At 39.0% G+C, this 72,089-nt stretch overlaps 2 protein-coding genes and 1 pseudogene across 2 annotated transcripts; 2 read left to right on the top strand and 1 right to left on the bottom strand.

The window, feature by feature from the left end:
* Nucleotides 1-17,696: 17,696 nt before the first annotated feature.
* Nucleotides 17,697-18,182, top strand: LOC147503546 (uncharacterized). Its single transcript, XM_086604887.1, has one exon. It carries the CDS (start codon nt 17,697-17,699, stop codon nt 18,180-18,182), a length of 486 nt encoding a protein of 161 aa, XP_086461013.1.
* Nucleotides 18,183-18,736: 554 nt separating this feature from the next.
* LOC147503545 (uncharacterized) lies at nt 18,737-19,336 on the top strand. Its single transcript, XM_086604886.1, has one exon. It carries the CDS (start codon nt 18,737-18,739, stop codon nt 19,334-19,336), a length of 600 nt encoding a protein of 199 aa, XP_086461012.1.
* Nucleotides 19,337-19,782: 446 nt separating this feature from the next.
* Nucleotides 19,783-57,943, bottom strand: LOC147503544 (hydroxyproline O-arabinosyltransferase RDN1-like; annotated as a pseudogene).
* Nucleotides 57,944-72,089: the final 14,146 nt, after the last annotated feature.

Below are 72,089 nucleotides of genomic sequence, written 5' to 3'. Positions count from 1 at the left end.
ATTTTTGGGTCACCGTCGACGGTGTGCGCTGATAATGGTAAAATAAATAGCTTTACCTACGAAATAAAGCGATGAACTCTAAACGCAAGTAAAACTAAACTTAATCTTATCGGTCTATATTTATCAAAGATTCTACTCTCAAGTCTACGAGATATAGTGGAGTAGAGTGATTCATTCCACTCCTAGTCCTTCCGCATGCTGTGTTCTCACGTGTTCGTACTCTCTACTTAAAGTCTAATGAGAGATTTACGACAAAGGCAACTAGACTACGATGCAACTACCCACGAATTGCAACTAGTCGACGATGGGAATAACTAAGGGAATGCTACGTTGATTCGATGATAAGGAGTTAGAGGGGAATTAATTCCACCTTAACTCGACTTAATCCTATTAACTACAAATCGTCGTAATCCAAATTGAACTGCTTCGCAAAACAATTGGTTCTTCCTAATCCCTAATTACACATGGCATTTCTACCAATTAATAACTAGCATGTGAACGATTAAACCCATTCTCATGGTGAACTAAACGTTTCTAGAGTGGAAAGGAAATTACGACGAATCTACGTTAATCGGAATCAAGCTTTCATCAAGGCTTCTCAACCCCCTCTAATGGAGGTTTAGCCAAGAATCATTACGCAATCATTTCCGATTACTTTTAAACTAAACATGATATAAAGAATTGAAATTTACTTAATTAAACAATAATGAAATCTAATTTAATGACTCAAATGAAATAAAGACAGGAATTGACATTAGATCTAGAAATGGAAATGACAAAATTGAAATTGATAAAAATACTACTTTATTGATCTAATCAAAATGAAGAACAAGATTCAAAGGTTTAATCTAATACAATAATTGAAATGGAACTAAACTTAATTAATCTACATGAAAAACTAGATCTATAAGCTATTTTAATGGCTACTTTCTATTCTAAGCTACCTTTATTTTCTAACCTAAAAATCTACCCTTAACAAAGAATTAAGCTTTTGTTTTTATACTTTCAGATCCAAAAATCGTGCATGGGCTTGGAGCCATGTTTTGGGCCAGAGAATCAGGCCCAAAACCCTAATCTTTCAGTCCAAAAAGGCCTCTTCAGCTACAGTTGTCTTCAACAGACTTTCCGTCTACTTTTGCTCCTCTGATTGGGTCAAGTCTTGGACCATTGGAAAGCTCTTTCCGAGCCGGTCGTTTTGACATAAGGTAGGCCCCATTCCGAGGTCTGAGTCCAAAGATATGTCCTTGAGCGTTCTCACGACTTTGTGTCTTTGTTTCGCCCGCGTCGACTTTTCAGCTTTTGACCGGGCTTTTAGAAAGGCTTTGTCTTCTCGAAACTTGGCCTTTAATCACGGAACTCTTTAGTAACCGACCTTTGCTCCTTTATCACGCTAAAGTGGCACATTTCTGCACATAATGGACTTTGAAGCCTGAAATGCATAAAAACACATAATCAGTGTTAACTCTTAATTATTACTCACATAATTGGTCTAAAAGTATGACTGTTAAAGGGTTAAAACTACAGTTTTGGGCTCTTATCAAACCACCCCCAAACAGCATTTTGCTTGTCCTCAAGCAAAGATGAGAAATTAATATAAGTGACTAAAAATGGAGTTCTATATACTTCTCGTTTAAGCGAGAAAAGATTGCATTGACCATATACGCAACAAGGCCTTAAACCACTAGGAATTCCCTAGTGGACGAGTTATAGCCTTGTGAGAGTTTTCCATGAAGGTACTCACAAACTTCATCTATACTACAACGACTAAGAAATAAAACTATTGTTTCCTTATTCATGCTCCAAACTATCTATACATCTCACTAGCTATGAACAAGAATAACCAAGTCAAAACCTAAGCTAATATATGCATAATAATCAATCATCTATAATAAACATATATACAATGAGTAATACTATGAAATGTCTAGCGAGGTCCATTTCTGAAACTAGGAATAAGCGTCCTTAAGTAGGTTCTCACAATAATAGTCAAGATACAACACTCTGATTTTTTTTCACTCAAGTTTAAGCTACTCTCAGTCTTGCTGGGCACACTTTACCTTACAATCTCAATGACAACAAGGAAGCCGAGTCGATCAAACACATCTGCAACTTACTATCACACTAACCTATTCCTAATTGAGCTAGAGGTCTTTATTAGGTGTTGCGGGGATTAGGAGATGGTTTAAGAAGGAAGGAAATGGATATTCAAAAACGACAAGTCTGAGATAATAGAGTTTTCATATTATGTAACTTAGAGAAAACCTTGTTATTTTCTTTTGCTTCTATACTTTGTTTCCATCCTTAGCCATATTTTTCTTTTTCTTTTCTCTTTTTTTTTTCTTTGGCTTTTGACTCCCTTTTATTCTATTTTTAGAGTTTTTATTTTATTTATATTTATATTTTTCTTTCCTTGGATGGAAACTTTTTTTCTTTATTTTCTGAAGCAATTAACTAACTTTTGTTTACACAGGTTTTTCTCTTCTTCTTTCTTCCTCATTCTATTCTCAGACTTATTCTAAATTGGGTGGGTTGAATTTTTTATTTTTTTTATTTTTATTTTTATTTATTTTGTTTTGTTTTTGTAACAGGGTAAAGGATTTGTGGTTTATGGAAGGCTAAAGAAAGGCTCAGAGGGGCGACTAGCGGAAAATAATTTATAGGCTTGAATTTCTGGCTATATCGATCCAAAGAGGGCCTAAATTCTCGCTTAGGATATGGCATAGTGATCAAGCAAGTGGACGTGTGATATCTCTATCCAGATTTTACTTCTCCCTTGTGTCATTTCTCAAATGTTTCGCTCATATAAGGCTTTAGGCTATATTCTCACAGGATTTGTAGAATAAGTACTCTAGCCTAGATTTCAGAAACTTACTGCTAACAATCATAGATACTCATGTAATATATTTATAGATAGATGCAAAGATTATTACCTATATATTAACCTAAGTTTCTAACAATTATTCTGATGAAACAGCTCGTGAGACTTCTAGATTGTTAAGAGCATGGAGAAAGAAACAATACCAATATTCCTAAGTGTATAGCATAACTTATTTATTTATATTTTTGAATTTTTGAAATTTTAACTAGAAACAAATGCATATTATACATATCTATATCCTAACAGATGCCTTAATTACACGTGTTTCTATGCCCCCAAACAAAAAGCATGCTTTGTCCTCAAAGCAATTAAATAAAGAGGGTAGGAAAAATACCATTGAAGCCCGCGTGAAATTCGTGAACATCCGTAAAACAAGGTTAGAACGTACTAATATAGGAAATAAAAACTGACACAACTCTATACGAGTTCTACCCATTATGGGGTTAACAAGAATGAAATTGCTTGGGACATAAGCAGACACTAACTAGAATGAAACTTACCTTATCCCCCGCATTACTCATCATCTTACTCATCCTCTTCTTCCATAAAGAAGTGAGGTTCCTTTGCGTCCTGCCATGCCATGATAATTTGCCAGGCTTCCCGCCATTTATCATCTATGATTGCTAACCTAGTAAGAGCCACTTGGTCTGACGGGGTGTAGGGTGCAACCTGATGAGGTTGTATCCTCCACCCTTGCCAAGTCATTGCACGGAAAGATCGAATAATACTATTGGTGGGTCGCATGCGATTAATCGAATCGTAATCCAATCCGTGAAACGTGTACAAAAAACAGGAAAGAAACATAGCATAATACGTGAAATTAAGACAGGCATAAGAAGGTACTTATGCCTCATGCTATGGGATCGAGCTAAACTAGACATCAAGGTTCGGGGAAGGTCATGACACATACGTCCCGTGGCTAAAGCAAGGAAGACGCTGCAAGTGGCATCATTCACAGAAGAAAAACGCCATTCCCCTAAAATGTTTAGCATGATCCAAAACATAACAGTTCCTATGTTCATGGACAAGCTACCAAAGGCGACGTTATATTCCCCTCGGTCCTCGATACGGAAAATGCCCGCGCCATACGACTCATGCAAAAACTCGTAAGTGTAGACATACATATTGTCTACCCAATAGCACCATGGGTCTTGTATTTCAGCGGGCATAGCAAGTCCAAGAACAAATGCTAGCAAGAACCTGGTAATTTCCATTGGTTCATTATCAATGTTGATGGAGAACACTTGTTCTCCATCTGGTCTTTCACAGAAAATGCAGTTATCATAAAAATAAGATGCTAGAGTCGGAGAATAAAGTGCATCGATCTTACCATAAAAGCGGCTCCCACCCAACGAATGTGATAAACTTTCACAAAAACCAAGCACCATAAGTAGTGCTTTGGAACAAATCTTCGAAGAGACTGTTCGGTATCAATGTTGGAGATGTCATCTCAAAATTACGCCTGGAATAGCTGCGAATGATCGGGATACTACGCATCGAAAAATAGGAAATTTCACGGTCCACGGAAGTCGAGCCGAAAGTGCGCTCTCGATAGAGCGCCTTCGCTTTTAAAAGAAATTGAAATTTCCAGTGTTTGAGCCGGTCGCTTCAGCAAAGGTGCTTGGCTCTAACAAAAAACTCGAAAAAATATATCTGAAAGTGCGCGGAGTTGCAGAAACTCGGAAAATGAGCCGAAACGAGGGAATCGCGGGAGTGAAAGGTGAGTGATGGAGTTTAGGTGTAGTGTGAGTTGTGAGGATAGATTGTATCAAGTTTATATAGGTTTAAAGTTGCTAAAATGGATCGAAGTTGCCAAAACTAATTACGGCAGTTTCCGGAAATCCTAAAATTTCCAAACCCGAAAACGGAAACAACTCATTTTCTTGATTCTAATTCAAACCCAGTATCTTTTAGGTTGCTTTTATGATAGAATGTACCTATTTAATCTAGATTTTATCCTACCATGATATTTATTCATATATATGCCTAAACAGCCATATTTTTCACCTTGACTCAAGAATAAATTCTAACACGAGGGTTATATAAAAATCATCTTTGGAATAGATACAACCACCCCAAACAAGTTGGGAAGGTGGGGTCAATATTAAACAACCACGCATAATGAAAATAACCCATTATATTAAAAATAATTCATGCGAGTACATTTCACTACAAAATTCAACTTACGGAAAGAAACTTACATAAAAATAAATGACGAAATGAAACTACAAATAAAACATAAAACATTAAACTATACTATCCCTAGCTACTCCAAACCGGTGGGCGAAGGCACACGCCTGAGATCGCTCCCGAAGCTCTCGATGGACCAGCACCATTCGCCTTTTCGGGCGACGGCGCCGCGTCTCGAGGGGTGTATCCTCAGAAGGAGAGTCCCCGTGACGTGGGAATCGTGTCAACATCTCGTCCCAGAACTGGCGCTGAGCTTCTAGCTCGACCCTCATCTGTTCCCACCTCTCGTCCTCTCTCTGGGTACGGAGCTCGAAGTTATGATGCATTGTTGCCTGTCGAGTCCGGAGGTCTTCACAGATAGTGTTGAGCGAACGCATGCCACGATAAGGAGTGTGTCCAACAGGTTTGGAGATTAGCTAAGGATAGAGAAGAAGAAGAAGAGGATGGTGGAGCTGAGAATGAAGAGGAGGCTGGGGGAAATCAGGATGGCTCGGAGGATGAGGAGGACTTGACGTGTTTTGACGCGGATGCCTTGGAGAGCTGCTGGTCAGATACACTCCTTATAGATGCGAGGGTTACGGTGGAGGGTGATGTATGTCCGATCAGTCGCCTGAGTTGCTCTCAACTTCAGCATGATCTTTGTTATCAACACGGAGAGGGGCAAATGCACCTCCCCCTACTCCCCTAATCATGCTCAAGAAAACTCTAAGATGCGAAGTCATACTTCCGCTCCTGGAGTATCCATAAGATGTGGAGGCAGTTCAGGCCGATGTCGCTGACCTTCCCCTTCCCCTGGACGTTCCGACCAATCCACTGAGCTGTAGCCAGCTCGTTGGTCCTAAGGGAAGTCTGTCGAACACAATGCGATCTCGCATTGTAGTCGCCTCCAATAACTGTCTCGTGCATCAATGGCTCTACCCCATTATGTTGGGACTCCTGCAGAGTGACATCCAGATGGATTATAGGCGGAATGCCTAGAATCTCAGCCAACAACCCAGTCGTCACTTCCTTCCGCCTCTTCGCCACAACTACAAAAATCCTCGTCCCTTCCAACTCCCTCGTATCGTAGAACCGTCGGACTAAGTCCTCGTGGTAATAGGCTTCAGTCGAGTACCACAAGCTACTCCAGTCTCGACTAATCATCTCGTCACCGTAGAACGGCGCGAAGTGGTCGGTGGTAAAAGCTTGCTCCGGCAAAATTCGGCGTTGTTGAGCCATTGGAAGTTTGGAATGTAGTGGGGGTTTAAATGTGATGTGGTGGTGGGATTTTAATAGACCGTTGAAGCAAACAAGTGGTGGTGGTGGAGTGGTGGTAATTGGCAGCACCAAAATTTGTTATTTTTGTGGATTTTTGATGATGTAATTTGGTGGTAGTGGTGGTCGGTAGTGTTTGGAGTCGATTTGGGTTGGGTTTTGATTTTGGGCGGGTTAATTTTCGTTTTTTTTTTTTTGATTTTGTTTTTAGGTTTTGGAGCTTGGCGCAATGGCGGATGGAGAAGAAGATCGAACTGTTGGTTCGTAAGGTAGAAGCCGGTTGATTTACCGGTCGGTGAAGAAGTTGAAGGCGGTTGGGCCCAAGCCCAAAATCGAAATTTGTGATTTTTTTCGATTTTTCGCGAAACTTCAAATCAAAATTGCCGCCGTTACCTGTCCGATTTTTGCGAATGAGATATGGAAATGATCGGAGAGAGAATTTCCAACCAATGATCCATAAAACACTCTATTCAACCGTGGATGACATATAAGATAGTGGAAAATGCCTCGAGAGCGTGCATGACGACGTTATGCGAACAATTGAACTCTAAATTCATGGATTATGTCAACCCGCGATCGTAATACAATAAAAAACGCCTAAGCAACTCTAATGGGACATAAATATTTAGTATGCGGAACATTTAACACCCCACCCCCAAACAAATTTTTACAACGAAGCTTAGAAAATTTGTTTTAGCAATAAGGTCTTTTAAAGTCGATTCGAGACTTCCTAGGTTACTATGCTTATTCTTTAATATATATATATATATATATATATATATATATATATATATATATATATATATATATATATTTTATTTTTAAAAATAAAAACAATAAATAAGAAAGAGACATAATTCACCCCATAGAGAAACATGACTCAAAAAAATCCGAAAACATGCAAGAGTGGAAAACGTGAATTATGTTTAAACGTGGACTTAGGATCCGGTACTTACAGCCACACACTCCATAGGGAAGGCCCGTTACCTTAATGGTGCACTCACCAATATATGGAAATGAAAGAAAATGCACCAAACACAAAAGTTGAGTCGTTTATATTTAGATACTCGAGACTTTATCTAGACGTATGTATGAACATGCAGTTTATCATATATCAACAACCAAAATAATTGTGGATCATTCCATAAATAAATATCACAGAAAACATATCCAAACACAATCAAGCACCAAGATTTCCTATGACTCAACCTAGTGAAATGAAAGCGAAGTCGGATAACCCTATTATGTAACCTATCATGCACCTTATTTTTCATTTTTGAATGAGTGGGTGTTCTAGTAAATAAGTGTGGAAAAGTGAATGGTTGTGGAGAATATGGTGGATATGGATAAGTTGTAGAAAGACAGACACATGTAAACAATGAGGATGCGGTTTTAGCACAAAACTCATTCATTATGTGTGTAGAGGGTCTCAATTCTGAAAATGAAGGTGTCAAATGGTTTGTCCTTCCGGCGTAGTTGTTTACTAGGTGGATTTAAAAATTATGTAGCACGAAGAAACAACATGATCGAAAGTGCAAACTTCGAGATTCCTTTGAAAGGGGTGGGAGGAGGGAATCTAGGTGGTCTGTTTGTGCAAAGTAGTTCTTGATAGGGTGATTCATCACCGCTCGAAGAAACTCATCCAATTGCTCATCTAGATTGGTCATATCCTCGTTACTATGATAGTCCTCTACATCTTTGAGAAAGTCATCTATCTCATCCTCATCCGTAATATGTGTATCGACTAGTGTAGGGATGGAAATATTGGAGTCTGAACTTCCAAAGGAAAGAAATTTGGGCATATGATTATCAGGGAACATGTTGTTGAAATAATCTCTAGCAACGCTCTCGATCATGCTAACCTCTCCATCCATAGACGAATCGGGTAACTGTGTCTTTGTTTTAAAAACATTGACGATGGCCAAAAGATATGGACATTGAACCATAGCGGCAATTAATGAGCGCATTGGCAGTTGCCAGAAAAGGACACCCTAAAATGATCGGGATAGAGTCATTAATGACTTCTGTGTCGAGGATGACAAAATCAGTCGGATAGTAAAAATCCTGAATTTTTACCAGAACATTTTCGACGACACCCTTAGGATACTTAATAGACCGATCAGCTAATTGCAACGTCATTCTAGTGGGTTGCATCTCGTCTAGACCTATTTGTCTATACAAATAAAACGGGAGTAAGTTTACACTAGCCCCCAAGTCTAATAACGCCGGGTCGTCGATATAGGAATCTCTAAGGTGCATTATGCGATGGGGCTAACCGGGGTCCTTGTACTTAACAATTCCATTATGTTCAGATAGAGTTGGGAATTGTTACGTTAAAAGGTGTCTTTTGGTATATTGGTCTTACGCCTAGTAGTACACAATTCCTTAAGAAACTTAGCATGGTGTGGTAGCTTTTTATAGCTTCGGGAAGGGAAGGTTTATAGTTAGATTCTTAAAAACATCCCTAATCTCCTCGTAATTTGTATCCCTAGTTAACATGGCTAATTTTTGTGGAAACGGTGGTTTCGTTTATATTTAGCAATGGTATTACCCGGATGTTTAACCGCGGCTTCCTGTTTCTTAGGTTTTGTTGTAACCGGTACCTCTATAGTGGTAGGCTCTTCAGGTTTCTATTTGGTATCTAGTAATATAGCGAGGTGTAGGGGGCTCTTGGTGGGGGTAACTATAGGCATAGTTACTTTGTTATCAACCACTCTGCCGAACGGAGAGGTGATGGCCTTTAGCTCACCTACATTTTCATATTCACTACTAGTATTATCGGTTACCTCAAAGGCTGTATTTGTTGTTTTAGGATTAGGTATTTCGTGACCTGGCAACACACCTTTGGGTTGGGCTTTATCTTGAGCCAACTATTTGGTTAAATTATTAACTGATTGTAGAAGCTGTTGGTTAGATTGAGCCATGGTTTGGAAAAGTTTTTGGCTCACTTGTTTGAAGGTGTCAAGACGATCCGGTTGTGTGGGTGTAGTAGTCACGGGTGGTGTGACTGGAACTAGTTCACATGAATTATTTATGGGTGGATTTTGATAGTTATTATTTACCGGAACGATACCTCTATTAGCATTATAATTATTATAACTACCTTGACTTTGTGCTTCACCTTGTCGAGGTTGCACTTGGTTGTTATAATTATTAAAATTCCCCTGACCCCATCCTTGTCGTAGTGGGGCTTGGTTAAAGCCGCGTGCGTGGAAGGCCTAACATATTGATTATTGTACCCTTGAGGTGTGACGTTTTGGTTATTTCTCCAACCGAAGTTAGGATTTTGTCTCCAAGGGCGTTAGGTTCACTATTAATGGAACAAGCTTGTTCATAGGCTATAGGGACGTTGGGAGTCGGGATGCTCGAGGCTCCAAATAAACTACATGGATTTGAATTTACATTCATGACGGAATAGGATTTTGTTGAACCGAAATGGCCTCTACCTTTTTAGTGAGTGATTCGATTAGAGTTTTTAGCTCGGGATCGTGTTTAATTTCAAACATACCGCAGCCTTAATCGTATTAGAAGAACTAGCGGAGCCGATGGATATCGTCCACTACCCCCGGTTGTTATTTCACTTTAGTTTGGTCCTCTAAAATTTATAAGCCTCCGAGGCTCCTTTGCTTAAGAAACTACCCCCATTCATTATGTCAAGGACTTCTTTATGGTGGTGTAGAAGTCTTTTGAAAAAGGCAATTTAACTAACGTGTCTTTTCGCTAAGTTATGATGTGGACACTCTATAAGGAGATCGGTGAAAGCGATTCCAAGCCTCTGAAAATGTTTCATGAGGATTTTGTCGAAAAGAAATGAATCTTGGAAAGCATCTCATCCGTCTTTAGGGGTGGGTTAAAATGTTCCATAAACAAAACAACAAGTTTAGCCCACGAAGTCCACGTAATTGGGCTTAGGCGTTAACCAAGACGCCTTTATCGGCTAAGGTGAAAGGGAATACCCTTAATTTAATTTGTTCCGTACCAACCGTAGGATGGTGGAATGTTGTTAGGACTTGTTCAATCCTACGCATGATGCTGATAAGGTTTTTCATGGTCTAATCCATGAAAAACGGGTAACAAATTAAAAATATTTGGAGGGATTCGAAATCCATTTGGAGGTCCGCTAGAACGATGCAAGATTTGGGGCTATCGCCAAGGCTTTGTAGAAGTCGAGAGAGGCCCTCTCTTCTTCGTCGGGCATTATGTCAGGTGATGTGTGTGAAATAGTAGCTAGAGGTGTAGTGGGTGGTATACTAGATAGACTTGTTTGTTGACGTTGTTGTGTAATTACGTTCGGTGTTTTTGCTCGGCCAGACCTTAATCTCATACAAGGCTAAAACCAAACTTAGCTAAACACATCAACACTCCAAACAATTCTGATATACTAGTATAAACCTCTAACAGGAGAGCGAGGTGTGGAAGAAAGGAATACCTGATTGCGTCCTTGCTTCGCTTATGAATAGCGTCTTGTTTACGCTTGTTCAGTGTATATAGCAGGTTAGAACACTGAAAAATATGAAAGATCAAAGATCGAATCAAAACTGTTGAAATCCGAAAAATTTTGTTAAGGGCGCGGTCGCGCTCAGTGTATCTTAGAATTTTAGAGTTTAAGGGCGGTCACGCTCCACATGGGGGCGGGTCGCGCTCAAGGAAGGCGCGCGCGCGCTCAGTGTAATTTCTGGCCCGGAATTTTTCAACTCTGAAATGGACAACCACAGTATGAATCAAACATGGGTGGGTGGGTGAAATGGGACTTTAAGAACAGTACTAACACTACGAAAACAATACGAAAGTGAAACTAAGATGGCAGCGGCGCCATTTGATAATGGTAAAATGAATAGCTTTACCTACGAAATAAAGCGATGAACTCTAAACGCAAGTAAAACTAAACTTAATCTTATCGGTCTATATTTATCAAAGATTCTACTCTCAAGTCTACGAGATATAGTGGAGTAGAGTGATTCGTTCCACTCCTAGTCCTTCCGCATGCTGTGTTCTCACTTGTTCGTACTCTCTACTTAAAGTCTAATGAGAGATTTACGAAAAAGGCAACTAGACTACGATGCAACTACCCACGAATTGTAACTAGTCGACGATGGGAATAACTAAGGGAATGCTACGTTGATTCGATGATAAGGAGTTAGAGGGGAATTGATTCCACCTTAACTCGACTTAATCCTATTAACTACAAATCGTCGTAATCCGAATTGAACTGCTTCGCAGAACAATTGGTTCTTCCTAATCCCTAATTACACATGGAATTTCTACCAATTAATAACTAGCATGTGAACGATTAAACCCATTCTTATGGTGAACTAAACGTTTCTAGAGTGGAAAGGAAATTATGACGAATCACGCGTTAATCGAATCAAGCTTTCATCAAGGCTTCTCAACCCCCTCTAATGGAGGTTTAGCCGAGAATCATTACGCAATCATTTCCGATTACTTTTAAACTAAACATGATATAAAGAATTGAAATTTACTTAATTAAACAATAATGAAATCTAATTTAATGACTCAAATGAAATAAGGATAGGAATTGAAATTAGATCTAGAAATGGAAATGACAAAATCGAAATTGATAAAAATACTACTTTATTGATCTAATCAAAATAAAGAACAAGATTCAAAGGTTTAATCTAATACAATAATTGAAATGGAACTAAACTTAATTAATCTACATGAAAAACTAGATCTAGAAGCTATTTTAATGGCTACTTTCTATTCTAAGCTACCTTTATTTTCTAACCTAAAAATATACCCTTAACAAAGAATTAAGCTTTTGTTTTTATACTTTCAGATCCAAAAATCGTGCATGGGCTTGGAGCCATGTTTTGGGCCAGAGAATCAGGCCCAAAATCCAAATCTTTCAGTCCAAAAAGGCCTCTTCGGCTGCAGTTGGCTTCATCAGACTTTCTGTCCACTTCTGCTCCTCTGATTGGGTCAAGGCATAAACCATTGGAAAGCTCTTTCCGAGCCGGTCGTTTTGACATAAGGTAGGCCCCATTCCGAGGTCTGAGTCCAAAGATATGTCCTTCGAAGTTCTCACGACTTTGTGTGTCTTTTTTTCGCCCGCGATCGACTTTTCAGCTTTTGACCGGGCTTTTAAAAGGCTTTGTCTTCTCGAAACTTGGCCTTTAATCACGGAACTCCTTAGTAACCAACCTTTGCTCCTTTATCTCGCTAAAAGTGGCACATTTCTGCACATAATGGACTTTGAAGCCCGAAATGCATAAAACACGTGTCAGTGTTAACTCTTAATTATTACTCACATAATTGGTCTAGAAGTATGACTGTTAAAGGGTTAAAACTACAGTTTTGGGCTCTTATCATGCGCCGTGAAGTCACACCCGCTTTGATCTCCGGGATCACGGGCATACCTCTGGTCGACCACGTGCTGACTCAGCAGCACTCCATGTATCCATGGACTTACAACCTAATGATCGACACTGTAATCGAGGGCGAGTACAATATGGATGGGAAATGCGCGTATCAACGCTCGATGTAATAGAACCAGCTGGTCATGACTCAATGGTTGGGACAATATGTCATTGGCACCTCGAAGCCATCGGACATTAATAAGACATTCCTCCATCTACTCTGGATCCTCCAGGAGCGCAAGGGTAACTTATGTATAGTTACCTTTATTTTTGATATCATTACGCATGCCATTCTCAGGTCAGCCCCTCTTGTCGTTCTTGTAACGCAAGTTATGATTAATTTGGGTTTCCTGTCTGCCACCCCGTTTCTCCCTATGCTACCATATGAGAATATGCTTGTCTTCAAGAAATGCATACACTACTATAAAAAAGCTCATATACCACTGTTATATACAGTGGTAAAAAAACCTTTAGCCACTGTTTTCAAACTGTGGTAACAACCACCGTGACAAATACTTCTAATAGAACCGTGGTAAAAAGTACCTATTATATACCACCGTTTTAGCTAAAACAGTGGTATCAGGATTTCCGTACCGTGGTTAATAGTCTTTATAGTTTTCTCTATCCGAGGTGAACCGTGGGAAATAGTGATGTTATATACGACGGTTGGATAAAAACCGTGGTTTATAGAATATCCTTATACCTCAGTTCTTACAAAACCGTGGTTTATAGACATTTTAAAAAAATAAATAAAATCCCCTAATTATTCGATTTTCATCGTATTCAACCTTGGAACTTGCAACCTGTCCATTTTCACCATATCCACATTGGATTTAAAAACACATTGCTCAAATAAACAATTCATAGTGCAACAAACAAAAGACTTAAGCTTCATCAGTGATCCAGTGTCTTCTTTTTTTACCACTTTTAGTTTAAAAACAGCTTGTCTTCCTAGGCTTATCTGCAAAACCCTTGCTTTCTTGCTTTTCTGGGTAAAATCCTCTACTGCATAACAGTGAGAGTTCCGGCAAGGCAAAAAAGCACAAGATGGCTTCTTCTTCGAGTAACCCTCCCCCTCAGTCGTCAGCTACAAACATCAATGGGGAAAATAGAAACAACTCTTGGAGGGCGCTGTTTGGACGAAATGGCTCACTTGAGTCAACAGTTGCTTTCAAGGAATTCACTCCTGTCATGGTGGATGGCGTCGCTCAGTTCCCCACTGACTTATTAGAACAAGGCATTAAAGAGTGGGATGACTACCTTGTAGGATACTTTCTAGACAAAAGACTCTCCTTTTTGTCTGTGAAGGAACATCTACAAAAGAAATGGAAGTTAAAAGGTGAGTTTGATATCACTACTGACAAAGAATTGTTCTATATGAGTTTTACTAGCTCGGAGGATAGACAAATGGTCCTTGATGAAGGACCTATTTTCATCGCGGGGAGAGTATTTGTTGTAAAGCCGTGGACAGTGGAGGTGGACAGCTATAAGAGTAAGGTAGCATCGGTGCCTCTATGGGTAAAACTTATGGATGTACCCAAAGAGATGTGGACTTTTGAAGGGTTGTCATATCTTGCAAGTTTGGTGGGTGGGAGTCCAATGTTTATGGATGATGCCACTGCAAGAAGGAAAAGGCTGTCCTTTGCCCGGTTTTGTATTGAGTTTCCCGTAAACTATGAATACAAGGAAGTCATAAATGTGAAAGTAGGAAACCGTGAGGTTACTATCCCACTAGAATATCCATGGAAGCCGCTGTCATGTACTACTTGTAATAAATTTGGGCATGAAGCTGGAAAGTGTGCTGGTAGAACCACTAGAGTTTGGGTGCAAAGGCGTCCAGTGCAAGGCAGAAGGGCAGAATTATCGAGAGAAACAAATGAAGGTATAGAAACAGTGAGAGAAGCTGAACCCAGGAATCCTCAGGCAGCAGTTGGTGCAGAAAATCTTGAAACAGCAACAACAATCACAGAGCAGCCATTGGAACTCAGGGTAGTGGGAGCAACAGAAAATGAGGAAACAGATGGCCGAAGTGGGTCTAGTATGCAGCTAGTGGTATGGCAGCAAGCCCAAGCAATCACTAGTGAAGGGGCAGCACAAAGAAACATAAACTTGATCGCACCAGGAAGGGTGGAATGCAGCTTTGAAATAAACAATGAGGACGAAAGGCCAGTGGTAGTGGTCCAAACCCCTACCCAACAGAGTAGACACAGAAATTCTGAAGCAGCACAGTTTTGTGCTGAAAGGAATATTTTTGAAGAGCTTGCAGGTCTTGAAGATGATGATTTGTCGGATGCAGAACCAGAACTTTTTGGAGATTCAAACGTTTCTCCGAGGAACTTACAAGTGATTACAGAGGGAACATCTGTTCAAACTAGAGCCCAGAGGAAGAAAACTATAGAGCAGCAAGTAAATAATGGGAAGAGAGGAAAGGGTCGACAAAAAGGGAGTGGTAAGCGGAATAACCGGTAATCTGACTCGCTAATGATGAAAATTTGCAGCTGGAATGTAAGGGGTATGAATGATGGGTTAAAAGCCAAACAGATGTGCCAGTTTATTTTGGATAACGAGATTAGGTGTATGGGGTTTTTGGAAACTAAAGTGAAGATGGACAAGTACTTGAAAATTGTTGATATAGCCTGCCCAAATTGGGAGGTCGTCCACAACTACTCGAGTGATGAACGAGGTAGAATTTGGCTTACGTGGGATAGTAGCTTTGTAGCTGTCCAAAAGGAAGTGGAAGGCTCCCAATTTATTCACTGCAAAGTTACGTTACTGCAATATGGACTTTCCTTTTGCTTAACTATGGTTTATGGAAGTAATAATAGTCATGATAGACTAATTTTGTGGGAGGAGTTAAAGGCAATCAGCATAGGAATTCATGGCGCATGGTGTGTAATGGGGGACTTCAATAACGTTTTGTTTGCGCATGAGAGAATAGGAGACAGAGCTGTTCATCCGAGAGAAACGCAGCCCTTTGCAACATGCCTGAATGTAGCTGGACTTTTTGATCATGCAGCAATGGGATGCTTTTATACTTGGAACAGCGGAGGCGACCACATGAGGAAATGGTCAAAAATCGACAGGTGTCTTGTCAATGCAGCTTGGTCCTCGTTAAGATTGGCTACAAAGGTGGAATGCTCACTTCAAGGACTATCCGATCACTGTCCTATGGTGATATCTTTCCACAACTCTATCAGAAGCCACCCACCTTTTAGATTCTGCAACTTCTGGATGCTCCATCAAGACTTTGAGAGTTCGCTAAAAGTGTGCTGGGAAATAGAAGATCATGGAAACCCTGATTACATGTTAACAAGAAAGCTAAAGAGCTTGAAGGCGCCTCCGAAAGGCTGGGCTAAGAAATCTACAGTGACATCCATAGACCGGGTGGAAGAGACAAGAAAGGCGCTGAAGGTAGTTCAAGAGAACTTACATAAAAATCCGCTTTGATTGTACTCGAAAGTGCCCAAGAGTATGAAATAAGAGGAAAACTCGTTTTCGATCGGACTTGAGGAAGTCGACATGTTGCACAAAACCCGACATTGAGTGGTTATGCTTTGGTGATAAATGTAGTGGATACTTCTTCAATGCTCTAAAGGAGAGGATGACCAAAAACATGTTTGGGAAATTACCGATCTTGTGGGGTAAAAAAGAAGAAAAAAAGAACAGTAGCGAGGCGTTTGTGGAATATTACTCGGAGCTTCTTGGGGTTCGTCCACGGCTTCATGTGATGCCGGATATCTAAATAGTTTGAATATGGAGGAGGTTTCTCTTGAGATGAGGCAGTTCTTGGCATCACCTATTACTGATATTGAGATCAAAGAAGCCTTGTTTGGGTTCGAGGATAACAAAGCACCAGGGCCGGATGGGTTTAATGCTTATTTCTTCAAGGAAAGCTGGGCTACTGTTGGAGAAGACTTCAAAAGAGCGATCAAACACATTTTTCTCCATAAAAGGATGACAGGAGGTATAAACTCCACTTTCCTTTGTCTTATTCCTAAAGTGAGAAATGCATCGAGTGTTGCCTCTTTTAGACCCATTGCATGCTGTAATACCATATACAAATGTGTGTCTAAAGTGCTAACCAACAGAATGAAGACTTGTATCTCCTCATTGGTTTCTTGCTCCCAATCAGCGTTTATTCCGGGAAGAACTATCCAAGATAATCTTCTGATAGCTCATGAGCTACTAAGGGGCTATGCGAGAAAGCAAGGCCAGAAGAGGTGTGCTATCAAGCTGGACATAAAGAAAGCCTATGATTCTGTGTCGTGGCATGCTCTTGAGGCCATTTTACAAAAGTTTCAGTTCCCCCCTGTGTTCATTGAATGGCTGCTTATGTGCTACGCATCTCCGTGGTACTCTGTTATGGTAAATGGGACGCCTGAAGGGTATTTTGAAGGTAAGAGAGGGCTGCGACAGGGGGACCCTATTTCGCCATACCTCTTTGTGCTTGTCATGGAGGTTTTAAGTGCTTCTCTAAATCAAGGGCTCCAGTCGAACAGAATAAAAGCCCACTCAAAGTGCAAGAAGCTGGCCATATCCCATCTCTGTTTTGCAGACGACGTCCTTCTTTTCTGCAAAGGCAACATGGAGTCTGTCATGGCTATCAAAGATATCCTGAACACGTTCTCTCAAGCAACAGGATTACATCTAAGCAATGAAAAGACTACACTTCTCACTGGAAGTATGTCTGTGGAAGAAGGACTCGAGCTAGCTGCAGCCATGCACATCTCTCTAGTAACTCCACCTGTTACCTACCTAGGGCTACCTCTTACGGCCTCGAGATTAGGTATACGGGAATGCTTGCCCCTCATAGAGAAGATCACAGCTCGGTTTCAAACTGGAAGAACAAAGATCTAAACAGAGCAGGTAGAGTTCAGTTGGTTAAGTCTGTCCTTTCATCTTTCCTGTCGTATTGGGCCCAAACGTTCGTCCTTCCGAAGACAGTACTTGATAGAGTAGCAAAGATGTGTAATAGATTCATTTGGGCGGGATCAAATATGGCTAGAAAGATGCATCATGCTAGTCATGGGACGATCAGGCTTGATAAAGATCAAGGAGGACTGGGAATATTGGACCCAAGGATTTGGAATAAAGCTGCTTACTGTGGGTTGGTTTTCAAAATTGCAAAGAAACATGAGTGTTTGTGGGTTAGATGGTCATGGGATAATCATATAAAACAGGAAAATTTTTGGACCATGAAGACCCCTCGAGATTGCTCTTGGGTTTGGAGAGGTGTGATGGAGCATCGGGATGTTGCTTGGAGGTTTGTAAGGTACTGTATAGCTAAAGGAGAGGAGACTAGCTTCTGGCATGACCCATGGTGCTCGGGGCCTCTTATCAAATATGAACAGGCGAGACACCTCCATGGCCATGTAGTACCTGACGATGCAAAGGTCGCAGCGGTTGATCACGATGGGGGTTGGGCGAACTATAGGATCTTCCGTGTTGTGAAGTTAAGAAATGGATTATGGAAACCGAGATAAATTCTCACATCGAAAAAGACCGGATCACATGGACTCCAACCAGTACAGGGGCATTTACGATTTCTTCAGCATATGCAGCACTAAAAATGTCCGAAACAAGGTAAAATGGTACAAGATTGTATGGGGGAAGTTTTCAGTACCTAAACATTCCTTTACTACCTGGCTTCTGTTCTCGGGGGCCTTACCTACGCAGAATCGACTGATGAAAAAGAAGGTGATAGAAATATCAAAGTGCTGTCTCTGTGACAGACATGAGGAAAGCTCGGGCCATCTCTTCTTTGATTGCGAGTATTCACAGCTGGTATGGAGAAACTTCAAAATAGCTATGGGGCTGCCGGAAAAGGTAAAATCTTCTCACAATGAATGGTACTACTTAATGCGGATTTGTCGTAGCTCCACGGTGGCAAATGAGATCATACGGGCTATGATTTGCTTGCCGGCAGTTCGAACAATCTGAATGAGAGAACCGGAGACTAAAGAAACAGAGGTTTAGATCGGCTGATGATGTGAGTTTGAAGGTATTGAATAACATGAAAATCTATTTGGGTAAGTCGATGAAAACAGTGAAGGAAGACGAGGTAACAAAGAGGATTTTGAGATCGTTAGGAATTGGAGTAAACTACACGCGAGTGGAGGAGACATGGGTAAAATGGAACAGAGCAGAGGAAGAGCTACCAACACTGAATGCAGATGGTTCGGTACAGGCAAGAAGTGCTAGCTATGGGGGCGTGCTGAGAGATCGTAATGGTGATGTGCTGATGGCTTTCGGTGGCAGTTCGGCAAGACAGTCGGTGCTCTATCATGAGCTTCTTGGAGTGCTGAAAGGGTTGGAAGGTACTGCGGAATTGAACATTCAGCGGCTACAAGTGCAATCAGATTCTATGAGAACCATTCAGATTTTGAGCTTCAAAGAAGAGCCTCCTTGGTACTGCAGAAACTTGTTTGCGCAGTTACAAAAAGTGGTCTCAAAGTTTGTATATGTAAATTTTAAGCATGTATTTAGGGAGGGAAATCAAGCTGCCGACTATCTAGCAAAAGTAAGTAGAAACTGTGTAAATGGAACTATGTACTTTATTCCTCCTATGGATCAAAAACTTGATGAACTGATCAAGGGGGATAAAGAAGGGAAACTGTACTTGCGAGGTTGCCATTAAATAAAAGGTCGGGGTATCCTTAACCCCTAGTTAGTTCAAAAAAAAAAAAAAAAAAAAAACAAAAGAAATAAATTTAGACATTGAATTGCTAAAAGAAGTTTGAACTTGTTACGTCCGGCCAAAACATCAAAATAATAATGACCAACTTGTTCCATCTAAAACATCAAAATAATGGTGACCAACTCCTCCATGTCTAATACTATCATCACTCTCAAATTTCAAGTCATCACCAATATAATGAGCTGCAGGAGCTTGTTTCAAAGTAACTATATAAACCGATGCCCCTCATTTCTTTTCATGAAACAAAATGCCCCAAGTAAGTTAAAACTTTCTTCTTCAACAGTAAATTCTAAAACTTTTCTAGTACTTAGCTGATTTCTTTCAAGTACTATAAAAGTTAACCAACAAAACTAAATACACTAGTCTTCAGCTACTTTAACACAAGTTTAAAATGTGTCCCATCTAGGAATATTAGCTATGGCCTCATTCACCTTTGTCACCAACATGACCTGCAGTTAAAAGATTTTGAATGTAAGGGACTGATGACTAATGAAGTTTTCTTATAGCTATCGGATGTTAAATTCTAGCACAAACATAAAGATATAACGTTATGTATGAATAGCATAATTAACTTCAGGCATATGGCATACCACACTCTCCGGAACTCCAGGTGGTGGCAAGGACAAGTTTCTTGGTGGAGGACCACGAAGATACGATCTCTTGTTGAAGTGCCACTCCCCAATTTTTCCATATGTTAGCTTCCCCTGTAAATGTATCAATTAATAAAATAGATAACTTTAGAACCAATAATGCATCTATCCCATTCATGTGAATATGTCAACAAAAGGAGGATTAACATTACTTATAAATAAAACCAAATGAGAAAAGAGAAAATCATCATCAATTCTTAAAGGAGTTTACAATTAAATGGGAAAAATGTGACCCACCTTCAAAGAGTAGTCACATCCATAAGTATAATGGATAATAAAATTCTTTCCAACCTCAAGATCCCATGGGGGCTGTTTCGCCAATTTTGAAACGTTTTAGCACATGACATAGATAATTTTTTTTTATCTATCACAACTTATAAGAGACAAAAAAAAACCATGTATCATAAAGTCCTTTCGCAGAATATGTTGCACGCCATGCAATGCAGATGCAACAGCATATGCATACCTTGTTGATACACAAAATAAAAGAAACATAGATAGCATGTCAGCAACATATGGAGCTATATGCACCAATTAATTCACACTGAACATAGAAGGAACCTTTATAGAAATTTCACTTACATTTCCAGCACCCATCCAAAAGTCTTGTCAGTCCTGGATCATTTTTCATACTAATTGAGACATTCATCCATGTAGGGGAATTTTTTTCCAACATGGACTATATTCAAGAAATTTAGTTCTAATGAGATGTGGACATGACATTTTTGACAAGCAACAAATGAAGCAGAGAATGCAACATCACCTGAAATGCTAAGGCAGATAATAAAAATGACAATATAACAGCAATGTAATACGAAGAAAAGCAACACCTTTAACAGTAGCAACGACATTAGTAACAATAGTAATAATGACAATCATTTTAGGATCGTGATCTCTAATTAGTATTATTCGCGCCAGGGCACCTCGCCTTCTGGATGAGTGGTTACAACTTTTACATTCCCTTAGTATCTTTATAAAATCGTGCAATGCGAATGAACCACACAGTAGACACATGCTCATCCTGATTTTTCAACTTTTTGTCCATTAATGCATCACAAAAAAATCTACATGTTGGTGAACAATTAAACACTGTCTGTGACAGCGTGTGAATCTTAATACATGCAGTTGTCATTGTACACGTAATAGTAAGGTTCCATAAGAGTGGTTATCTTAACTTTGGTAAAACGGACCTAAGGGTGCATTGGTACAAAATAAAATAAGAGGAATGAGAGTAAAGTATACACTAGATAGGGGTCCAAGTCTATCCTACCCTAATCAGTATATATTGGGCATCTCCAAATCTCCATAAATTTCTCATCACAATCAATTAATGACGTTGAAACTTTTCAATAAATTATGGGAATATGGGCTAAACAGAGAAGGAAATGAAGAGCCAGTAACCAGTTAGTATATGGATATACACAGAACACCATACGTATATGGATGTACTTCTCTGAGTTTATGTTTCTCTCAAGACATAACCTAGCTTGTAATTTTAAGTGAAGTTGCCAAGTTGGTGATCATCATTCTTCAAGAAATGTAGAAACATGTGGGGGCAAGAGCAGGTGTATACAACTATCAAATATGATTAAATAATCAGTAAAATATACTTCATACACTTAATTGGGTCCGGTAGAGGGTATTGTTCTCTTATAACTAACACAAAGTCCCAAATACCCTTGTCTCTCCAGCTCTTGCATGAAATCAGACATAGCATTACTAATAAACAATTTAGTCAAACACTATATAGACGGACTACAAACCCAAAATAGGGAGATAACATCACCCAAACAACACATTATTTCCAGTTAAGCAAATTAAGGAGTTAATAAGAAGACAACTTCTAGAAGATGCAATCTAAGTTTCAGATTGCTAGAACTACAATAAAATTTTCCAAACCAACAAGAAAAGAACAGAAATAGAATGGCTCTTTTAAATTTAATTGCCAAGAAGACACATGAGGATTTCAGAAAAGAGCGGTAATTTGACGATAATTAGGGATTACGCACCATGAGCTTTGAATTAAAATGAGAAATTTAATTTATAAATTTTGAAATCGCAATAAAAAGAAACACATAAAAAATTTCGAACTAAAAGCCAGAAATTCTTACCTAATCAATTGGAAATGGAGATTTTTTGGAAGTGACCAAAATTGCAACAGAGATAGAACAACCTTGTCCGAAATGATGAACGCGACTGGGAGAAATCTGGGAGAGAGAAGAAACCCTAAGTGACAATTGAAAAGAGGGAGTTTTAGTTGTATTTTTTTTGTCTATTTTCGTTTTTTCTCTTTTTATTATTTTCTCGAGCAAGTGATTTTGGAGACTCTTTATCCACGGTAGGTGTAATTTTTGGAAAAACATAAACCACCATTTTTCGGGAAATAGTGGGGAATAAGAATATCTTAAAACAAAATGGGTGATATTTGGTAGTACCGTGGCATATGCGATATTATATACCACTATATCACGTAAACAGTGGTATTTGCTTGTACCTAGATTTGAAAAGCGAAATGTACAGTGGTAAATGACTATAACCCACTGTTATTATAAATATAGTGGTATATACCATTTGACCAACTGTGGGTAATGACCCTTTTTGTAGTAGTGATACTGGCCCCCTGGGAACCCACAACACCAATGGCAACTCAGCATGCTAACGTAGGTCCATCTCACCCACCCTTCTTTGATGAGACTGCTATGAGTAAGATGAGCCATCCTATGGATGCCTTATGTACTATGAACAATGGCATGAGAGACATGTACACTCGCCAAGTATCGATGAAACATACTATGGGCAAGTTAAGGACGAATATGACCACTCGCCACGAGTCGCTGACAGACAGCATGGGCAAATTTCAGCAAGAAATGCGAACTTCCATGACAACATTTCAAGATCACATGACTATTCGCCAGAACCAGTTCCAATGAATGCTCATGGCAAACCAGTACCAGTTTCAAGCTCAGGTGATGGATACTCCAGGCAATATCCAGGAGCAGTTAGCCTCCATGGGAGCTCGTACTGCACGACGTCACAGGACTCCTGGTTCTTCTTCTGCATCCCCTGAGGATTCTCAGTATACGGTTTATTTTCCCAGTCTTGTATATTATTTATGTCGGATATTTTATTTACGTGCTTGAATTTTAATTTTCCAACCTAGGATGTCTATTATTTCCTACATTTTCCAAAATTTCTGCCTTGTCAAATAGTATATTAGTTATCTCCAATATTATATTATATAGGTAGAAACATATATAATAATATTAGTAATAATAATATATATACATATATATTTTTGACGTCACACTTAACGGCAATTTTTACCGTTAACTAATGTTTTGAAAAACGGTCATGAAAACGCGCACTAAAAATGGTCAAAAAACGGTCATGAAATCACATCCAAAAACGGTCAGAAAATAGCTCAATTTTCTTTCTATAAATAAGTTCAACACATCCTTCACATTCACTTCTTTCATCTTCTTCCCTCTACACTTCTTATTCTAAATATCGTTTTTTAGTTCGCTACAAATTTCAAGCTGCATGGATGCACTAGAAAAGTTTGAGCAACAGCAGATTGAATATGCTACTCAAGTCTTCATGCTCGGTTGTTTTATTATAGTAATATTGTTAATGTGGCGTATAGTCCTATCTAATATTTAAGTTTGTATTTTATTTCCCGTGTCATTATGGTGTATTTTCACATCTCTGTACGTTGTTACATCTTATTATGATATTATATCTACATCTTCATTATCCTTCTACTTACGCTATTTACGCAAAAAAAAAAGGGCACTCCTTGTAGTCACATGCCCCATTCTTCCCATCCACACTACATCCACTTTTGCGCCATGTTTCAGAAGATACACGTGGTCTAACTACCCTGTGACACTTGGATTCGTATTTTCTGCATCTTCGGATTGGTGCCTATTTATAGCAAGGATAGACACCTCTAAAATCCAACTTCCCTTTTCCACTAAATTTTCTTCACCACTCTATCTTTAATGGCCCTCACTTGAATTTTCGTGCCCGAGCAAAATTTTATGGAAAATTTCCAAAATGGTCTTTTTCATCCTTTTTTTGATACATAAAGTTTATGTCAAGGATGGTTCCCTCTATTACATCATAAGCAGGCATTTTATTCCAGAGAATTGGTCCTGCTACTCTATAAATACGGTTATTCCCAAAACGGGCAATTCTTTGTCCATGCAAACGGATGCGAGCGTGAATTGACTATGGAAATCATCTCTGAGGTCCTTCAAATTCCCATTATGAACCAGGGGGTACACCTTCAGGATTCACCATTCGACAATATCAGGCATCTAATGTTTGCAACTATCCTTCACGGCGAATATAACAAGAAAAGTTATATTGTTTATCAGCGATCCTTGCAAAGAAACCAATTACCTGTGATCCAATGGCTACCTCATAATGTGCTCGACACATCTAAGACTTTCGAAATAACAAAACCCCTCGTCCATCTCCTATGGGTCTTGCAAACACTGCAATGATTTTTGCATTATTAAATTTCTCTTGAACGCGATCGCACATGCCAGGAAAAAGGCTGCTCCTTTGCCAACCATTGTGACCCTTATCATGATGTGTTGGGGTTTTCCTATTACTGCTCCTAATACACCTCGTAGAACAGCTAACATTCTCATCATTCACTTAGTTTGTATGAACTGCTTTTGGACTCTTGACGTTGCAAATAACCATGTCGGTGCAGAAACCGGCGAAGCTTGTTCCGCTGACAACATTTTCATTGAAAATGCAATATGCAACGTATTTAATCCTATGGAAAGCCTTCGTTTAATTCACCAAGCACTAATGACATTATACAAACGTTAGAACATTATCATCACTAATCTTCTTGAATTTCACGACCTGCAGACAATACAAGAAGAGAAACAAGCACAATTCTTGCACAACCACAACTAGTTCTTGGCAAATCACACTCTCATAATGGAGAACCACGCCGAGATTTACCAGACACAGAGCAAAATGTTGCAACGGGATGTTGCACGGATTGATGGCATTGAGAATCTTATAAATGGATTTCTCTCACAAAAGGACCCTCGCCGTTACTTGGTCCCATGACACAAATTAGATTTTGCAATTTTATGTTCTTTGTCATTTTCTTTTTAGTTTTTAAATATAGTGCAATTTTCTTATGGTAATTTGTTTTTACTTAGTCATTCCCATCGTATTCTAATATTTGTTTATCTTTGTCTACAGGTGGCATCTTTATTCACCCGTCTTCTACAATGGCATCTCCAAAGATGATTCCAGAACAATCTTTCCATTCGTTGCTGAATTTTCTCCTGCATATGGACATCTCTTCAGAGATTTCATCACACGAGTTGGTTGGAACTCCCTTATTCTACACCCAGAGCAGACATCTCTAGGTTTGGCAACTTATTTTTATGATCATATGGAGGATCTACCTGTTGTACATGGTTTCGTGTTGAACGGATTTGCAATCCATACTGGTAACACCCGACACCCTTTTTACGAGCCAGCAGTTGCTATGGCTTTGGACCTTCCTCCCTTTCATCCAGACATCCTCATTCAATACATGATACAAAACAACTTGCATGACTATTCTTGGGAAGATTTTGCCGCCCGTTACGGCGATGGCCTAGCCCAAGTCATTGAATGCGCAGAAGTTGGCCGATGGCCAGACATCACTATTCCACTAGCCAGTATGACCATGAATGTTGGGACTGCCATGTTGTTTATTCTTCTAAACATCATGGGGGATTGGCATTTTTCCACTGCCTCAAAATCAGCTTGTAAGACGTTCCATTCCCTGGCCCAGCAACATACCACCTTCAACATCACAAACTTAGTAATTGAGAACCTTAAGAGGGCTCGATCTTTTAGGCAGCACTATATCACTTTGCCAGTTATAGCATGCAGGATAATGAGGATGTACTTCCCACAGTTTGCAGCCACTTTTCATGACTGGGTAAAGTTAGACTCTATGTGTCCAACAAACAAGATAGTTCATTCTTTGCGATTTCGGGTATGGCGGCGCCTTGCAAGGTATCTAAAGAAAGTTCGTTGTTTCCCTGATGATGATAAAATGATAGCTTATCTGGACACTTCAAGAAAGGGGAAGTGGAGCGAAGTTTGGAAGGCTATGATAGATTGGCGTGACGCAAAGGAATGACATTTCAACAAAGACGAAGAAAGAATGGACCTACCCCCAGTTCGTAATTGGGGCAATGTGAGTTGATGTACATATTTGTTTTAAGTTTTGATATAAAAAATAAATAACCTAACAGTGTGCTTTCACTTTTATGATGTATAATATATAGTGTGTTACAATAAATTTCTTTGGAAGATGTCAGCTATATTTTTGCTCAGAGCCTTTTAGGTATATTATTTCCTCCTCTTAACACTTTGAGGACACAGCGTCCGACTGTTTAGGGGTGGTGAGAACCTTTCGCAAAAATTAAGCATGCATAGTTGTATATAGTTTTATTTTATGTCTAAAGAAACGTATTTAGTAACAAATTCTCGTTTCCTTTTCTGTGATGAAAAACATTTAGAAATCTCACCCTAGCATCAGAATTAGGACTTGTTCTTAGAAACTTAATTTAATACGTATGCAATAGTTTTTACATCTTTTCATGAGCATTCATGCATTGACTATCATTAAATGTACACAGTAGTAAGTTTCTGGGACCCACAGTTAGACAACTTAGTTTCCATATCCTATAAGAATCTAACCAAAAAAAAAAAAAAAAAAAAAAAATGTGTGATATGTGAGTAATTACACAGAGGAGTAGTTTTTCCGAATAGAGAAGTTTACATGTCTACTTACTTGATCACTACCCGAATCCTAGGCGAGAATTTAGGCCTTCTTTAGATCGATATAGCAAAAAATTCACACCTGTAAATTTTGTTACCACTAGTCGACCCACTGAACCTGATAAGAGCCCAAAACTGTAGTTTTAACCCTTTAACAGTCATACTTTTAGACCAATTATGTGAGTAATAATTAAGAGTTAACACTGATTACGTGTTTTTATGCATTTCAGGCTTCAAGGTCCATTATGTGCAGAAATGTGCCACTTTAGCGAGATAAAGGAGCAAAGGTCGGTTACTAAGTAGTTCCGTGATTAAAGGACAAGTTTCGAGAAGACAAAGCCTTTCTAAAAGCCCGGTCAAAAGCTGAAAAGTCGACGCGGGCAGAAACAACACACAAAGTCAGCAGAACTTCCGAAGGACATATCTTTAGACTCAGACCTCGGAATGGGGCCTACCTTATGTCAAAACGACCGGATCGGAAAGAGCTTTCCAATGGTCTAAGTCTTGATCCAATCAGAGGAGCAGAAGTAGATGGAAAGTCTGTTGAAGCCAACTGCAGCTGAAGAGGCCTTTCTGGACTGAAAGAATTGGGTTTTGGGCCTGATTCTCTGGCCCAAAACATGGCTCCAAGCCCATGCACGATTTTTGGATCTGAAAGTATAAAAACAAAAGCTTAATTCTTTGTTAATGGTAGATTTTTAGGTTAGAAAATAAAAGTAGCTTAGAATAGAAAGTAGCCATTAAAATAGCTTCTAGATCTAGTTTTATTTAATTGTTTTTGATTAAGTGTAGTTTCAAATCCAATTATTGTATTAGATTAAACCTTGGAATCTTGTTCTTCATTTTGATTAGGTCAATAAGTAGTATTTCTATCAACTTCGATTTTTGTCATTTCCATTTCTAGATCCAATTTCAATTCCTGTCCTTATTGCATTTTAGTCATTAAATTAGATTTCATTATTGTTTAATTAAGTAAATTTCAATTCTTTATATCATGTTTAGTTTAAATTTAATTGGAAATGATTGCGTAATGATTCTCAGCTAAACCTCCATTAGAGGGGGTTGAGAAGCCTTGATGAAAGCTTGATTCGATTAACGTGGGATTCGCCGTAATTTCCTTTCCACTTTAGAAACGTTTAGTTCACCATGAGAATGGGTTTAATCGTTCACATGCTAGTTATTAATTGGTAGAAATGCCATGTGTAATTAGGGATTAGGAAGAACCAATTGTTCTCACAAGCGATTCAATTCGGATTACGACGATTTTTAGTTAATAGGATTAAGTCGAGTTAAGGTGGAATCAATTCCCCTCTAACTCCTTATCATCGAATCAACGTAGCATTCCCTTAGTTATTCCTATCGTCGACTAGTTGCATTTCGTGGGTAGTTGTATCGTAGTCTAGTTGCCTTTTTCGTAAATCTCTCATTAGACTTTAAGTTTAGATTACTTACACGTGAGAACACAGCATGCGGAAGGACTAGGAGTGGAACGAATCACTCTACTCCACTATATCTCATAAACTTGAGAGTAGAATCTTTGATAAACATAGACCCATAAGATCAAGTTTAGTTTTACTTGCATTTAGAGTTCATCGCTTTATTTCGTAGGTAAGACTATTCAAATTTTATCTTTTATCAAATGGCGCCGCTGCCGGGGATCGAACCCGGGTCACCCGCGTGACAGGTGGGAATACTCACAATCCTATCGAAATAGTGTGGAGTAACAAATTCGTTCCACTCCTATTGCTCTAGCATGGAATTGTTTTCTAATCTAATTAGTCGTTTTTAAGTTTAATGAGAGTTTTATGAGGGGAAATTATACTATGATGCAATATGAAATTGATTATTTGAATTTAAACTACGAATGCTATCGAAATATGATTGTTTATGAATCTAGATAAAGGATTAGAGGGGAATTGAATCCACCTCGAATCCAACTTGATAACCTAGCATAGGTTCTTGTATCTCGATTCTTACGTTCTTACGGCAAGAATTTCGAGTTCTAATCCCTAGTGTTCATGACATTTCAACCAAATACTAACTAGCATGTGAGGTCGTCCACCCATTCTCATGGCGAATCACGACCTTCTAGAGTGGAATAGATTCTACAATGCTTCTACACTATACCACTAAGTTTTCATCAAGGCTTCATCAACCCCTCTAATGGAGGTTTTAGCCTCGAATCATCAACCCATCATTTCCCATTGAATTATAACTACACATCATATCAAAATTCTAACTTTACTAATCTAAATTAAACAATAATTGAAATCTAATTAATTAACTAAGAATGAAATAAGAACAAGAATTTAAACTAGATCCATAAATGCAAATGACAAAAATCGAAATTGAATAATAATAACTATTTTATTTATCTAATTAAATGACGAACAATCATTCAAGGAATTAAATAAAAACAAGATATGAAACTAATTAAATTAAACTAATTAAATCTAAAGGAAAACTAGATCTAGAATTAATTAATGGAGGCTACTAATCTAATCTTTAATCTAGGTCTAACTATCTACCATTAACAAAGAGCTAAACTTTGGTTTTTATACTTTCAGAACCAAAAATCATGCATGGGCTTGGAGCCATGTTTTGGGCCAGAGAATCAGGCCCAAAACCCAATTCTTTCAGTCCAAAAAGGCCTCTTCAGCTGCAGTTGGCTTCCATAGACTTTTCGTCCACTTCTGCTCCTCTGATTGGGTCAAGGCTTAGACCATTGGAAATCTCTTTCCGAGCCGGTCATTTTGACATAAGGTAGGCCCCATTCCGAGGTCTGAGTCCAAAGATACGCCTTCGAAGTTCTCACGACTTGTGTCAAGTTTCACCAGATCGACTTTTCAGCTTTTGACCGGGCTTTAGGAAGGCTTTGTCTTCTTGAATCTTAGCCTTTAATCACGGAACTACTTAGTAACCGACCTTTGCTCCTTTATCTCGCTAAAGTGGTACATTTCTGCACATAATGGACTTTGAAACCTGAAATGCATACAAACACGTAATCAGTGTTAACTCTTAATTATTACTCACATAATTGGTCTAAAAGTATGACTGTTACAGGGTTAAAACTACAGTTTTGGGCTCTTATCAAACCACCCCCAAACAGCATTTTGCTTGTCCTCAAGCAAAGATGAGAAATTAGAATAAGTGACCAAAAATGGAGTTTTATCTACTCTTGTTTCGCTGAGTGCGATTGCATTGACCATATGCAACAAGGCCTTAAACCATTAGGAATTCCCTAGTGAACGAGTTATAGCCTGGTGAGAGTTTTCCAGTGAAGGTACTCACAAACTTCAACTTTACTACAACGACTAAGAAATAAAACTATTGTTTTCCTCATTCATGTCCCAACTATCTATACATCTCACTAGCAATTGAATAAGAATAACTAAGTCAAAAACCTAAACTAATATATGCATAATAATTAATCATCTATGATACAAATATATATACTATGAGTAATACTATGAAATGCCTAGCAGGTTCGTTTCTGAAAACTCGGAATAGCGTCCTTAAGTAGGTCCTCACATAAATGTCAAGACAAAAACCACTCTGATTTTTCCACTCAAGTTTATTTACTCCGATTAATGCGGTGGGCACACTTTTACCTTACAATCTCAATGACAACAAGGAAGCCGGAGTCGATCAAACACATCTGCCACTTACTATCACACTAACCTATTCCTAATTGAGCTAGAGGTCTTTATTAGGTGTTGCGGGGATTAGGAGATGGTTTAAGAAGGAAGGAAATGGATATTCAAAAGGACAAGTCTGAGATAATAGAGTCTTCATATTATGTAACTTAAAGAAAACCTTGTTATTTTCTTTTGCTTCTATACTTTGTTTTCATCCTTAGCCATATTTTTTTTTTCTTTTCTTTGGCTTTTGACTCCCTTTATTCTATTTTTGGAGTTTTTATTTATTTCTATTTTTTTTTTTTTTTCTTTCTTGGATGGAAACTTCTTTTCTTTTTCCAAGCAACTAACTAATTTTTGTTTACACGGTGTTTTCTCTTCTTCTTTCTTCACTCATTCTATTCTCAGACTTATTCTAAATTGGGTAGGTTGATTTATTTTTTATTTTGTTTTTGTTTTTGTAACAGGGTAAAGGATTTGTGGTTTATGGAAGGCTAAAGAAAGGCTAAGAGGGGCTTACTAAACGAAAATAATTCATAGGTTTGAATTTCTGGCTATATCGATCCAAAGAGGGCCCTAAATTCTCGCTTTAGGATATGGCATAGTGATCAAGCAAATGGACGTGTGATATCTCTATCTGGATTTTACTTCTCCCTTTGTGTCATTTCTCAAATGTTTCATTTCATATCTGACTTTCGGCTATATTTTCACAGGATTTGTAGAATAAGTACTCTAGCCTAGATTTCAGAAACTTACTGCTAACAATCATAGATACTCATGTAATATATTTATAGATAGATGCAGAGATTATTACCTACATATTAACCTAAGTTTCTAACAATTATTTTGATGCAAAAGCTACGTGACACTTCTAGATTGTTAAGAGCATAGAGAAAGAAAACAATACCAATATTCCTAAGTGTATAGCATAGCTTATTTATTTATATTTTTGAATTTTAAAAATTTTAACTAGAAAACAAATGCATATTATACATATCTATATCCTAACAGATGCCTTAATTACACGTGTTTTTATGCCCCCAAACAAGAATCATGCTTTGTCCTCAAAGTATTGTAAATAAGGAGGGTAGGAAAAATACCATGGAAACGCGTGAAATTCTGGAACATCTGCAAAACAAGGTTAGAACATACTAATATAGAAAATAAAAAACTGACGCAACTCTATAAGAGTTCCACCCATTATGGGGTTAACAGAATTATATTGCTTGGGACATAAGCAGACACTAACTGAAACTAAAAACTTACCATATCTCCCGCTTATGCATCCTCCTCCTCGTTAACGAGACGAGGTTCCTTCGCATCCTGCCAGTCCATTATAATTTGCCAAGCTTGCCGCCATTTATCATCGACTAATGCTAACCTGTTAAGTGTTATCATGTCTGATGGGATGTACGGGGCAACCAAATGAGGCTGCACCTGCCATCCCGGCCAAGTCATTATTCGCAATGAGCGAACCACCCAATTGGTGGGTCTCATGACTTCAACCCTTTTCCAATCAGTGAATTGTGCACATAATTCAGGTAAACAACTACGCATGATGCGGCTGACCAAAATAGGCATAAGAAGATACTTATGCCTCATGCTTTGGGCTCTCTTAAGACTAGTGACTAAAACTCGGGGGATGTCATATCGGCAATGTCCCTCAGCTAAAGCAAGGAAAATGTCACCAGCAGCATCGCTTTTTCGAAATGAACCGCCATTCCCCAAAATATTCATCGATGAATAACATGGTGGTGCCTACGCTTAGGAAAAGCTACCAAGGGCAATGCTATATCGCCCGGTCCATTACTCGAAATACCCTCCCCATAATACTCATGGAAATATGTATAATCATAATCATATGTATGCATTATCGGTCATATATGCCCATGTGTGAACAGGATCGTATTGGTAACCCATTAACTAAAGCGACCACATTTTTATCGAATTGATGTGTCGTGGTCCTCGACTACGACAAAGAATTCTTGTTCTCCATCCCGATTACAATAGAATTTAACATGGTCGTAGAAATAAGCAAGAAGTCGTGGTGAATATCAATCGCCATCACTTACCGGTTAGATGACGCCATCCTAATCAGCAGGATTCTTTGTCCGAACCAATGTCCATAGGTCTCGTGCCCAAACACATCTTTGAAGGACTGTTCAGGTATGACTATAGGAGATGTCATCACAATAACTCTTTGAATAGCTCCACAAAAATCCCGGAATGACCGTCCCTCAAAAATTCAAATTTTTCGCTCAAGCGTATGGCGCGTATCTTCGGGTAGTAGGGCGCGGTCGCGCTCGTGTGTTAATGATTTTACAGTGTTTTGGGCGCGGGTCGCGCTCCAAGAGGGCGCTGGTCGCCTCGACAAAATTTTTCGAAAATGTAAAGGCGCAGGCCTCCGAAGAAATAAAAAACCGGAGTTTAGAGCAAAAAGAAAGAAAACTTGGAGTGGAAGGTGCGGGATGATGGTGGGATGTATTGTGGTTTGTTAGTGTAGAAAGGATGGAGTTTAAATAGGTTAGGAGCTTCAAAAAGGAATCGGGAAGTTCCCTATTTGTTTGAAGGCAATTTCCGGAAATAGGAAAATTCCCAAAACCGTAAACGGAAACAAGCCATTTTCATGATTTCCTAAAAATCCTGGTATCTTTCATACTGGATTTAGAATAGGAACTTCTAAACTCTCCTAGATTTCATGCTACCACCACACAAGTCATAGATATGCCGATATCAGCCAAATTATAAACCTTTCCTCCAAGACAACTTAACATATATATGATCATATAACGACTTATGCTCGGTCTAAATATTTCCACCCCCAAACAAGTCGGGAAGGTGGGATAAATGATAAAACAAGCAGTACTCGAAAATAACCAATTATATTAAAAAAAAATAAAATATAAATCAAACAACATTAAATAAACACATTACTATTTAAATTTAACTACTGAATTAAAATCCTTCTAATAAAACGAAATTATGAAATAACAGCGAACTCCAACTGGGGTGAACACCTAGTTTTGTGATGATGATGGACCCTGAGATGGAGATTGGCTCTGGGATGGAGAATGACTTGAACCATCTGTCGCCCTCGGGCGACGACGCTCATGCCTGGCTCGGACTCGGGCTGAAAACAGAGTCCTCCACGGGTGGTATCGTCGTAGCATCTCTATTCGAACAAGCGTTGGGCTTCCATCTCGATCTGAAGAAATCGTGATAATCGGGTTTGTTGTTGCTGGTGGATAGTCTCCATGTTAGACAAGATATCGTCCGAACCCCTTCGAGCATTTCAAATCTCCTCTCGAAGGTTCCCTTTGCTTCTTTTGAACTACTATCCGCCTATTTCGGATATCTCCACAAATACCATAAACGCATCGCAAGGCGGTTTGCAACACACTTGCATCGTTCTACATTAGAATTACACTTCTAATGCATCTTCATCCAGCCATGTCATATCTTCCCTTTCATCCTCCGACTCATCCATTTTTTCTTCGCATAACGGCCAAGTCTCTTGGATGCAATCCATATAGATACTTGCATTAGAATGCAATTTGATCTTAATAGGAGCAGATCTTTGACGACAGCTCTAAAGGAGAGCATGATCTTAGTGATCAATACCGGGAAGAGGCGCTAAACTCTTCCCCACTCCTCGAATCACATTAAACATTAAATAAAGGATGCAGAAATTATACTTCTTTGTTTGCAAAATCCAGAGAACGTGTAGACATTGCGGGCCGATATCACTGACTTTGTCTTTCCCGAGGACGTTCCTACCAATCCACTGAGCTACAGCCAGTTGATTGGTTCTCAGGGTGGTCTGGCGGACGCAATGGGATGTCGGATTGTATTCACCCTCCACGACAAGATCCTTCATCAAAGCAGGAACTCCAAAGATCTCGAATTCCTGAATTGTCGCTACTAGGTTGCTTTCAAAGCGTAATTCCTAACAGATTCAAATAACAACCGCCGCGTTACTTCTCTCCGCGTTCCTCCTAACTTTATGAAAATCCTATCCCCTTCCAATTCTGGCTTTTTATAAAACTGTTCTACCAAATCATAGTGATAGAACTCCTCAGTTGAGTACCACAGTCCGTTCCAATGTCTCGTGAACATCTCCGCCGTAAAATGGCTAAAACGGAAGCAAACGCGTGTTCGGCAAAATTCTACATCGTAGCGCCATTGAAATTTCTTAGACTACTAATGGTTTGTAGACTGTGGGGGAGGCGAGTTTTGAAGAAAACTACTAAAAACGGCGTTGGTGGTGGTGGTGGAAACTATAATTGTTGGCTGTTTTTCGAAGTTGGGTTGGTGGTGATGATTGTTTAGAGAAGATTTAGGTGGATTTGATTTCCTTGGTGTAGGTGTAGTTAGGTTTTCTTCCCTCTCTCTATATTTATTTTTTATTTTGGTTTCCAAAATTTAATTGAACTTGTAACCGGCGGTTTGGGATTGAAGTGGAAACACTGTGCGTGTAGGTTGGGAAGGAAGGAGACGCGCAACGTGCGTGCGGGTTGGGCCCAAGCCCAGTTTGAATTCCGAAATTTTCCGATTTTTTCCGCAAATTCAAACTCAATTTGTCGCTTCAATACTGGCCCGATTTTGGCGAATGAGTTATGGAAATGATCAGTAGAGAATTTCCGATCCAATGATGCATAAAACACTTAATTCCAACCATGGGTGACGTATAAGAGGGTGGAAGAACGCCGAGAAGCGCGTGTGTGGCGTAAGTTATCGCGAACGAAGGAAATCTAAGTTTAGATTACGTCAACCCAATTGAACTAATGGGCCTAAACAAAGCCAATGGAAAGTTCGAACAATCCCGATGGAAAGATCGACTGCCCACCCCCAAACAAATTTGCAAACACAAAATTTGTTTACAACGTGGGTCGTTTAAAGTCAGATTCCCAAGACTTGTTGGATTGCTATTTCTATGATTTTAAGAATTTAATTTAATTTTTATTTGTTTATTATAAGAAACACGAAAAACAATAAATACATAATTCACTCCATAGAGGAACATGACTCAAAAACCGAGAAAACATGCAAAAGTGGAAAACGTGAATTCTGTGAACTGTGGACTTAGGATCCGGTACTTACAGCCACACACTCCATAGGGAGGGCCCGGTTACCTGAATGGTGTACTTATCAATATATGAAAATGAAAGTAAGTACACCAAATGACAAGGGTCAGTCCTCATAGACAGGGTCCTATAAAAGGACTTCCTCTACATCAGGGGACAGAAGTTCATGAAAATGTTTTAACCGTTGACCATTAACTTGAAAGGTACTGTTGTCATTTGGATTTACCAAGGTGATTGCCCCATAAGGGGTGACTTCAGTAACTAGAAAAGGGCCAGACCAACGGGTTTTTAGTTTGCCTGGGAAAACATGTAGATGGGAGTTGTAAAGCAAAACCTTTTGACCCGACCACAAACTCTTTGCGCAGATATGCTTATCATGAACACGTTTCATGTTAGCTTTATAATCCTTCAGCGAGATCATACTTAATCGCTACGGATTTCTTCAAGCTCATTCAATTGCAACTTGCGTTTGACACCTGCCTCATCAATATTGAAGTTAAGGCTTTTTATAGCCCACAGAGCACAGTGCTCTAATTCAATGGGCAAATGACATGGTTTTCCAAAAACAAGTCTAAAGGGAGACATACCTATAGGAGTTTTGAAAGCAGTTCTATACGCCCATAAGGTATTCGATAGACGCTTCGACCAGTCTTTCCTATCAGGGTTTACAGTTGTTTCTAAAATCTTTTTGATTTCCCTATTAGAAACTTCTACTTGTCCGCTAGTTTGTGGATGATAAGGAGTTGCTACTTTGTGTGTAACTCCATACTTTTTCACTAGGGATGCAACAACTCTGTTGCAAAAATGTGTTCCACCATCACTAATGATGGCTTTAGGAATGCCAAACCGACAGAAAATATATTCTTGAATAAAAAATACAACGGTCTTATGGTCATTGCTACGGCAAGCTAGGGCCTCTATCCATTTAGACACGTAGTCCATGGCAACTAGAATATAAATGAAACCGTGGGAAACCGGGAAAGGACCCATGAAATCAATGCCCCAAACGTCGAAAATTTCTACGATCAAGATTGGATTTAATGGTCTCATATTACGTTCCGTAATTCCCCCAAGTTGTTGGCAACGTATACACGTCTTGCAATGCACTTGGGCATCCTTAAAAAGGGTAGGCCAATAAAATCCACATTGCAGAACTTTAGCGGCTGTTTTCATCCCACTGAAATGTCCACCACACTCTTTGACATGGCAGAACGATAGAACTTCATTATATTCCCACTGGGGAATACAACGACGAATAATCGATCCGCACAATACTTAAAAAGGTAGGGCTCATCCCAAAGAGTATAACTTAACTCGCCAAAAACTTTTACGCTCATTCCTTGACCAATTATAAGGCATAACATCAGCCGCTAGATAATTTACAATGTCGGATACCATGGTGCTTGAAAAATGGCATCTGATGCTCATCGGGAAAAGAGTCCGGTATGGACTCGAATCACCGATCGTCGTTTGTGAGTCTAGATAAGTGGTCGGCAACTACGTTTTCGACCCTCTTTTGTCCTTTATTTCTAATGTGAACTCTTGCGGGAGAAGGATCCATCGGATTAATCTCGCTTAGCATCCTTCTTTGCAAGAAGGTATTTAAAGAATCGCTTGGTCCGTGTAAACTAAAGTTTTAGAACCAACCAAATAAGGACGAAACTTATCTAAAAGCGTAAATGACGGCTAAGAATTCTTTTTCTCAGTAGTTGAATAATTTCGTTGAGCATCGTTTAATGTTTTACTAGCATAATAAATGACAAAGTGGACTTATTATCTAGTTTTTGTCCCAAGATCGCACTAACCGCATAGTCACTAGCATCACACATGAGTTCGAAAGGTTTAGACCAATCGAGGTCAGTATAATTGGTGTAGAGGTTAGGGCGCTTTTAAAGTTTCAAAAGCCTGCTTACAATTAAAATTAAAATCAAAGATTGCATCTTTCAATAGCAGATTAGTTAAAGGCCTAGCTATTTTCGAGAAGTCTTTAATAAATCGCCTTTAAAACCTGCATGGCCTAGAAAGGCTCTAATATCACGGACAACCGCGGGTTTAGGCAGAGTCGCTATCTTATCTAGTTTGGCCTTATCTACTTCGATGCCATCACTAGATACAATGTGACCTAGTACTATGCCCTTTTCACCATGAAATGACACTTTTCCCAGCTTTAAAACGAGGCTCTTTTCTTCACACCTTGTCAAAACCTTAGACAAAGTTAGACAAACAACAGTGAAGGAGTCTCCATAGATAGAAAAATCATCCATGAAAACTTCCATAAAGCTCTACCATGTCACTAAATATATGAAGCATACATTTGGAAGGTTTCGTGAGAGCATTACAAAGGCCAAAAGGCATTCGCTTATAGGCATACGCTCCAAAGGGACATGTTAAGGTAGTCTTTTCTTGGTCATCAATATCAATAATAATCTGAAAATAGCCCTGAGTAGCCATCCGTAAAACAATAAAAAGCATGACCAGCTAGGCGCTCGAAAGCATTTGATCTATAAAAGGTAAAGGAAAGTGATCTTTTTCGTGTCATAGCATTTAAACGCGTCAGAATCAATACAGATCCTCCATTTCATAGGACCTTATGTGACAACATAGTCACCCTTTCCGCTCTGAACCATGGTAACTCCCCGATTTCTTAGGAACTACATGAATGGGGTGACCCATTCGCTATCGAGATTAGGGTATATGATACCGCGATCGAAAGTAATCGTAAGATTTCTTCCCTAACCACCTCTTTCATGGCGCAGGGTTCAAGCGACGCTGAGGTTCGCGAGAAGTCTTCGCGTTATCCTCCAAATGGATACGATGAGTGGAAACATTAGGGTCAATTCCCTTAATGTCAGCTAGGGACCAACCAATCGCAGACCGATGTTCCCTAATCACCCGGATTAAACATGTCTCTTCATCCTTAGATAACAGAGAAGATATAATTACCGGATGACTACTATCCGGATCGAGTTGAATATATTTTAACTCTGGGGGAAGGGGTTTAAGCACTGGGGTGGAAGGAAAATCAATAGATGTTTAAAATTGGGGTCCTCATTTTGCATAATGAATACTTGCTTAGGTAGCAAGTCTTCATACTCAAAATGTGGAGCAACCGAAGTGTCTACAATTGGTGTGGACTCAAGGATGGTGTTGACTTCCTCTAAGTAGGAGTCATTTACAAAATCTGACTTTCCAAAAGAAAGGAATTTGTACATATTGTTTTCGTGGAAATTTGTTGTTAAAATAATCTTGAGCTAAGCTCTCGATCATGCTAACCTCCCCATCTATAGATCGAATCGGTAACCGCTTTCATCATTTTAAAAACATTTACCTCAACTGTGAGATGGCCAAAAGATAAGGACATCTTACCATCGCAGCAATTAATAAGTGCGTTAGTAGTTGCTAAAAAGGGGCACCCTAAGATGATCGGTACAGAGTCATTAGCGACTTCTGTATCGAGGATAACAAAATCCACAGGATAGTAGAAATCCTGAACCTTAACAAGCACGTTTTCCACTACACCCTTAGGATACTTAATAGACCTGTCCGCTTATTGCAACGTTATTTTTGTAGGTTGCATTTCCTGTAGACCTATTTGTTTATACAAGTAATAAGGGAGTAACTTAACACTCGCCCCCAGGTCTAATAAAGCGGTTGTCGTGTGGGAATCTCCCAGGGTGCATTTTACAGTAGGACGACCAGGGTCCTTGTACTTAACAATTCCATTATTTTCGGATAAAATTGGGAATTATTCAGTTAAAAAGGCGTATTTAGGTATGTTGGTCTTACGCCTAGTAGTGCACAACTCTTTTAGAAACTTAGCGTGATTAGGTAGCTTTTTAATAGCTTCGAGAAAAGGAAGGTTTATCGTTAGATTTTTGAAAACGCTCCTAATCTCCTCGGTTGGTATCCCTTTGTTAGCATGGCTAATTTTTTGAGGAACGGTGGTTTAAGCTCTATATTTAGCGTATGGCTCGACTTGATGTGTAACCTTGGCTTTCTCGTTTCTTAGGTTGTGGTTTAACCGGTACCTCTACGGTGGTAGGTTCTTCAGTTTCTATTTCGCATCTAGTTCGATATCCGGTGTAGAGTATCTTGATGGGGTAACTATAGGCATAGTTACTTTGTTATCAACCACTTTTCCGAGCGGAGAGTGGTGATGGCATTTAGGTCACCTACTATTGTCGTTTCCGTACTAGTATTACCGTTTACCTTAAAGGTGTTTGTTGTTTTAGGGTTTGGTATCGCTTGTCCTGGAAACACGCCTTTTGGTTGGGTTTTCTCTTGGGCTAACTGTTGCATGCCCTGATTTATGGATTGTAATATCTGTTGGTTTGATTGAGTCATTGATTGGAAAAGTTGTTGGGTAACCTGTATAAAGGCGCGATCTGGTCGTCCGGTTGTGTAGGTGTAGTAGTCACAGGTGGTGCGACTGGAACTATCTCACGTTGATTATTTATGGGTGGGTTTTGATAGTTACTATTGTTAACCGGAACGATACCTCTATTGGTATTATAACTATTATAATTATTCTGACCTTGTGCTACACCTTGTCGTGGTTGTGCTTGGTTGTTATAATTATTATAATTTCCTTGACCTTGTGCCTGTCCTTGCCTAGGTGGAGCTTGATTATAGTTGTTTGTTTGCCTAGCATTTTGGTTATTAAAGCCTGGAGTTGTAACTTGTTGATTGTTTCGCCAACTAAAGTTGGGATGTTGTCTCCATGGGGCATTAGGAATAGGATAGTTATTAATGGAGCAAACATTATCTTGCTCTAATTGTTGTTGTTCATAGGAGGGAGGACAATAGAGTCGGGTGCTCGGGGACTCAAACAGAAATTACATGGGTTGGAGTTGACATTCATGACGGGAATAGGCTTTTCTTGAATAGAAATAGCCTCTACTTTTTAGTTAGAGATTCGATTAAATTTTTAAGTTCGGTCGGGTTTCATCTTAAACATACCAGCCTTAAGCTTAATAGAAGAAGAACTAGCGAGGCCGGGGGGATATCATCACTCCCCAATTGTTATTAAGCGTTTAGTTTGTTCTTCTAAAAAATTTGTAAGCCTCTCGGTGCTCCTTTACTTAGGAAACTACCCCCATTCATTATGTCAAGGACTTCTTTATGGTGATGTTGAAGTCCTTTGAAAAGGCACGAACTAACGTGTCTTTTGCTAGATTATGGTGTGGACACTCTATAAGCGATCGGTGAAAGCGATTCCAAGCCTCGAAAAATGATTCATGAGGGTTACGTGGAAGAAATGAATCTTGGAAAGCATTTCATCCGTCTTTAGGGGTGGGTAAAAATGTTCCATAAATAGCTGGACAAGTTTAGCCCACGAGTCCACGAAGTTAAAGCTTAAGGGGCTTAACCAAGATCTTTGCCTTATCGGCTAAGGTGAAGGGAAATACCCTCAGTTTAATTTGTTCCGCACTAACCGTAGGATGATGGAATGTTGTAAGGACTTGTTCAATCCTACGCATGTGTTGGTAAGGTTTTTCATGGCCTAAACCATGGAAAACGGGTAACAAATTAAATATGTTTGGGGGAATTCGAAAATCCCCCACTGGGTCTGCTAGAACGATGCAAGATTTAGGGCTATCGCTCAAAGCTTTGTAGAAGTCGGAGAGAGGAGTCTCTCTTTCTTCAGCCCATTATGTCGTATGGTTGGTGGGATAGTAGTTAGAGGTGTAGTGATTGGTATACTCGATATGTTTGTTTGTTGACGGTTAATTACATTCGGTGTTTTTCTCCACCGGACATCTTAATCTCATGCAAGTCTAAGTCTAAACACGAAAACAATCCAAACAATCTTGATATATTAGTATGAACCTCTAACCGAGATCTGAGGTATGGAAGAAAGGAATACCTGATAGCGTCCTTGCTTCGCTTAGGAATAGCGTCTGTAGAAATCTGTAAAATTTTGCATAGGCATCGCTGCTTTGGTATGAGGGCGGTCGCTACCGGTCCAAAACCATAGCGCCAGGTCCAAACTATAGAAACGAAGCTCCGGCGGTAATTCTGTCCCGGAATTTTTCAACGCTGAAACGAATAACCACAGTATGAATCAAACAAGGGTGGGTGGGTTTAATGGGACTCAAAAATGACTAATTCTACTATGAAAACAATGCTAAAGTGCAACTAAGATGGCAGCGGTGCCATTTGATAAACATAAAATGAATAGCTTACCTACGAAATGAACGATGAAATCAAAACGTAAGTTAACTAAACTATTTATGATGCTATGTTATTTATCAAAGATTCCTACTCTCAAGTCTATCGAAATAGCGTGGAGTAACAAATTCGAAATAGTGGAGTAGAGTGGAGTTCATCGCTTTATTTCGTAGGTAAGACTATTCATTTTATGTTTATCAAATGGCATTTATATCTTAGTTTCACTTTCAGATATTTTTTTAGTAGTGTTAGTACTTGTTCTTAAAGTCCCATTTCACCCACCCACCCTTGTTTGATTCATACCGTGGTTTGTCCATTTCGAGTTGAAAAATTCGGTCGAATTACACCGGCCTTGTGCTTCTTCCTCATGAACGCAACCCCCCTAACTCATCGGACCACGAAAGCACGACCCGCCCCCATATGTGGAGCGACCATTTAAACTCTGGAATTCTAAGATACACCGAGCGCGACCGTTCTATATGAATTCGACCAGCCTTATATCAAATTTTTTTCGGATTTCGGCGGTTTTGATTCAACTTTGATCTTTCATATTTTTCAGTGTTCTAACCTGTTATATACACTGAACAAGCGTAAACAAGGCGCTATTCATAAGCGAAGCAAGGACGCAATCAGGTATTCCTTTCTTCCACACCTCGCATCTCCTGTTAGAGGTTTATACTAGTATATCAGAATTGTTTGCAGTGTTGACGTGTTTAGCTAAGTTGGTCTTAACCTTGTATGAGGTTAAGGTCTGGCCGAACAAAAACACCGAACGTAAATACACAACAACATCAACAATCAAGTCTATCTAGTATACCACCCACTACACCTCTAGCTACTATTTCACACACACCACCCGATATAATGGCGGAAAAGAGAGACTCCTCTCTCTCGACTTCTACAAAGCCTTGAAATGATAGCCCCAAATCTTGCATCGTTATAGCAGACCCGGTGGGGATTTCGAATCCCTCCAAATATTTTAATTTGTTACCCGCTTTTCATGGATTAGACCATGAAAACCTTATCAAGACACGCGTAGGATTGAACAAGCCCTAACAACATTCCACCATCCTACGGTTGGTACGGAACAAATTAAATTAAGGGTATTCCCTTTCACCTTAGCCGATAAAGGCGTCTTGGTTAACTGCCAAGGCGCCTAATTCTGTGGACTCGTGGGCTAAACTTGTTCACTGTTTATGGAACATTTTACCCACACCTAAAGACGGATGAGATGCTTTCCAAGATCCATTTCTTTTCGACAAAATCCTCATGAATCATTTTCGAGGCTTGGAATCGCTTTCACCGATCTCCTTATAGAGTGTCCACATCATAACTTAGCGAAAGACACGTTAGTTCGCGCCTTTTCAAAGGACTTCTACACCACCATAAAGAAGTCCTTGACATAATGAATGGGGTAGTTTCTTAGCAAAGGAGCTTCGAGGCTTATAAATTTATAGAGGACCAAACTAAGCTAAATAACAACCGGGGGTAGTGACGATTACTCCCGGCTCCGCTAGTTCTTCTTCAACAGCTTAAGGCTACCAAGATGTTTGAGGTTAAATTAGATCCCGAGCTTAAAACTCTAATTGAATCCCTCACAAAAAGGTAGAGGCCATTTCAGACAACAAAAGCCAATCCCCGTCATGAATGTAAATTCAAATCCATGTAGTTTCTGTTGAGCCCCGAAAGCATCCCGACTCCCATCGGCCCTATAGCCTATGAATAGGCTTGTTCCATTAATAGTGAACCTAACGCTTTGAGACAAAATCCCAACTTCGGTTGGAGAAATAACCAAAACGCCACACCTCAAGGGTACAATAACCAATATGTTAGGCCCTACGACGCCTTTAACCAAGCCCCACTACGACAAGGACAGGGTCAAGGGAATTTTAATAATTATAACAACCAAGTGCAACCTCGACAAGGTCAAGCACAAGGTCAAAGTAGTTATAATAATTATAATGCTAGTAGAGGTATCGTTAGGAAATAATAACTACCAAAATCCACCCATAAATAATTCACGTGAAATAGTTCTAATCACACCACCCGTGACTACTACACCCACACAACCGGATCGTCTTGACACCTTCATACAAGTGAGCCAAAAACTTTTCCAAACCATGGCTCAATCTAACCAACAACTTCTACAATCCGTTAATAATTTAACCAAACAGCTGGCTCAAGATAAAGCCCAACCCAAAGGCGTGTTTCCAGGTCACGAAATACCTAATCCTAAAACAACAAATACAGCCTTTGAGGTAACCAATAATACTAGTAACGAGTATGAAAATGTAGGTGAGCTAAAGGCCATCACCACTCTCCGTTATGGTAGAGTGGTTGATAACAAAGTAACTATGCCTATAGTTACCCCACCAAGAGCCCCTACACCGCTATATTACTAGATACCAAATAGAAACTGAAGAGCCTACCACGTAGAGGTACCGCCACAACACAACCTAAGAAACAGAAGCCACGGTTAAACACCCGTAATACCATTGCTAAATATAGACGAAACCACCGTTTCCACAAAAATTAGCCATGTTAACTAGGGATACAAATTATGAGGAGATTAGGGATGTTTTAAGAATCTAACTATAAACCTTCCCTTCCTCGAAGCTATAAAAAGCTACCACACCATGCTAAGTTTCTTAAGGAATTGTGGTACTACTAGGCGTAAGACCAATATACCAAAAGACGTCTTTTTAACGAGAACAATTCCCAACTCTATCCGAACATAATGGAATTGTTAAGTACAAGGACCCCGGTCGCCCCATCAGACAATGCACCTTAGAGATTCCTATACGACGACCGCGTTTATTAGACTTGGGGGCTAGTGTAAACTTACTCCGCTTTATTTGTATAGACAAATAGGTCTAGACGAGATGCAACCCACTAAAATGACGTTGCAATTAGCTGATCGGTCTATTAAGTATCCTAAGGGTGTCGCCGAAAATGTTCTCGTAAAAATTCAGGATTTTTACTATCCGGCTGATTTTGTCATCCTCGATACGAAAGTCGCTTAACGACTCGTCCGATCATCTTAGAGGCGACCTTTTTCTCGCAACCGCCAATGCGCTCATTAATTGCGCGATGGTTCAATGTCCATGTCTTTTGGCCATCTTGTCATTGAAGTCAATGTTTTTAAAACAAAGACACAGTTACCCGATTCGTCTATGGATGGAGAGGTTTGCATGATCTAGAGCTTTGTTCGAGATTATTTCAACAACACGTTCCCTGATAATCATGTGCCCAAATTTCTTTTCTTTGGAAGATCAGACTCCAACATTTCCATTCCTACACTAGTCGATACACATATTACGGATGAGGAGGAGATAGATGATTTTCTCAAAGATATAGAGGACTATCATAGTAACGTGGATATCACTAATCTAGATGAGCAATTCGATGAGTTTCTTAGAGCAGGTGATGATTCACCCTATCAAGAACTACTTTGCACAACATCCACCTCGACTCCCCCTTCCGCCCTTTCAAAGGAATCTCGAGTTTGCACTTTCGATCCTCATTGTTTCTTCCTCGTGCTTCATAATTTTTAAATTCACCTAGTAAACAAATACTTGAAGACAAAAAAGCGTGTGACACCTTCATTTTCAGACTTGAGAGAGCCCTACCTACACTATGAATGAGTTTTGTGCTAAACCCACATCCTCATTTTTCCATGCTTTCCCTCTACAACTTATCCATATCCACCATATTCTTCACAACCATTCACTTTTCCACACTTATTTACTAGAACACCCACTCATTCAAAAATGAAAAATAAGGTGCATGATAGGTTACATAATAGGGTTATCCGACTTCGCTTTCATTTTACTAGGTTGAGTCATAGGAAATCTTGGTGCTTGATTGTGTTTGGATATGTTTTCTGTGATATTTATTTATGGAATGATCCACAATTATTTCGGTTGTTGATAAAGTCTAGATAAAGTCTCGAGTATCTGACTATAAACGACTCAACTTCTGTATTTGGTGCATTTCCTTTCATTTCCATATATGGGTGAGTGCACCATTAAGGTAATCGGGCCCTCCCTATGGAGTGTGTGGCTGTAAGTATCGGATCCTAAGTCCAAATTTAAACATAATTCACGTTTTCCACTCTTGCATGTTTTCTCGGATTTTTTGAGTCATGTTTCTCTATGGGGTGAATTATGTCTTTATTGTTTATTGTTTTTCTTTTTAAAATTTAAAAAAAAAAAAAATATATATATATATATATATATATATATATATATATATATAAAAAAAAAATAATAAGCATAGTAACCTAGGAAGTCTCGGGAATCTGATTTTAAAAGACCCACTGCTAAAAACAAATTTTCTAAGCTTCGTTGTAAAAATTTGTTTGGGGGTGGGGTGTTCATGTTTCTGTACTAAATATTTATGTCACATTAGAGTTGCTTAGGCCGTTTTATTGTATTACGATTCGGGTTGACATAATCCATGAATTTAGAGTTCAATTGTTCGCATAACGTACGGCATGCACGCACTTCGAGGCGTTTTCCACTATCTTATATGTCATCCACGGACGGAATAGAGCGTTTTATGGATCATTGGATTGGAAATTCTCTCCTGATCATTTCCATATCTCATTCGCAAAAATCGGACCGGTAACAAAGCGGCAATTTTGATTTGAAGTTTCGCAAAAAATCGGAAAAAAATCACAAATTTCGATTTTGGGCTTGGGCCCAACCCGCGCCCACCGACAGCGCGACCGCGCCCTTACCTTAACCAACAGTCGCGATCTTCTTCTCCATCCGCCATTAACGCCCAAGCTCCAAAAACCTAAAAACAAAACCAAAATAAAAAGAAAACAAAAATCGACTCCGAACACCACCGACCACCATTACCACCAAATTACATAACCAAAAATCCACCAAAATATCAAATTTTGGTGCTGCCGCGCCACCACTCCACCACCACCACGGTTTGCATCAACCGGTCTATTAAAATCCCACCACCACATCACATTTAAGCCCCCACAACATTCCAAACTTCCAATGGCTCAACAACGCCGAATTTTACCGGAGCAAGCTTTTACTGTCGACCACTTCGCTACCGCTCTACTGCGGTGATTTAGATGATCGGTCGAGATCGGAATAGCTTGTGGTACTCGACTGAAGCCTATTACCACGAGGATTTAGTCCGACGGTTCTACGATACGAGGGAGTTGGAAGGGACGAGGATTTTTGTTGTTGTGGGAAAGAGGAGGAAGGAGGTGACGACTGGTTTGTTGGTCGAGATTCTAGGCATTCCGCCTAGAATCCATCCGATGTCAACCCGCAAGAGTCCCAACATAATGGGGTAGAGCCATTGATGCACGAGACAGTTATTGAGGCGACTACAATGCGATCGCATTGTGTTCGACAGAACTTCCCTTAGGACCAACCAGGTGGCTCACGTTTCGGTGGATTGGTCGGAACATCCAGGGGAAGGGGAAGGTCAGCGACATCGGCCTGAACTGCCTCCACATCTTATGGATACTCCAGGAGCGGAAGTATGAGTTCTGCATCTTAGAGTTTTTACTGAGCATGATTAGGGGAGTAGGGAAGTCTGTTGCCCCCTCTCCCCGTCGTTGATAACAAAGATCATGCTTTGAAGTTGAGAGCGCAGCCAGGCGACTGATCGGACATACATCACCCTCCACCGTAACCCTCGCATCTATAAGGAGTGTGTCCAACAGGTTTGGAAATTGGCTGAGGATAGAGAAGAAGAAGAAGAGGATGGTGGAGCTGAGAATGAAGAGGAGGCTGGGGGAAATCAGGATGCCTCGGAGGATGAGGAGGACTTGACGTGTTTTGACGAGGATGCCTTGGAGAGGGTTTGGTCGATCTGAACGCATGGCTGTGATCCATCGTGGCATCGTTAAACTCAACACTATCTGTGAAGACCTCCGACTCGACAGCAACGATGCATCATAACTTCGAGCTCGCACCCCGAGAGAGGACGAGAGGTGGGAACAGATGAGGACCGAGCTAGAAGCTCAGCGCCAGTTTCGGGACGAGATGCTGACACGATTCCCACCTCACGGGGACTCTCCTTCTGAGGATACACCCTCGAGACACGAGCGCCGTCGCCGAAAGACGAATGGTGCTGGTCCATCAGAGCTCAGAGGCGCCTCTCGAAGGCGTGTGCCTTCCGCCACCAGTTCCGGAGTAGCTAGGGATAGTATAGTTTGATGTTTTATGTTTTATTTGTAGTTTCATTACTGTCATTTATTTTTATGTAAGTTTCTTTCCGTAAGTTGAATTTTGTAGTGAAATGTACTCCACATGAATTATTTTTAATATAATGGGTTATTTTCATTATGCGTGGTTGTTTAATATTGACCCCACCTTCCCAACTTATTTGGGGGTGGTTTTATCTATTCCAAAGATGATTTTTATATAACCCGTGTTAGAATTTATTATGAGTCAAGGTGAAAATATGGCTGTTTAGGCATATATATGAATAAGTATCATGGTAGGATGAAATCTAGATTAAATAGGTACATTCTATCATAAAATCAATCTAAAAGATACTGGGTTTGAATTAGAATCAAGGAAATGAGTTGTTTTACGTTTTGGGTTTGGAAATTTTAGGATTTCGAAACCTGCCGTAATTAGTTTTGGGCAACTTCCGATCCATTTTAGCAACTTTAAACCTATATAAACTTGATACAATCTATCCTCACAACTCACACTACACCTAAACTCCATCACTCACCTTTCACTCCCGCGATTCCCTCGTTTTGACTCATTTTCGAAGTTTACGCAACTCCGAAGCGCTTTCAGCCCTACTGGAGGCGCACTTCAAGCTCTGATATTTTTTCTGAGTTTTTGTCGAAGGCCGCCTTTCATGCAAGCTGGCGACCAGCTCAAAAACTGGAAATTTCAATTTCTTCAGCCTTGATCGCGTCCTATCGAGCGACTTTCAGCCGACTTCCGTGGACCGGGAAATTTCCAGTTTTTCGCGTAGTATCCGGATCATTCGCAGCTATTCCAAAGCGTAATTTTGAGATGACATCTCCAACATTGATACCGGAACAGTCTTTCGAAGATTTGTTCCAAAGCACTACTTATGGTGCTTGGTTTCGCGAAGCGATCACATTCGTTGGCTGGGAGCCGCTTATGGTAAGATCTGATGCACTTTATTCTCTGACTCTAGCATCTTATTTTTACGATAACTGCATTTTCTCCATCAACATTGATAATGAACCAATGGAAATTACCAGGTTCTTGCTAGAATTTGTTCTTGGACTTGCTATGCCCGCTGAAATACAAGACCAATGGTGCTATTGGGTAGACAATATGTATGTCTACACTTACGAGTTTTTGCATGAGTCGTATGGCACGGGCATTTTCCGTATCGAGGACCAAGGGGAATATAATGTCGCCTTTGGTAGCCTGTCCATGAACATAGGAACTGTTATGTTTTGGATCATGCTAAACATTTGAGGGGAATGGCGTTTTTCTTCTGTGAATGATGCCACTTGCAGCGTCTTCCTTGCTCTAGCCACGGGATGTATGTGTCATGACCTTCCCCGAACCTTGATGTCTAGTTTAGCTCGATACCATAGCATGAGGCATAAGTACCTCCTTATGCCCGTTCTAGTTTCCCGTATTATGCTGTGTTTCTTTCCTATTTTTTGTACACACTTCACGGATTGGATTACGGTCAACATTGTCCGACCTACCAATAGTATCATTCGATCTTTCCGTGCAATGACTTGGCAAGGGTGGCGGATACAACCTCATCAGGTTGCGCCCTACACCCCGTCAGACCAAGTGGCTCTTAATAGGTTAGCAATCATAAATGATAAATGGCGGGAAGCCTGGCAAATTATCATGGCATGGCAGGACGCAAAGGAACCTCACTTCTTTATGGAAGAAAAGGATGAGTAAGATGATGAGTAATGCGGGAGATAAGGTAAGTTTTCATTCTAGCTAGTGTCTGCTTATGTCCCAAGCAATTTCATTCTTGTTAACCCCATAATGGGTATAACTTCAGATAGAGTTGTGTGTCAGTTTTATTTCCTATATTAGTGCGTTCTAACCTTGTTTTACGATGTTCCCGAATTTCACGCTTCTTGATGGTATTTTTCCTACCCTCTTTTATTTAATTGCTTTGAGGACAAAGCATGCTTTTTGTTTGGGGGCATAGAAACACGTGTAATTAAGGCATCTGATAGGATATAGATATGTATAATATGCATTTGTTTTCTAGTTAAAATTTCAAAAATTCAAAAATATAAATAAATAAGTTATGCTATACACTTAGGAATATTGGTATTGTTTCTTTCTCCATGCTCTTAACAATCTAGAAGTCTCAATGAGTCAGCTGTTGCATCGAGAATAATTGTTAGAAACTTAGGTTAATATATAGATAATAATCTTTGCATCTATCTATAAATATATTACATGAGTATCTATAATTGTTAGCAGATAAGTTTCAAATCTAGGCTAGAGTACTTATTCTACAAATCCTGAGAATATAGCCTAAAGCCTTATATGAGCGAAGCATTTGAGAAATGACACAAGGGAGAAGTAAAATCCGGATAGAGATATCACACGTCCACTTGCTTTGACTATGCCATATCCTAAGCGAGAATTTAGGCCCTCTTTGGATCGATATAGCCAGAAATTCAAACCTATGAATTATTTTCCGCTAGTCGCCCCTCTGAGCCTTTCTTTAGCCTTCCATAAACCACAAATCCTTTACCCTGTTACAAAAACAAAAGAAAATAAAAAAAATTCAACCCACCCAATTTAGAATAAGTCCGAGAATAGAATGAGGGAAGAAAAGAAGAAGAGAAAACCTCGTGTAAACAAAAGTTAGTTAATTGCTTGAGAAAAATAAAGAAAAGAAGTTTCCATCCAAGGAAAAGAAAAATATAAATATAAATAAAATAAAAACTCCAAAAAATAGAATAAAAGGGAGTCAAAAGCCAAAGAAAAAAAAAAAAAAAAAAAAAAAAAAAAAATATGGCTAAGGATGGAAACAAAGTGTAGAAGCAAAAAGTAAATAACAAGGTTTTCTCTAGTTACATAATATAAAGAGTCTATTATCTCGGACTTGTCCTTTTGAATATCCATTTCCTTCCTTCTTAAACCATCTCCTAATCCCCGTAACACCTAATAAAGACCTCTAGCTCAGTTAGGAATAGGTTAGTGTGATAGTAAGTGGCAGATGTGTTTGATCGACTCCGGCTTCCTTGTTGTCATTTAGATTGTAAGGTAAAGTGTGCCCACTGCACATTAGAGTAAATAAACTTGAGTGGAAAAATCAGAGTGTTGTATCTTGACTATTATTGTGAGAACCTACTTAAGGGCGTTATTCCAAGTTTCAGAAATGGACCTGCTATTGCATTTCATAGTATTACTCATTGTATATATATTTGTTATAGATGATTGATTATTATGCATATATTAGCTTAGGTTTTTGACTTGGTTATTCTTGTTTATAGCTAGTGAGATGCATAGATAGTTTGGAGCATGAATAAGGAAACAATAGTTTTATTTCTTAGTCGTTGTAGTATAGATAAAGTTTGTGAGTACCTTCACTGGAAAACTCTCACGAGGCTATAACTCGTCCACTAGGGAATTCCTAGTGGTTTAAGGCCTTGTTGCATATGGTCAATGCAATCGCACTCGGCGAAACAAAAAGTAGATAGAACTCCATTTTTCGTCACTTATGTTAATTTCTCATCTTTGCTTGAGGAGAAGCAAAATGCTGTTTGGGGGTGATTTGATAAGAGCCCAAAACTGTAGTTTTAACCCTTTAATAGTCATACTTTTAGACTAATTATGTGAGTAATAATTAAAAGTTAACACTGATTATGTGTTTTTATGCATTTCAGGCTTCAAGGTTCATAATGTGCAGAAATGTGCCACTTTAGTGAGATAAAGGAGCAAAGGTCGGTTACTAAGGAGGTCCGTGATTAAAGGCCAAGTTTCGAGAAGACAAAGCCTTTCTAAAATCCCGGTCAAAAGCTGAAAAGTCGACGCGCGGGCAGAAACAGCACACAAAGTCAGCAGAACTTCCGAAGGATATATCTTTGGACTCAGACCTCGGAATGGGGCCTACCTTATGTCAAAACGACCGGCTCGGAAAGAGCTTTCCAATGGTCTAAGCCTTGACCCAATCAGAGGAGCAGAGGTGGACGGAAAGTCTGTTGAAGCCAACTACAGCTGAAGAGGCCTTTCTGGACTGAAAGAATTGGGTTTTGGGCCTGATTCTCTGGCCCAAAACATGGCTCTAAGCCCATGCACGATTTTTGGATCTGAAAGTATAAAAACAAAAGCTTAATTCTTTGTTAATGGTAGATTTTTAGGTTAGAAAATAAAAGTAGCTTAGAATAGAAAGTAGCCATTAAAATAGCTTCTAGATCTAGTTTTATTTAATTGTTTTTGATTAAGTGTAGTTTCAAATCCAATTATTGTATTAGATTAAACCTTGGAATCTTGTTCTTCATTTTGATTAGGTCAATAAGTAGTATTTCTATCAACTTCGATTTTTGTCATTTCCATTTCTAGATCCAATTTCAATTCCCCGTCCTTATTGCATTTTAGTCATTAAATTAGATTTCATTATTGTTTAATTAAGTAAATTTCAATTCTTTATATCATGTTTAGTTTAAATTTAATCGAAATGATTGCGTAATGATTCTCGGCTAAACCTCCATTAGAGGGGTTGAGAAGCCTTGATGAAAGCTTGATTCGATTAACGTGGATTCGTCGTAATTTCCTTTCCACTCTAGAAACGCGTTTAGTTCACCATGAGAATGGGTTTAATCGCTCACATGCTAGTTATTAATTAGTAGAAATGCCATGTGTAATTAGGGATTAGGAAGAACCAATTGTTCTGCCGGCGATTCAATTCGGATTACGACGATTTTTAGTTAATAGGATTAAGTCGAGTTAAGGTGGAATCAATTCCCCTCTAACTCCTTATCATCGAATCAACGTAGCATTCCCTTAGTTATTCTCATCGTCGACTAGTTGCATTTTGTGGGTAGTTGCATCGTAGTCTAGTTGCCTTTTTCGTAAATCTCTCATTAGACTTTAAGTTTAGATTACTTACACGTGACAACACAGCATGCGGAAGGACTAGGAGTGGAACAAATCACTCTACTCCACTATATCTCATAGACTTGAGAGTAGAATCTTTGATAAACATAGACCCATAAGATCAAGTTTAGTTTTACTTGCGTTTAGAGTTCATCGCTTTATTTCGTAGGTAAGACTATTCAAATTTTATCTTTTATCAGAACCTTTCATTGATCCTTTCTATTTCACCAAAAAAATTCATTACCCATCTATTAACCACAAATAAATAAGCTCACCTAAATGATGAGTATGAGAAATAGGATGAAGTACGGAAAAATGAAGAGAAAAACTTGTCACAAATCAAAATCCGTTACCTGCTGATAGGGTTATATACTAAAAACATTACTTTTGTATTAACTCTAATTCTTTATATTTTGAAAGAGAATCATATGGGCAAATGTTATGCATATTATATATGTTATTAGTTGTATGCATGTGTCTAATACTTTATGTTGTAGATAATAGGCGTGTGGTGACACAAAGAAGATCATATCATCAGTACCTTATAAAGTATAAGTAAACGTTCACAACCTAGATGGATTTGGACAAACCATTGCTATTGTTGTAGTATAATCCGGTATTAATCTATCTTGATTATAGGATTACACTAGTACAGTTTGTGTGTATTGAACAGGACCAAGTGAGGTTGTTTCTCTTTATACTGACTATATAAGAGAACAAACACCTCTGCTATTATGGATGCTTGTCCTCTTAATCCGGATATAATAATGGGCACTTACGTGCATTGTACATTGCTTTAAATCATCAATGAGTGAGATTCATTTGTGAATCAACAAACTCAATGGATTAGGTAATGACATTGTATGTATGGTGTGTTGTTGATTATAGAAGGAATCTGTGACCCACAAGAAGTCGGGTTGATGATGTCCCCTTGATGAGCTCATAAGGATTATCATGTTAACCCTACAGGCGAATTTAATCCGATATGACAATGAGGTTGAGTGGTACTACTCAAGGACATAAGAAGTTGATTAATATAGTTGTCAATAACTTGACTTAATCAACGGGAATTCAACATCTTAAACACAGGGAGATCAACAAGCATATAATATGGAGCCTATAAACGTAATACACGGTTTGGGATTAGGGCGGTAGTGCAACAATGGCCTTTAGTGGAATAAGCCATTTGTTGACGGACTTGGGCCGTGTGTTCTGGGCAAACATGGGAAGCCCAAGCCCGTCAGGAGGCCCAACCCTAATTTCTCCTCATGGTCCTTGTTGTAGCCTATAAAAAGAAATCCCGCTTTCTTGATTGTTTCATTACACTAATGAGAAACTCAGGTTTTGCTCAAGAAAAGAGAGTTCCGAAATCGGTTCTAACTTTGTGAGTGAGAGAGGCCAAGAGAGAAAGAAGGGGCTGGTAGATCACTTCCCACACAACGTCCATTCCAAGGATAGGAATACAACAGAAGATCAAGATGTTGCTGATTTGTTCTCAAAGATATCACAACTGATCTAAGAGATATGATTCTAAACAAAATCGTGAACACCTTTATTCCGCTGCGCATGGTTTTTATGGTTTGTAAACTGCGACCATAACGGTTCCTACATCTGCTTCAAAAGAAAAGAAGAAGAAAAATAGAAAGATGTTTCCAAAAATCAAAAGAAATATCAAAGTTAGAATTTCCCCCAAAATCAAATCAAAAAGGAATACAAAAGCTTAAAAAAGCCAAGTATGGAAACCCATGTTAGAAGCAAAAAAGAAAATAAGGATTTCTCTAGTATAAATATCTCAAAGACCTTATTTTCTCATACTTATCATTTTTTGAATTTTCCATTCCAATTTCTTCTGCACTACCACCTAAGCCCCATAAAACCTAATAAAAACCTCTAGCTCAATTAGGAGTAGGGTGGTATGATATTAAATAGTAGATGTGAATTCTCGACCTCAGCTCCTCTGACTGTCATTGAGTATGTGAGGAAACGTGTGCTCACTACACACTGGAGTTAGCAAAACTTGAGTAGAAAAGTAAGAGAAAAATTGTGTTTTGACACATACCTGTGAGAACCTACTTAAGGACGCTCTCCAAAGGATCCAGAACGGCCCTGCTCGTACATTTCATTGTAAAAGATCACTGCATGCATGCTCATATGTAGATGTTTTGATTATTGTATGTATATTAACTTGAATTTCAAAAGAATTAATTCTTGTTTCCCCCGCTAGTGAGATGTAGAGATATCTGAGATTAATTAAAGAAACAGGCCTTTGTCACTAAGTCGTTATAGTATAAATGAAGTTTGTGAGTATCTTTTCTAGAAAACTCTCACGAGGCTATAACTAGTCCACTAGGGAATTCCTAGTGGTTCAAGGCCTTGTTGCATACGGTCAATGCAACCGCACTCTGCGAAATGAGACTAAGCTTAGGACAACATATTTTAGCCACTTATCATTTTAAAGTCTCTTCTTTGCTTGAGGACAAGAAAAGTGCTGTTTAGGGGTGGTGTGATAAGCACCCAAAACTGTAGTATTAAACCCCGAGAGACATAGCATTTTGGTCAATTATGTGTTTAATAATCATGTAATAATTAAATTTTCGTACTTGTGCAAGTTTCCGCAGTTAACGTGAATATGATAATAAAACATGCATCGAAGTACGGGAATACTGGAATTCCTGAAGTCTTCCCACTCAACCCCAGTGAAGCCCAACAAAGCCTAACTAGAACCGAAGTTTCCAAAGGAACAAAACTAGTGCAGAATGGGTCCACATGTAAAGAAACAGCAAACTTCCGAAGCTCACATCTTTCAAACCTGGACGCCGACTTTGGCTAGTTAACTGCCAGAGCAACCAGGGCGACGAACTCTACGCAAAGTCAGAAAGTTGTAAAAATGCTAAAATCGGTGCCGCCACTGGACACACCACGTGGACCCACTCTGCAGGCCCAAAAGGCATGACGAGTTAGCATAAGCAGGTGGCAAGTGATGGTCACAATTTTGTGCCACCTTGCAAAAGGAAAAGACACGTACCAATTCAATGTTTTGAATTGAATTGGGCAAAAGGACAAAACAAAACATAGAAGGACAAAACAAAATATAATAGGACAAAACAAAGTTTTGAGTTTAGCAATTGAATGAAACAAAACATTTTAATGTTTGGTCTTCACATGAAAGGTCTGGAGCCTATATATATGAAGGGGGACCTTTCCTTCTTCAGCTTTGGCTCATTAGTTATATAGTTTTAGTTTATAGTGTGCAGCTTTCATTCTAGTACGTAGTTTACATTCCGTCATTTTCCCTTCCTTCTGCTTCAGTACTATAAGTCTTTCTTCTTAATAAAAGTCAATTCTTTCTAAGTTTAATTTCCGTTCTGCATTTATTTATTTATTTAATACAACAAGTTCAATTATTCATCCAATGACCATGAGTTAAACCCCCCCCCCCTTCAGGGGGAGGGTTATGCTGCTCGTGTGAGAATCCGGATTGACACTTTAATGTTCTAGAATCACTACTTAGGAATTAGGTGTAGATTATACATCTGGTCCCAAAATGATTGAGATTGTCCAAGTTTGGAGTGCTGATGCTCCAGAACAGTCTCGCGAGAGACCCAAAATGTCTCACACGCAACTCTACGGTGTCAGACAGCTCTCTAATTTGTCCAGCTGATGTAGAATCGAACCAGGAGCTGAAATGATATTCTAGAGATGAAATATTAGTTCAACTCCTTATGCTAGTGAGATGCGCTCAGAGATGCGTGTATTTTGCTAGGGATCGATACTCAACGTTGTCTCGGATTTGTCTATGAACTCGAGATGGATTAGAGTTGTAGTGATGTGGTAGTATAAATTGTTGAAAATGATTCTTGCATGAGTACGATTAACTCTCTCCCTGTTTCTCTATATTTGTTTATTTACGTCGAAATAACCATTATTAATTTACATTACTTGCATTACCGTTAATCTATTTAAACCAACTAAATAACTTAAAATCCTATTCACCAAAAGATGTAAATCCAGTTGTAAGTCTTGCTGAGCCCTAAGGTATGGATGATCCCTTACTCGACCTATCCTACCAAACCCACGTGAGTAAGGTAACTTGACTAAATGGACGACTAACGGATTTTGGACTTTGGACTTTAGTCTTCGGACTTCAGACTGTGGATCTCGGAATAAAGTAAAACCAAAATGGGAATTTACCGTTTTATCAAGTCTCATCGAGACCGATGCCTGTGAATGCTTTCCAGAATAAAATGTTCACAGAACTACCACAATCCACCAATATCTTTTGTACATTATAGCCAGAGATACACAAAGTGATTAACAATGCATTATCATGTGGCAACATCACCTTCGATAAGTCATCTGGTACGAACATAATTGCTCCTGGAATGCTAGCCGATACCAGACTCTGATTTACTGGAATAAGCTCGACATTGACCTCGAGCACCTCTTTTACCATTGAAATCTTTCTTATTTTATCTCGAATGATTTTCTTTTATGGTATCTCCCATTTGTAGATCATATTAATTACTCCAAGGGGTTTCTCATGTATGGTTGCAGTCTCTGCGGGTCTGACATCAGCCTTGAACTCTCGTAACTTACCGTCTTTCATCAACCTATCAATTTCTTTCAACAGCTTCAAACATTTGTTTGTCTCATGGTTCTCAACTTTGTGAAAGCTACAATAAGGTTTGCCCGCCCTTTATTTCCCTAAAAGTGTACTTTGGCCATATCAAAAAATCTTTTTTCACCACCCTCCTTAAAATATCTTCAGGTGTAGTATTGATAGCGATAAATTTTTGGGATCCAACTCTTCTTTTAGTGTTTTTTCATACCTATTTCTTTGTTGTAGTTGATTATCCAGACTTGTATAATTTTCCTGAGGTCTCTTTTGGTCTGATCTCGAAGAGTCTCGATTCTCATGTCTATCTCCATTATCTTTCTCTTTCTTTCCTAACTCCGACACCTGCAGTACATTTTGCATCGTGGCTGCATGTATCCCTTCTTCCACCTGAATATCTCTGTTAGCTTTGTCATACAGCTCCTGTAAACTTTTGACATCCTTGCGCAAGAGATATTTGTGCATATCAGATCCTGGTATCACACCTATTTGGAAAGACATAACATCTGTCATTTCAAACTCATCAAGCCTCTCCACTGATTGAGTTTCGGCCTTGAATCGTGCCAAAAAACCTTTCAATGACTACTTCTTTCTTTGTTTCAATTGGAATAAAACCGATACCTACTTCGGCTGTACTCTCTGATGACCATAATTGGTGAGGAATCTCTCCTCGATCTCCAAAAGCAAGAAATGGTCCCCTCAGGTATTGCACAAAACTATTTCAATGCTTTGCCTTTTAAGCTTGAAGAAAATGATCGACATAACACAGAATCCCAATACTCAGTTCCATGATATATCGACAACTGGTGTCGGTAATTGAAGAGATGGTCCATATGGTTCGTGGTCCCATCATATTGGGTGAACTTGGGATTTTTGAATTTTGGAGGTAATGGCACTCTCTTTACTTCCTTTTTCAGCGGGTTTCAACCTACATCATCGGTCAATTTACGAACCGAAGCTGATACTTTCTCCATTAGCTGGTCCCTAAATTGCCTCTGCATCATCTCCTGTACCATTTCTTTTGTGATTGGCTGGGGTGCTTGTTTTACCTCTTTCTCTTGCAGCACCTTTGGTGTCAATTTTGCCACTGACTGTACCTCCTCGAGGTGGCTTTTTCTCATTTCTTTGATATGACTTTTCTTCGCCACTAGAGTGCCTGAACTCGATTCAACCCCATCTTTCTCATACAACTCTTCCACCATGCGCCTCTCGTTCTCTTCCTTTACAACTTTGTTTTCTGCTATCAGAACTTTGTTATGTTTTTTCAGCTCCTTAAACTTGTTTAATAGAATTTGCAAAGAGATCTATTCCTTATGCACTTCTTCTACTTCCTCTACTAATCTGCTTTCTGAACGCCTTGTTCTTCTTTCCTTATTCTTTGATGTGCTTGCTTCATTTACCACACTCTTACTAGCTGGTGCACACTTGCTAGGAGCCATTGAATAACTACTAATTTGAGGAAAAATCTCAACCAACAAATCAACAAGATCACGCTACAAAAGGGAGAAAAACCGAAAAACCTGATCTTTCAAGTTGGAGTAGCACAGACGGCGCCAATGTAGTCATCAAGTCTGTTTGTGTGAATGAACACGTTAGTATATGAAGATTGAATAATGATTTGATATGAAATGAGTAAGGTTTTATTAATCTCTAATGGCGGTTACAACTCTATCTGGTTTTATCTTTCTCTCTCCAGTTTACAATGATTTTATGGGGGGAGTGATAGGGTTATATACTAAAAGCATTACTTTTGTATTAACTCTAATTCTTCATATTTTGAATGTGAATCATATGGGCAAATGTTATGCATATTATTTATGTTATTAGTTATATGCATGTGTTTAATACTTTATGTTGTAGATGATATGGTGTGTGGTGACACACAGAAGATCATATCATCAGTACCTTATAAAGTATAAGTAAACGTTCACAACCTAGATAGATTTGGACAAACCATTGGTACGGTTATAGTATAATCTGGTATTAGTCTATCTTGACTACAGGATTACACTAGTACACTTTGTGTGTATTGAACAGGACCAAGTGAAGTTGTTTCTCTTTATATTGACTATATAAGAGAACAAACACCTCTGTCATTATGGATGCTTGTCCTCTTAATCTGGATATAATAACGGGCACTTATGTGCATTGTACATTGCTTTAAATCATCATTGAGTGAGATTCATTTGTGAATCAACAAACTCGACGGATTGGGTAATGACATTGTATGTAAGGTGTGCTGTTAATTATAGAAGGAATCTGTGACCCGTAGGAAGTCGGGTTGATGATGTTCCCTTGAGGAGCTCATAAGGATTGTCATGTAAGCCCTGTAGGTGGATTTAATCCGACATAACAATGAGGTTGAGTGGTACTACTCAAGGACATAAGAAGTTAATTAATGTAGTTATCAGTAACTTGACTTAATCAACGGGCATTAGATATCTTAAACACGGGGAGATCAACGAGCATATAATATGGAGCCCATAAATGTAATTTTGAGATTAGGGTGGTAATGCAACAATGACCTTTAGTGGAATAAGCTAATTGTTGACAAACTTGGGCCGTGTATTCTGGGCAAACATGGGAAGCCCAAGCCCGTCAGGAGACCTAACCCTAATTTCTCCTCATGGTCCCTGTTGTAGTCTATATAAAGAAACCCCTCTTTCTCTGGCCGAAATACTCAAGGATTGCTCAAGAAAAGTGAGATCCAAATTGGTTCCAACTTTGTGACTGAGAGAGCCCAAGGGAGAAAGAAAGGGTTGGAAGATCGTTGCCCACACAACATCCATTCTAAGGATAGGAATACAACAGAAGATCAAGAGGTTGCTGATTCGTAAAGCTTGGATTCTCAAAGTTATCACAGCTGATCAAAGGTATGATTCTAAACAAAATCGTGAGAACCCTTTATTCCGCTGCATATGGGTTTTCGTGGTTTGTAGTAAATCATTACATGAAACCATAACGGTTCCTACAGGGAGAAGATAATGGATCATTTCTTCCAAATTAGTCTTTATATAGTGTTTCCAACTAGCTTTGACCCAATCAGATCATGAACCGTGCCCATCTTCTTCTTCCTCCTTTTCTTCCCACTCAAACCTGTAACATATGAAACTAACAGAGATATCTCGAGTTAGTTATGGAATTATGGGCTGAAATATCGGCCTGACGATATTTGCCCATGACAATACTATCGTAGAAAATAGTAGTCTTTTGAAAATGGTCCGCTTATGGAAAATATAGTGCCGAAGTCCGAAGTGACGAAGTGTTAAAATGCACGCTGAGTCCACGAGATGGTCCATCCGTACATGATAGGAGCAAGTAGTGATGAACTGAAAAAACTATGGTAATATAATCAAAATACCTTCTATAGAACTTCAAGTTCTTTGCATTATCTTGAGGCTACTCTGAGTTGCTTCTTGAATAAGTTCCTTTAAAGGTCCTTGAAGTTGAAGTACTCAGTCAAGGTCCATAAATATACATTCTAGTTTTTAATATGTTTTTTTTTCAAGAAAAAAAGAAAAAAGAAAAGATGAGGTTTGGGTTTAATGAGGTGTTGTTTTGGGTCTGAAAAGCCCAAAAGCCCAAGTCCCAAGTCGCCACCCTTAGTGCACGACCTAACCTAATCTTCATCATTTTTTTTTCTTTTAAGAGAAATATAAATCTTTTTCTAAGTGAGAGAGATTGTGAGAGAACTAAACCAAGGAGATTTGAGAGAGAGCATTCTTTGTGAGTGTTGAGTGAATCATTCTAAGTGAGTGAAGAGAAAACTCCTCTTTGTAATCCTCTATCTAGTTCATCCAATATATCATAGAGCTCATTGGTGGACATAGGCACATTGCCTAACAACATATATCTAGTCTTGTGTGAGAGTGCATTCTTTACTTTATTCTCTACTATTGATTATGTTTATGTTGTTGTTGATCTTGGGTTGTTGCTTGGAGAGTTGTTGAATGCTTTGTTAGTAGTTATTGTTGATAGCTTTCGCATTAGTCGTAAAAATTGGTATCGGAGCCAGGTTTACGACCTTGGAATTTTGAGTTTTGGTAAAGAACCATAGTGTTTGAAATTGATGTAGACAAGGTGTTCCACAATTCCCGAGTGATTTTTTCTTGTGGGTTGCTTAGTGTGATTTGGGGAAATGGCTCCTAAGATGTCAAAAGCAAGGTTTGAGGTAGAGAAGGTTAATGGCAATAATAACTTTGGAATTTGGCAAGTCCAAGTTAAGGACATCCTTATCCAACAAGGTTTGCACAAGGCTTTGAAAGGGATTAAAGCAAAGCCGGCGATGACGTCCGATGATGATTGGGAAGAGTTTGATCTCCAGGCTTGTTTATCTATCCAATTGTGTCTTGCGAATGAGGTTATGTATAATGTGATGGGAGAAAATACTGCCGCCGGTATTTGGTTCAAGTTAGAGTTGATGTATATGACCAAGAGCATGATGAACAAGATGAACCTTAAGAAGCCTCTTTATAGGTATATGATGGTGGATGGTTCAATGATGCAAGAGCACGTTAGTGAGTTTCGTCGACGCCTCTCGGATTATTTGAATGTTGGCATGAAGATGGATGACGAGGATCAAGCGGCATGTTTAATATTCTCTTTGCCCGAAAGCTATGAGCATTTTATGACTACCTTTATGAACCGAGAAGATGTTGATCTTGATGAAGTTCAAAGTGTGCTTCTTTCTTATGAGTTAATGAAGAAGACACGAGTAGAGAATAACATTAATAACGCACAAGGGTTAGTGGCAAAAGGAAGGTCGCATGAAAAGGCATCTACAAGCAATGAGAGGTCTAGGTCCAAGTCAAAGAAGCCGTTGAAACATGTGAAGTGCTACAATTGCAATGAAAAAGGACATTATGCAAGTAATTGTCCTCACTCAAAGAAAAGTGACAAGAAAGATGGTAAGAAGAAAGGTAAGGCTCAAGTTTAGGCAAGTTTTGCTTCGGGCTCTGAAGGGGACGATGTGAGGCTTTGTGTGTCCACACAAGACTATATGGCCAAAATGTGGATTCTTGACTCCGGGTGTTCCTACCATATGTGCCTGAATAGAAAGTGGTTTACTTCTTATGAGAGCATTGATGGCGGTTCCATTTTGATAGATAATGACCATGCGTGTAAGACAATTGGAATTGGAACTACACGGGTCAAGATGGATGAGGATATTGTGAGGACTCTAAATGATGTGAGACATGTTCCTGAGGTAAAGAAAAACCTTATGTCTCTTGGTACCTTGGATTCCAAAGGCCACAAGTTTGTGGGAGAAGGTAGAGTCCTAAAGATTGTTAGTGACTCTTTAGTTGTTATGAAGAGCCAAAGACATGGAACCTTGTATACTTTGATGGGTAGTATGGTGACATACAATATAACAGTTGGTACATGTAGTGATGATTCTGAGTGCACTAAGATGGGGCATATGCGGTTAGGGCATATGAGTGAACAAGGTTTGTCTAAGTTGTGCAAACAAAGGTTCTTGAAGGACTTGAAGAAGCCAAGCATGGGGTTCTGTGAGCATTGTGTCTATAGGAAGTAGTGCAGAGTCAAGTTCAGTTCAAGCAAGCACAAGACAACGAGCATCCTCGATTATGTGCATACGGATGTTTGGCGACCCTCCAGAGTGGCTTCAAAAGGAGGTAACTGTTATTATGTCTCATTCATTGATGATCATACTCGTTATATGTGGGTGTATATGATGAAAACCTAAGATAAAGTGTTTGAGATATTTAAGAAGTGGAAGGCAAGAGTTGAGAATCGCACAGAAATGAAGGTGAAGACTTTACTGTCTGACAATGGTGTTAGTAGTATAGTAAAAACCAATGCTTTGAGTATAAGTGGGAGATTGATAGGGTTATATACTAAAAACATTATTTTTATATTAACTCTAATTCTTTATTTTTTGAATGAGAATCATATGGGCAAATGTTATGCATATTATATATGTTATTAGTTATATGCATGTGTCTAATACTTTATGTTGTAGATGATATGGTGTGGACACACAAAAGATCATATCATCAGTACCTTATAAAGTATAAGTAATCGTTCACAACCTAGATGGATTTGGACAAACCATTGGTACGGTTGTAGTATAATCTGGTATTAGTCTATCTTGACTATAGGATTATACTAGTACACTTTGTGTGTATTGAATAGGACCAAGTGAGGTTGTTTCTCCTTATACTGACTATATAAGAGAACAAACGCCTCTGTTATTATGGATGCTTCTCTTCCTAATTCGGATATAATAACGGGCAATTACATGCATTGTACATTGCTTTAAATCATCAATGAGTGAGATTCATTTGTCAATCAACAAACTCGATAGATTGGGTAATGACATGTTATGTAAGGTGTGTTGTTGATTATAGAAGGATTCCGTGTCCCGCAAGAAGTCGGGTTGATGATGTCCCCTTGAGGAGCTCAAAAAGATTGTAATGTAAACCCGGCAGGTGGATTTATTCTGACATGACAATGAGGTTAAGTGGTACTACTCAAGGACATAAGAAGTTGATTAATGTAGTTGTCAGTAACTTGCCTTAATCAACGAACATTCGACATCTTAAACACGGGGAGATCAATGAGCATATAATATGGAGCCCCTAAACACTGACACGTAATTTGGGATTAGGGCGGTAGTGCAACAATGGCCTTTAGTGGAATAAGTCATTTATTGACGGACTTGGGCCGTGTGTTCTGGGTGAACATGGGAAGCCCAAGCCTATCGAGAGGCCCAACCCTAATTTCTCCTCATGGTCCCTGTTGTAGCCTATAAATAGAATAATCTCTCTCTGGCCAAAATTCACTATTCATCTGAACAGAAAAAGAGGCAAGAAAAGATAGATCCAGAAAATTGGATCTAGCTTTGTGAGAAAGAAGGGGATTGGTAGATCGTTGCCCACACAACGTCCAATCTGTTTTAAAGGAATACAACAGAAGATCAAGAGGTTGCTTTCAGATTCATAAAGATTGGATTCTCAGAGTTATCAAAACCGGATCTAAAAGGTATGTTCTTAATCCAAAATCGTGAGAACCCCATTGATTTCGCTGCGCGTGGGTTCTCGCGGTTTGCAGAAATATTCGTTCTGAAATAACAGTTCCTACAATTAGTATCAGAGCATGTAGATGTTGGTAGATGTAGAACTGTTCTAACATGGTTTTGCAGGCATCTAGACTAACTGTTATGTTCAGAATGATTTCTGGAAAGAAATGGATCGTTTTTTATTTTATGAAAAATTGATAGTTTTTACAAGTTTTGATTATCAATGGATGTAACTTAAATCACGGTATGTATCATTGTATTGTTTTTATCATTGATGTAATCTATTGTAAAGATCAAGATTTGGATTGATCGAAATCTGGATCTGAATTTTTCACTGGAGCTTAATCGCTTAAGTGCACGGAAGTGGCCTGGTCACGCCCTATCTATGCAGCAATAACCGAGTGGTCTCGCCATAACACCAGAAAAGAGAGAAATTGGAAGTGAGCGCACCACGCACCTTGGACAGGCAAAAGTGGAGTGCGGGTCACGCTGAAGCGCCTGGAGCATGAACGCAGGTCATGCCCTATGCAAGCACAATTGGAGCGCGGGTCGCGCCAGAGAAATTTTTTTCTCTAAGATGAGATGATTTTGTTTGCTGTTCGGGGGTCTATGAAGTGATTTCGTGAGGTTTCCAGTGAAGGAAACAGGTCGAACCCTGTCGGACTTTGCAAAGGCAACTAAAAAAGTTCGGCGAACAGGATAGAGCAATGGATATGGGCCATAACAGTTGGGAATTTGTTTTCCATTTTATTGTTCATATTTGCTTATTCTATATGCATGTTTTTATTTTTGGATGTTTGCTAAAAACTAAGCCCACATGAATAATAGATAACATGAACATAGACCTAACTAGTAAATAGAAAGATCATCAGTTCTAAATAACTAAGTGGGAGCGGGAATTTGTTTCGTATAAATCCCACGGTCTCCATTACTGGTTTGTTGGTAATGTAATTATACTTGCGCGTCGGTTTTAGTGCCTTCCTCCATATCGGATGAGTCTAATTACGGATTACCAAAACAAACTTCTAAAGGACAACTATATGAAGTTATTAATGTATGGATTCACTTCTCCATCTGAAGGGATTCATTACAAATAATGGACTAAGAAGTTGAGTAATGGTATGCACTTAGATGCAAGTAATGGTATCCTCCCTGATAAGAGCCCAAAACTGTAGTTTTAACCCTGTAACAGTCATACTTTTAGACCAATTATGTGAATAATAATTAAGAGTTAATACTGATTACGTGTTTTTATGCGTTTCAGGCTTCAAAGTCAATTATGTGCAGAAATGTGCCACTTTGATGAGATAAAGGAGCAATGGTTGGTTAATAAGGAGTTTTGTGATTAAAGGCCAAGATTCAAGAAGACAAAGCCTTTCTAAATCCCGGTCAAAGCTGAAAAGTTAAAGTCAACGCGGGCAGAAACAGCACACAAAGTCAGCAGAACTTCCGAAGGCCGTATCTTTGGACTCAAACCTCATAATTGGGTCTACCTTATGTCAAAATGACCGGCTCTGAAAGAGCTTTCCAATGGTCCAAGCTTTGGCCCAATCAGAGGAGCAGAAGTGGACGAAAAGTATGTTGAACCCAACTGCAGCTGAAGAGGCCTTTTTGGACTGAAAGAATGGGGTTTTGGGCCTGATTCTCTAGCCCAAAACATGGCTCCAAGCCCATGCACAATTTTTGGATCTAAAACATATAAAAACAAAAGCTTAGGTCTTTGTTAATAGTAGCTAGTTAGACCTAAAACTATAGATAATTCTAGATCTAGTTTTCATTAAATAAAATTAAGTTTAGTTCATTTCAATTCTTGTTTTAGATTAATCTTTAGAATCATTGTTCTTCATTAGTTTGATAAATAAAATAGCTAGTTTGTCAATTTCGATTTTGTCATTTCAATTTATAGATCTAATTTTAATTCTTGTTGAGTATCATTTCTGAGTTGTTAAATTAGATTGAAGTATTGTTAGTTACATTAGCCAAGTTAGAATTTTGGTATGATGTTTAGTTATAATTCAATGAGAAATAATGGTTTGATGAATCAAGGCTAAAACCTCCATTAGAGGGGTTGATGAAGCCTTGATGAAAACTTAGTTGTATAGTGTAGAGTCGTTGTAGAGTCTATTCCATTCTAGAAGGTCGTGTTTCGCCATGAGAATGGGTGGACGACCTCATATGCTAGTTATAATTGACAGAAATGCCATGCTAATTAGGGATTAGAACGAGCAATTCTTACCGTAAGAACGTAATAATTGGATTATAACAGTCTATGCTAGGTGATTAAGTTGGATTCGAGGTGGATTCACTTCCCCTCTAATTCTTTATCTAGATTCACATTTCAGTATTCCGTAGCATTCCGTTATTCATAACTTGTCAATTGAATCCACCCCGTAGTGTAGAATTCCCCTCGTAAATCTCTCACTAGACATAAGACTGATTAGTTAAGTAAGAAATCATTCCATGCTAAAGAACTAGGAGTGGAACGAATTTGTTACTCCACTCTATTTCGATAGAATTGAGAGTAGAAAACTTGATAACAATTAGTAAAAATAAGTTGGAGTTTACTTACGTTTTGAGTTTCATCGTTCATTTCGTAGGTAAACTTTATCTTTTTATGTTTATCACTCCCCATCGGAGTCACTGCTATTATTTGTAGAACCAAAGAAGGTCAGCATTTTAGTTTTACTTGTCTAGATGGCATGTGTCCACTATAACGAGTGGTGTGCTGTTAAGTTGACAAGAAGTAGAACTAATTGGAAAAACCTCTCTACACGAATGAAGATAAGGTAAACGTCCACACTATCGTGGCTTACTACATCTCGGTGTGTAGGGTGCTGACGGGTTAATTAATTGATTTTTAAGTTAACTCCATAAGTATTTTCACGAATGTAGAATGGTAAGCGTCCACACTATCGTGGCTTACTACTTCTCGGTGTGGAGGGTAGAAGTGATGGGTTGATTAATTAATTAATTTTTGTTATTAACTCAAGAAGTTTTTGCCCTACATAATAGTTATTTTATGTGATTCTCAGGTTTTCAAAATGGTTACTTTCAACCCACTAGCAACTATTCTTAAGGAAAACAAACTTATAATTATTGTCCCTAATAACATAGACTGGAAGGGAGATGGTCCTCTTCTCAAACCAGAGAATAATGGAGGTATGTCTCATGCACTAGTTGTTGAAACATGTTTAGCGGTGTTATCTACCAATGCCTGGTGTGTAGATACAGGAGCCAGTGACCATGTATGCATTTCGATGTAAGGGTTCCAGGAAACCAGAAAACTAAATGCTGGAGAGATTACCATATCTTTGGGGGATGCTATGAAAGTAGTGGATGTTGCAGTAGGAGATGTTTGTTTGTCTTTTGGTAGAAATAAGACTATAGTGTTAAAGAATTGCCTTTATGTGCCTAATTTTAGAAAGAATTTAATTTCAGTTTCTAGGCAATTAAGGATGGATATTCTGTTTCTTTTAATGACAAGGTAGTCATTAAGAAAAGTAAACATTTTATCTGTTCTGGTACATTAGAAGGCAATTTATACATCATTAATCCTATTCCACCCAGAGTGCATCAAATGGAAATTAATAACACATCTTCTAATTCAAATAAGAGAAAGGAACCTTCTCAAATGAACCAAACACATCTCTGGCATCTACAGTTAGGTCATATCAACTTGAGGAGGATTCAGAGATTGGTAGCCGATGGACTTTTGGGTTCATTGAAAGTGGAAACTTTTCCTATCTGTGAATCCTGCTTGGAAGGTAAAATGACAAAAAGGTTTTTCATGACCAAGGGGTATAGAGCCAAAGATGTGTTGGAACTGGTTCATTCTGATTTATGTGGACCCATGACTGTCCAGGCTAGAGGTGGTTTTGTATACTTTGTCACTTTCATTAATGATTATTCAAGATATGGGTACATTTCTTTGATGCGTCGTAAGTCTGAGTGTTTTGAAAAATTCAAAATGTACAAGGCTGAGATGGAGAAACGTCATGGAAAATGTACCAAGTCACTACGATCAGATCGTGGTGGTGAATACCTCTTAGGAGAGTTTAGAGATTATTAATCAGAGGTTAGGATTACATCCCAAATGTCTGCACCTAGGACTCCCCAACAGAATGGTGTAGCAGAGAGGAGAAACAGGACTCTTATGGAAATCGTTAGATCGATGATGAGTTATTCGGATTTACCAATTTCGTTTTGGGGATATGCCTTGGAAACGGCAGCTTACATTCTGAACCTGGTACCTTCTAAATCAGTACCTAAGACCCCAAACAGACCAGAACCAAAGTGAGCCTAGTATGAAACACATTCGATTTGGGGTACCCCACATTACGTGTTGGAGATCTTGATAAGTTGGGATCTCGCATTTAAGCGCTTGTTTGTAGGCTATCCTAGAGGAACGAAGGGTGGTTTATTTTATAGTCCTAAGGATCAGAAGATCATTGTTAGCACCAATGCTCGATTCTTAGAAGAAGACTATGTGATGAACCACAAAACCACAAGTAGTATTATTCTAGAAGAATTAAGAGGAGAGACACCAACTACTTCAGTACCAATTGCACAAGAACTGGAACCACAACGTGTCAATAATGACGTACAAGAACAAGAGGTGTTTCATCGTAGTTGGAGGGTTGTTAGACAACTTGATAGGTGGATTGGTTTGGGAATGTCTTCAGACATAACCACTGATAACCAAGATCCTGATCCCTGGACCTACAATGAAGCACTCCAAGATAAAGATGTAGAATCTTGGCAAAAGGCAATGATTTTTGAGATAGAATCTATGGATTCTAATCAGGTCTGGGAGCTTGTAGAGCCACCCAATGGTGTTAAAACCATTGGATGCAAGTGTGTCTATAAAAGAAAAAGAGGGGCAGACAGTAAGGTTGAAACCTTTAAAGCAAGGCTAGTGGCAAAGGGCTTTACTCAGAGAGAAGGTATCGATTATGAGGAGACCTTTTCACCAGTAGCCATGCTTAAGTCTATCCGGATTCTTTTATCTATTACAACTCATTTCGATTATGAAATTTGGCAAATGGACGTCAAGACAGCTTTTCTTAATGGAAGTCTTGAGGAAACCATCTATATGAAGTAACCAGAAGGATTCATTGAAAAAGGTCAAGAGCATCTTGCTTGTAAGCTTAAAAGATCCATTTATGGACTTAAACAAGCTTCTAGATCTTGGAACATTCGTTTTGATGAGGTAATCCAATCTAATGGATTCGATCAAAGCCCAGACGAATCTTGTGTGTACAAGAAATTTGATGGAAATGTAGTGGTATTTCTTATGCTTTATGTAGATGACATCTTACTCATTGGAAATAATGTGAAAGTGTTGTCAGACATAAGGGTATGGTTATCAAAGCAATTTGATATGAAGGACTTGGGAGAAGCGGGTCACATCCTTGGGATCAAAATTATAAGAGATCGCAAGAAAAGGATGTTGTGCTTATCCCAGGCTACCTATATTGATACTATGTTGACTCGTTTTAGCATGCAAAACTCCAAGAAAGGTTTCTTGCCTTTCAAGCATGGAGTTCCTCTATCAAAGGATATGTGTCCCAAAACACCAAAAGAGATAGAGGACATGAAAGCGATTCCTTATGCTTCGGCTGTAGGAAGCTTAATGTACGACATGCTATGCACAAGGCCAGACATCTGCTTTGTCGTAAGCATGGTTAGCAAATATCAGAAGAACCCAGGACAAGGGCACTGGACTGTGGTAAAACATATTCTGAAGTACCTGAAAAGGACTAAGGATTATATGTTAGTATACCATGCAGATAGTTTGGTTCCCTTAGGGTATACATACTTTGATAACACTGGTGCGGTATCTAACTTAAAGGAACCACGAGCCCATAAAGCAAGCAAACACATTGAGCGCAAGTACCACCTGATACGATCAATCGTAAAGAGAGGAGATGTCACTGTTACCAAGATAACATTGAGCTTACCGGCTAAGTCTTTTGACAGGCATGTTGAAAGGATGGGAATCAGATGTTTGGCAGCATAGCTTTAAGTATAAGTGGGAGATTTGTTAGTAGAATACTAAAAAGCAATGCTTTTAGTATAAGTGGGAGATTGATAGGGTTATATACTGAAAGCATTACTTTTGTAACTCTAATTCTTTATTTTTTGAATGAGAATCATATGGGAAAATGTTATGCATATTATATATGTTATTAGTTATATGCATGTGTCTAATACTTTATGTTGTAGATGATATGGTGTGGACACACAGAAGATCATATCATCAGTACCTTATAAAGTATAAGTAATCGTTCACAACCTAGATGGATTTGGACAAACCATTGGTACGGTTGTAGTATAATATGGTATTAGTCTATCTTGACTATAGGATTATACTAGTACACTTTGTGTGTATTGAACAAGACCAAGTGAGGTTGTTTCTCCTTATACTGACTATATAAGATAACAAACACCTCTGTCATTATGGATGCTTGTCCTCCTAATCTGGATATAATAACGGGTACTTACATGCATTGTACATTGCTTTAAATCATCAATGAGTGAGATTCATTTGTGAATCAACAAACTCGATGGATTGGGTAATAACATTGTATGTAAGGTGTGCTGTTGATTATAGAAGGAATTCGTGTCCTGCAAGAAGTCGGGTTGATGATGTCCCCTTGAGGAGCTCAAAAAGATTGTCATGTAAACCCTGCAGGTGCATTTATTCCGACATGACAATGAGGTTGAGTGGTACTACTCAAGGACATAAGAAGTTGATTAATGTAGTTCTCAGTAACTTGACTTAATCAACGGACATTCGATATCTTAAACACGGGGAGATCAACGAAGCATATAATATGGAGCCCATAAGCGCTGACACGTAATTTGGGATTAGGGCAGTAGTGCAACAATGGCCTTTAGTGGAATAAGCCATTTGTTGACGGACTTAGGCCGTGTGTTCTGGGCGAACATGGGAAGCCCAAGCCCGTTGGGAGGCCCAACCATAATTTCTCCTCATGGTCCCTGTTGTAGCCTATAAATAGAATAATCTCTCTCTGGCTGAAATTTACTATTCATCTGAACAGAAAAAGGGGCAAGGCAAGATAGATCCAAAAAATTGGATCTAGCTTTGTGAGAAAGAAGGGGATTGGTAGATCGTTGCCCACGCAATGTCCAATCTGTTCTAAAGGAATACAACAGAAGATTAAGGGGTTGATTTCAGATTCATAAAGCTTGGATTCTCAGAGTTATCAAAACCGGATCTAAAAGGTATGTTCTTAATCCAAAATCGTGAGAACCCCATTGATTCCGCTGCGCGTAGGTTCTCGTGGTTTGTAGAAATATTCGTTCTGAAATAACGGTTCCTACAAATGGTACTAAGTATACTAATGGTCCTTTCCAAGAGTTTTGTGCACAACATGGTATTGCTAGAAACTAGACAGTCAGGGGCACGCCTCAGCAGAATGGGATGGCAGAGAGGATGAATAGAACTTTGCTTGAAAGAGCGAGATATCTGTTGTCTAATGCTAGTCTTGGCAAAGAGTATTGGGCAGAAGAAGTGTCCATGGCGTGTTACTTGTATAATAGGTCACCGGTTCTGGCAATAGATTGCAAGACACCTTATGAGGTGCTGTAAGG

The sequence above is a fragment of the Coptis chinensis genome, chromosome 4 (assembly GCF_015680905.1).
Source record: "Coptis chinensis isolate HL-2020 chromosome 4, ASM1568090v1, whole genome shotgun sequence".
NCBI classification, from domain to species: Eukaryota; Viridiplantae; Streptophyta; class Magnoliopsida; order Ranunculales; family Ranunculaceae; genus Coptis; species Coptis chinensis.
The sequence above is the reverse complement of the archived record's forward strand: the minus strand, read 5'-3'. Positions and strand labels throughout refer to the sequence as shown.

Coding starts and splice junctions, on each gene's coding strand:
- LOC147503546 (XM_086604887.1), top strand. CDS start 17,697: ATGGCTAGAAAGATGCATCATGCTAGTCATGGGACGATCAGGCTTGAT.
- LOC147503545 (XM_086604886.1), top strand. CDS start 18,737: ATGAAAACAGTGAAGGAAGACGAGGTAACAAAGAGGATTTTGAGATCG.